Here is a 58,840-nt window from a genome sequence, read left to right on the forward strand (position 1 = left end):
TAGTTTTATTTGAATGGTATAATTGTCATTTTACATTTTTATGGACAATTATGCCCCTAAAATAAAACTAACTGGATCCCTCTAGTTTATTTGAACTGAAGAAGATCCAAATACAAAGTAAATGAAATCGGATTCTCTCCAATTGTTGATTCCTTAAAAATGAGAGATAAGATTATATAAAAAATAAAAAAAGGAAAAAGAAAAGAAAGTAAAATGATAATTTTGTCATTTTTTTCTTTAAGGAATCGATTTCTCTCTGGTTTCGAGATTCGATTCCAAGAACTGGCTGAAATGGAGAGGATCATTCTCCAAAGTAAATAGCATGCTACTCATTTTCACAAGATTAATTATACATTTCACGCTTATTTATTACATTAATTTTATAAAAAATAACATGATATGTTTTAAATGATTCTTTATTTTTATTTTTGGTAATGACATAAATATCACTCCATATTAATAGATATAAAATCCATTTAAAAAATAGAATTACTCTTTTAATAAATATTGCATTACCTCGTATTATTACCATAGTTATTCTTCTGTAATTTATATAATTATTGTGTAACTCAGCTGAGCTCAGCTGAGCTGGACTCAACAGCAAAGCATAACAACATTTGACTCGGAAAGTCCGAAACACAAACAAGAAATGGCCCAAAAAACGTGACTCGTGCACACATTTTGTACGTATATACGATTTTGGAGGGGAAAATCCAAAAACAGGAACACGTGACTTGTGACCCGCCAAGGCCCCAAACAGAAAATCAGAAAAAGAAAGATGATGCATCACTTCTTCTTTCTTTTTTCTTTTTTATTTATTATTTTTCTTATATTTTAAAAAAATAAAATAAAAAAATAACTGTTGCATGTGCTTTTAGTCTTCCTAGCCCCCTAAGTTGATTAGGAACTAAGTTAAAAAGTTTCCTTTGTTGATATCCATTGTTAAATATATTAAAAAAGTAATAAAAAAGAGAAAAGAGAGAACGGAAGCGTAAAGAAGCGTATGGACTATATCTTTACTATATATTAAAGTATATTAAAGTATTACAAAAACTCCTATTTATATAAAAGCTACGAGTGGTGAATAAGTAAACCCAGTAAAATGAGGAAATGAAATAAACCTTAAAATAGAAAGGAAATAAACCTAGAATAATATAATGTGTTCTTAGCACGTATAACGTCTATTATGGGCTCCTATAACGAACTTCGCTGACTATATTCTCGATTACTTTTTCCGCCTTGGAAGATTTCTTGGAAGCCGATCGCCGTCAAAATTGAATTTTATTTTATTTTTATTTTAAATTTTGTAATTTTTTTTTATTTTTTATTTTGATAAATGTGTTGTTTGTTTGTTTGATTGCCTTCGTTACTCATTTATAATAATAATAATAATAATAATAATTTTTTTTTAAAAAAAAAAAAAAAGAAAAAGAAGGAGCAAACAAACAAAAACAAAACCAAACAGAAAAGAAGGACAAAAGCACAACACTGACTGACACAAGCTCCCACACCACGCGGCGAAGCGAACGCTCACAGCCTCGACACCTTCTTCCTCTGTTTGAAAAGTCACCGACTAATAATGTCGCACTCACTCACTCACTCTCTCACTCTCTCTATCTCTCTGAGTTCATTGAATTCTCTCACTTCTCCCTGCCTGAGTTATATCGCCAAGTATGGATATTACAGCAAGCGTTTCACTCACCATCCTCTTCTTCTCCTTCTTCTTCCTTTTAATTAATAACCGCATTTATAAGCAGAGAGATTGGTATTGAAGAAGGGTCTCTGTCTTCTTTTTTTTCTTTTTTCTTTTTTCTTTTTCTTTATTGTTTTGAAATAATGGGTTTTGGGCGATTACAATGTGGTTTTTTTGTAAAAAAAAGGAAAGTGAATTTCTTGTTCAGAGTATCTTGCATGCTTGGATTTTGGTTACCCATTTTGGGCTCGGTTCCTTAATTCCATTGATTGGTATCCCGGAACAGAATCTATGATTCAGTGCCATAAATATTAATTACTCTCATACATTGCACATTTTGTATATGCATAGGTTTATATGAGCCTTCTTGCTCTTTGAGAGGACATTTACAATTACAAAGAACCCACCAATGTCTTCGCTGTCATCTTTGTGTTCTTCAAATCTGGAGAGGTTTCTTCAATATGTGACTCCCACAGTTCCTTCGCGACCCCTTCCTCAGGTATATTTTTCTATTTCGTTTTCCTTATTTTTCCTCTTCAAATATGATTGACTATGCTTGCGTTTTTTTTGGTTATAAAAAGAACTGCATGTTGTGATTGTTGGCTTTTGTTTGGACTCTTAATCCCTTTTTCCCCTTAATGGAGAATCACTGAAGTAACATGTGGTATGCGTGATTTATATTTTATTGCAGAGAGGAGTGGCAATTTAGGGAGATAATTTTTTAATGTGATAGTGATAATATTTTATTTTGATGAAGCTAGACTTGAACGAGCAGGCAGCAAGTTTTGCATTGGGAAAAAAAAGAAAAGAAAAGAGAAGAGATTGAATAATATATTTCAGTATTAGTTTTTGTAAGGATCTGGGCATTGCTTAAATATATGTGTAGTTTTTGTTTTATTTATATAGTTATCCATTGGATTTGGCATACATATTCCACAACCGAGTGTCTGTTGTGTCTGCAAAGAAGAAGAGGAGAGAACTCGACGACTCTAGATTGTAGAGTCCGTCTGCCCAAGTCCCTTCTGTCAAGTGTTGGGCCAAGACACGATATTTGTCCTTTAGCCCCCACCTTTGGTATTATTCCTTGGGGGCTTGGAATATTCTCTAGGTGTTTTCTGGAATTTTATTTTTTATTTATTTATTTTTTTGTTTGTGTGTGTGTGTGTGTGTGTGTGTGTCAATTTAGCTTTTGTTTAAACGCAGTAAATATGGATCCTTGTAATATTGCCATATTGGTCTCTTGCTTCATCTACAATGTACGAAAGTGGAATTTCCTTAGGTCTTATTTGGTACGCGGAATGTGGGTCACCCACAATAAACCCTAGGGGTGATCGCACCACCGGTGCCATAGGGGGTGGCCACACCACCCCCAGGGTTTGCTATGGGTGGCCGGGCACCCACAAAATGAATGTGTTCTTTTTCTTTTTTTCCTTTTTTTTTTTTTTTTAAAAAAAAAAGGTTGTCGATTCCCTCGGGAATAACTATTCATCTTATTTTTTAGAGGAAGAGTTATTCCTCTTCGTAAGGGAATAGTTATTCTTATAAAATAGCTATTCTTAGGAATAGGTCCATACCAAATAAAAGAATGACGATTTCAAAAGAATAACTATTTTATTCAAAGGGCTTATTCCGCGATCAAACGAGCCCTTAATGTGAACTCTATGTAAGATTTGTGCCAATAAAGATATGATTATGCTACACCCCCCTCCTAAAATACACCTCCCAAAATTAGAAGGGGCGCCACGTAGGACTGGGTGTTTGGGAGGTGTATAGGGGGTTTAGCATAATCAACTGTTCTTTTTCCCACATAAGCCCAAAACTTGTCATGTGTATCAAGAGCCATGTCACCATGCCACATATACACATTATGCCCAATTTATTTATTTTTTAAAAAAAGAAAAAGAAAAAGAAAGGAAAGAAGAAAAAGAAAGAAAAAACTGAACAAATGGGTGGTGGAGGTGGACTCCACTGCCCCTTTTCAAAATAGACCTCCACCCCCGCCTCTTTGTGGGGTGGTTCTCCGCCATAGAGGTGGGTGATGGGGGTGTCCCTGCCCCCCTTTGCAATAGTGGAGGGGTGGAGGTCCATCCTACAAAGGGGCAGTGAACTCCATCTCCATTGCCTCTCTATTCAATTATTTTTGTTATTTTGTCTTCTTTTCTTATGTGTGTGTGTGTGTGTGTGTTTTTTTTTTAAAAAAAAAAAACGGACATAATGTGCATATATAACATGGCAACATGACTTTTGATACATGTGGAAAGTTTTTATTGGGCTTATGTGGAAAACCAGGAAAAGAGAACAACTGGTATTTTATTTTATTTATTTATTTTGTTAAAACTTGGACGGGAAATAAGACAGAAAGGCTTATTTGTTACTTGGCCAAAACTCAGATCTTTAATTTTTAAAATTGGAAACTTAGGTTCTTATCTATCACAAGACCAAAACTCGGGCAATTGACCTATTTTATATTATTAGTTTTGGTTATTTATGGACACCTATTGGGTTTTTTCTTGGAAAATGTAAGAATTATTTTCTTGTTAGAGTCTAGTAAGCTTTCCTTTTATTTACTTTTAAAAAAAAGATTATGCTTTCCTTTTGTTCATAAGGTTCATCTTGCTGCCAAGTCGTCGTATGAGAGACTAAAGTGGTTCCAATTTGATGAAGTTCATGACCAACTTCATTGTACATGTTATTATCTAAGTTTTTTGCTTTCTTTGTTCATGTTGATTAATGGTGCCTGCTGAATTCTGTTTGAAGATATACTCAGCAAATGTTTTTGAAGCTGAGTGATCCTCAACATGATGACATGGCAAATTAGATTGATTTCTATGTCATAATATTTCGGCCTTAAAGAAGGGAAATTTTTAGAATCAGTTTGTTACTGCGTAGTGGGTTTCGGAGTTAGTGCTGCAACCTGACTTGTTTCATTTCCTCTAGTGATCAGCTCAGGTTATTTCCCTTATTATATTTAGAATACCACTTTTGCTGCTATAGCTATTTGAGTATTTCAAGTTGTACATTCTCTAGGGAAAAATCTTAACAATAGCATGGGTCAAAATTTCATGTATAAAAAGAATAAGCCGGTAAAAAGAAATGAAATGAAGAACTTTCATTCTCTGCAACTTCTGGATGAAACTTCAGCTTCAAAAACATGTTATTTCCCATTTTGAGGTCAAACTTCAGAAGATTAGATCTTTTGTGGCACAAACATCATAAGAATACCTACCTCCTACAATTTTTGAATTCAAGTGATTGGTTATATTTAGTACTAAAAAAGAATTAATATCTTTATCTATTGTTCCTTCGATCAACCATTACAATCCCATTTTAAGACTTAAGGATATTGAATGTATTCCTCAATTTCTTCTTGTCAAATATTTTCAGAGCTGCTTTGATAATCTAAATAGCCTCTGGCAACCACCTGGTAAAGACACAATTGAGTATTTCACGTTGAGAGATCTCTGGGATTGCTATGATGAATGGAGTGCCTATGGTGCTGGCACCCCAGTACTGTTGAACGGTGGTGAAACTGTTATGCAATACTATGTTCCATATATTTCCGCCCTTCAGATATACACTAACAAATCAGCTGTCACTTCAAGGTATGAGAACTATTTCATTCTATGCTTTGTCGACCAGATCCATTTTCCTAGTTTTTTTTTTTTTTTTTTGCTTGTTATGATTCTTGGCAATGAGATTGAGCAAGCCATCTTTTCCTCCTGTAGGAATCGTAAAGAGGATAGTGATGTGGTGGAATTTGAAAATGATTCTTGGAGTGATGACAGTGGGAGTGATAACCTATCAACGGCTCTAAGCAACAACTCTAGCAAGGCTTGGGATGCTGTTTCTGAGGATTCAAGCTTAGACCAGGAGGGTTCCTCGCCAATGAGGGATAGGCTTGGCTGCCTTTACTTTCAGTACATTGAGATGGCTTCTCCCTACTGGAGGGTTCCACTTATGGACAAGGTATTGCTCTTTACCTGCTTTACTCACATTTTCAGTATACTGTTAATCTCTATCTCTATCTTGCTTTCATCTAACAGTGAAATCTGATTTAGTTCATCTTTTCTTTTGTGATTGACCTTTTCTTTCAGATAACTGAATTAGCTCAGAATTATCCTGCATTAATGACACTCAAGAATGTGGATCTTTCCCCAGCAAGTTGGATGGCTGTTGCTTGGTAAACTTGATTTGTTGTCCTTTTAACATGTCTACCAGGATTATGATAACAATTTGTGGCTGGTGATAAATGAATTATACAATTTACTCCTTTTCCTTGATTGTTATGGCAATAAAAGCTCCTCCTTGGTTGTGTACTCCCAAGTAGTCAAAGACATGTGGAGCCATATACAAGCCGTGGAGATACAGTTTTATAGCTAGCCTTATCTTTTTAATTATGTTGGTAAATAGCATTCAGTGGATTGCTCTAATTAATACAGTTTTCTTGCTATATTTGGTGTGCTCAGCATAAAAACTATCTGTTGTGGTTGCTCACCATCAGATGTCAGCTAGCAATGACATACATTTGCAAAGAGCTTCATTCAATGGGGATGAAGCTGTTATTAGTGTTATTTGCACTCTAAATTCATAGATGGCCTAAATTGAGTTAAAGGCCGCCTCTCTGTATGTATTTGCAACTTTAGTTACAATAGTGAATGTCAAATTTGTATATTACATCTAAGGTGGAGGCATATGGTGGAATCTATCTACTTCTAACAGTCAAATATTTGGTTTCTGTTTCCTATTTTTTTCCACCACCACCCCCCACCCCCAATCACAAAAAAAAAAAAAAGAAAAAAAAAAAGAAAAAGAAAAAAAAGAACAAACACAAGGAGAGCTTGTTTTTATTGCCTTTTCTATTAATTGCATAGCCTTGCTTTATTTTCTAACTTTGATAGAGTAAATTTATGTTGTTTTATTTTTTGTTGTTGATTAGGTATCCCATTTATCACATTCCAAGCCAAAGAAACGAAAAGGACTTGTCAGCTTGTTTCCTTAGTTATCATACATTGTCCTCAAGTTTCCAAGGTATTTTACTTTTACTAATCGATTTAAGAATAAATTTGAGTTGTTTTATGAAGAGTTACACATGAAGAATCATCTAGGTTTTATTTTATTTATTTATTTATTTTCTTTAGTCTCATTTTTTAAAGAAAGTAACCGGCCAAAGAGACTAATTTGGCATTTTTTTTTTTGTAGTTTATTGGCAATCCATCTTTAGCTAACTGCACTCTACAACCCTTGTATAAGTTGCATTTAACAATCTCCCATGCTGTAACATTCCAGTCCCAAATTGGGCAGATGAATAGCCCATAAAGAGTGGATGTATTATACAGGCACTTATGAGTGTTAAGTCCCATATTAATTCCTTACTAGGTGAGATTAGGCTTTATAAGCGATTCTAGAGAGTTTCAATTACAACTTGACTAGTCATTTTGGAGTGATAGTGCAGATGAGGTTAGTGCTTTCCGTGGGTCGTCACAAATGATATCAGAACAATCTAATAACGTCATGTGGTACTGGAGCACTGCATGTTGCATGACGTGGCCCTGACGACGTCAAGGATTCAAGGGTCCAGGGGGAGATTGTAATACCCCAATCCCACATTGGGAAGATGTATAGCCCACATAGAGTGGATAGATTATAAAGGAGCTCATGAGTGTTAAGTGTCACATTGATTCCTTATTATGGAAAACTGGGCTATATAATAAGTGATTCTAGAGAACTCCAATTATAACTTGACTGGTCCTTTTGGGGTGATAGCACATATATGGCTAGCGCTTTCCCCAAGTCGTTACACATGCATTTTCACTGTGAACTACAAGGACGAACTATAGGGACTGCAATTAATGCCAACTTTATTATGTCGGTACTTATAGTGTCATTAGATAATTTTACGTTTGTCTCGCTTCTCAAGTATGCTGAAGTTGATGCATTCAGTGATGAAGGGTTGACCTGCAATACCATTCAATATCATATTGTATTGAATATACCACCTAATTTCAAGCTGTATTGAATAGTATCATCTTTTTGATACTGAGCCTGTAGAGCTTCATTTCAGTTGATTCACTACCCCAAGGCTGTGAGTGGTTCCACCCCTATTTAGTCACTTGCTGTTCTCTTACCCTTTTTCTGATTGGATCTGGCATTCTCTGTTTGGCAAGTGTTTTCTGCCATGCCCCTACTTTTCTTGAGAGTAACTCTTGCAAGATGTTGCCATCCGTTTTGAGGGTAATTCATTCAAAGACTGTATTCTTAAGTTTATGCTAGATGCAGGTGTTTATTTCATTTCGAAAGCAAGGAATGCAAGGTTGTTTTTGTGGAACATCAGAGATGATTCTAATATATTGCAAGACATCATTTTAAGTGTCAGACTTAGAGCCTTTCTTCTTACTGAAGTCGTGCTTTCTGGTTCTAACAGTAGGATTGCTAATTCGTGGACATTTCAGTCTTTGGTCGTCTAGCTATGTGACGTAGTTCCCTCCCTGTGGAGGTTTGATTTGCCTTGTTTTTAGGCTTGACTGGTTCTCTTTGAGTGTTGCTTTTGTGTTTTCTTCTTTGAAAGAATTTCTATTACAACCGTAGTATCCTTTGCAGTGACGCACACCATTTCCTGCTATGCTAATCTTTCAATTTATTGATTAGCTTTGCATTGACAACTTTACATTATTTTTTGGTTATTTTGTTCCTACCTATTTCAGAAATATCTGGCTGACCCTGAGGCATGCAGACATATAATGAGTGCATCATTTAGGTTGGAATTATATTATTGTGTTTTTGTTTGGGGTTTTCCAACAGATATCCTGATACGTCACATTTGGATTCGGTTGGTAGTATCAAGTGTTTTCCAAATTGTTTCAGTTCTGTGTAGACGAGCAACGTGAAAAGCACTTAGATTTAGTCCAAGAGTTCTGCTTATTTGGTACCAAGTTGGATCTTACTGTTTTCGTTCTCCATATATATAATATCATATCCTAGCTGTTGATCCTCACCGACTACTCTCTCAAACTTAAAATCGCTATTTACCTTGCAATTCAATCATGATTTGACATATATGAATTGCCTAGAGTAATAAACCTGTGGATCCAGTGCTGAAGTGTTCATTTTTGCAACAATCTACTGCTTAGAAGTTCTTTGTTTCCTGCTTGTTTTTGCAGACAATGCAGTGGAGGATGCAGACACCATTAACGGTAAAGCAAAATCACATCCTGAAGCAATGAGAACCGTAGGAGACAAATCTAAGGAAGAAAGCAATGGTGGAATTTCTCTTCCTCCCTTTGGGCTGGCTCCTTACAAGTTGCAAGGAGATCTTTGGATAAAGCCACAGACATCTGATCGTGAGAGGATGATGCATCTTTACAGTGCTGCCGAATCCTGGTTGAAGCAGCTTGGCATCCAACACCATGACTTCAACTTTTTTAGTTTCCATTGTACCATGTAAATTTGTTTGGCGTCCATTCAGTGATCTAGCCACCGCCCATCAAAATTTCCCCCCAGGTGCAGTTCTCAAAACATTCACAAACTACAATCCCTGAGCTGAAATTTTAAGTTCGCGTCCAAAGGATAGCAACAGATTACTCTGGGAAGTTCTGTTAAGAGGGGGATTTTTGGACTCTGTTGTTTATATTTATGTTTATGTTTATGTTTATGTTTATGTTTATGTTTATGTTTATGAGGGGCTTATAGAGAGGATGAAGGAGTTTTAGAGGCAATTTAGTTTTTATTTATGCCGATCAACTCATTAGCCTATCACATGACATTTTTTCATTTCCAGAAAGGATGTGTATATATGTACTGTTTTGGTCCCAAGGGAATTCTGATTGTCTGCATTTCTTAGGTGGGAGGTGGTAGCCTCAGATGAAAATTTGTTGGTTTATTTTTCGTCACCCGCGGGAGCCCTGAGCAACACCATGAATTCACCCCGCCGTTTCCGCTTGCTAACAAGTGGTTGAGTAAAATAAGAACCTAAAACAGTGACATAAACACAGGGCAAAAACTACCCTGGAGATCAGGACTGAGATTGTTGTTTTGAATTGAGTTGAAGTATAAATTGTGAATTTATGAAAATTTGCCAAAATACATTCAGCTATGATCCGTGAGCATGTGATTTCCGTTCACATGTTCCATTACAACCCTACAAAAGCAGGAACAGAAACACACTAGCAGGCAGCAGCTCTGGCTGCAAAACTAACAGCAAAACTAGATAAGGATGAATCTGTTTCCAGAATTGGGAAAGGAGTTGAGTCTGTAGAAGGGAAGGATGAGTATTGGTGAGTTCGGATCAGTAGACCCAGAGGAGTGGGTTAGGTTTTTTCTTGAAGCTGTTGGCCCTGAAGAGTTGAGCATGGGCTGGAGAGTGAAAATGGGCAAACGTGAAGGAAAACCGTAAAGACACATAATTTGTTTGGAAAGAAAAGCCAGTGAAAAACGACATCACAAGAGATATGGACACGCCTATAGGGTACCAACATCACTTTTGCATGAATAGGAAATATCCAAGTGTATTTACTTTAAGCATCTAAAAAAGATATATAATATTTATTGTCAAAATGAGTACAAATGGGGAGAGACCCCAGACAACTTTGAAATTCAAATCGAATACGATTCGAATTTTACTCACATGTATGAGAAGGAGGTGAGACGAGAGCCTAGCGAACTTGCATAACTATTAAACGTCCATCCAAGGTCTTGCGAGTCCCAACACTAGATTGCCAAAATCAAGGTCTCAAATTCCCATTGTCCAACCAAGGAAAATCGTTCAACATGAGAATAGGAGGCAACCGATATATCGATATCCACCCAAATGGGCATGGACAAGGCCCAATCCACGCCCATACCAAGGGGCAAAAAGAAGATGTGCAATAGAGAATTGTGCCCCAAACCATCAGAAAGTGCAATCATTACATTCTCGTTAAAAAATATTGGGTGGCACCATACTAAGACTAAGAGTGGCGCGCCGGCGCCAGACATACCTTGCAACAGTAGCACGTGACATTTAACATGTAATAGATATATTAGTTAATGGGCCGCCTTAGTAGTTTAATGGGCCTTGAGCCTTATTAGTTAGTGGCCTATTAGTTTAGTGGCCTTTAGATGAGTCTATATAAACAAGTCTAGTTAAATGTTTTAGGCATGAAAATGGTAATGCAGTCTTAGACTGAAAATGGAGGGGGAGTACCTCGAATTACTTGCGGAGGTTTTAGGCATCCTCGAATTTGCCTAATTTCAATATAATATCATTTTCCAATTTTGTTGTTCTTCATTGTTCTTCCATTTCTTCCTCAGTTCATCGTCAAATCTATTTTCATTTCATTTCCGTTTACAAATCCCATACTTAAACCCTAGAAATCAGTAACAAGATAAAATACTTGTTACAATTGGTATCAAAGCCCTAGATCTACGGGGAAAATTGTTCTGATTTTGTTTTGATCTTGAAATTTTCTTTTCTGCGATGCAACCAATCCGATCGACGCAGGTATACTTTGCCAATGGACTCTGTGGATGGCACGATGGATTTGCAGGATTTTATCTAGTGGTCTCTGGAGTTCCAGAGCATGAGCGAAAGAAGCAAGAAGCCGAGCGGAAGTTTCAAGAAGCCGAGCAGCAACGGAGGTATCAAGAAATCGCCAATCTGCTAGCTGAAATGAGAGCACAAAATCAGCAATGGAGTTCACAGCGTGCTAGAGCTCCAAAATTTCCCTTAGCTTGATAGTGATGATCTGGAGGAGTGATGCTGTCGTGCCGAAGAGTACTTTGCATTCCACCGCACTCCGGATGAGTATCGCGTTTCCCTTTCCACCTTCCATTTGGAAGGTCCGATTAGAAAGATGCTGTGGTTCCAGGACATACGATGGAGCAAACGTGTGACTACTTGGGACGAATTTGTTCGGATTCTTCACACAAGATATTCGGTTCCTGAGAAGGTAGAAGAACGCGACAACTTCAAGAACGAAGATGAAGAAAAGGACGACGACGCAGCCACACAAACAATCACTCCAGAATCTGTACCAGATCCAATTGAAGATATAGAATACACAAAAATTATTCCAGAAATTTCAGAATCTGCACTAGATTAGAAATTTCAAATTCCAACAATAAATTTTGTTTTGGAAAAGATAGAGAGCCTTGATCAAGTCAAGGCAGGAGTAGCAGAGCAAAGTGACGATGAAATAGATACGGATGAAGATCCAATATGCACAATCATTTCAAATCCGGTTGAAATTCCAGCTCTGTTTGTTCTTTCTTAAGATGATGAACAAGTTGAAAGGGAGAAATTGCAGTTCGCACTCAAACACACAAAATGTGCAGAGCAACATCGGAAAACCTCAAATCACTATTTGAGTTCTTTTGTGTCTCCATATTTGACTGGTGTTACCGTGGTTGTTGCTCTTCTCAAACATAGATGGCGTTGGAAATGTGTGGTGGAAGAAGCAAATGCGGTGGCTGAAGCGGACGCGCCGACATGCCACTATCGCCGGAGCCGCGCGAGACAGAGAACTGGCGGTCCGAGAATTCGGGTCGGGGGCGGAAGAGAAGATCCGAGAAGCTTGTAGCAGCAATTCTGCAAGATGGAATCATGATGAAGGGCAAAAACGTCAAATTCACAAAAACTTGGGCGTGGGTTGCGTTTTGGGACGTGCGTGGCGCTAAGTGGCCTTTGGAGTTTGGAGATAGAGAAAAGATTCCTACACTCATTTCTCACAACAGCCCCACAACAAGCTGACGTGGCAAGTAATATTTTATTATTTTTTTTGTTTTGTTTTCTTTTCTTTTTGTAAAAAAATAATAAAATATTACCAGCCACATCAGCTTGTTGTGAGACTGTTGTGAGAAATGAGTGTAAGGATCATTTCTCCTGGAGATATCATATAATACATTTGGCTGGAATTTTTTTTCGGGCTATGTGGCAAGCCATTGATCACTTGTTACACTTGCTACGTGGCAATGGCAGCATCACAATTGAAGGCCTATTTTGAATTCAGCTGCACCGTTCCATGAATGGATCAAGTACTCAATTGGGCTGAATGAGCTTTAGCAATCAGCTTTTTGAAGTTTCTATTTTTTTTTTTTTGCAAAAATAATCCACACCTTGTGGGCAAGGTGCTTAAAGGGGTCGGTATTATAACAGATATATTAGTTAATGAGCCGCCTTAGTAGTTTAATGGGCCTTGAGCCTTATTAGTTAGTGGCCTATTAGTTTAGTGGCCTTTAGATGAGTCTATATAAACAAGTCTAGTTAAATGTTTTAGGCATGAAAATGGTAATGCAGTCTTAGACTGAAAATGGAGGCGGAATACCTCGAATTACTCGCGGAGGTTTTAGGCATCCTCGAATTTGCCTAATTTCAATATAATATCATTTTCCAATTTTGTTGTTTTTCATTGTTCTTCCATTTCTTCCTCAGTTCATCATTAAATCTATTTTCATTTCATTTCCATTTACAAATCCCATTCTTAAACCCTAGAAATCAGTAACAAGATAAAATACTTGTTACATAATATAGCATCATCAACTTGTATAAACTATATTCATATGTGGAACTTATAAATATCATAATATTTATTTGAGCCGGTGCGGGTGGGGGTTGGGGTTGGGGTTGGATCTTGGCCGGTCAGTCTCTGACTCGAGAATTAATCAACCAACCCGGACCAGATACGCACATTTATACAGTCGGCACGGCACCTTAAGAGTTAAGATTTGATCTTGGGTTTTTGGTAATTCTCATCCAAATGAAATATATATATATATGTAAAGGACTAAAGTGTCCCAAAGATCATTATGTTTTAACCGATTTATTACGGCCCCAGTACCTGATGGAGTACACAGAAGCGGCAGTTTCTCTTGGCGTTCGTAATTTGGAATTAGCGTTTGAACTCAACAGTCCCCACGCGTTCTGTTCTCTCTTCTGTAAAAGTCTAGTACCAAGCAAACCAAAAAACGGCACCTGATTCTTTGGGAATAATGTAATTACAATCATTGCTGGGAATAAATGCTGCAAAACTCTTTCTTTTTTATTATCCCTTCTTTGCTTTTATCTCAGCGGTCGGACGGATCGCATTATCGCAAGGACCAACGAGGGGCTTTGCTGGGGAATTTCGAGCCGAAGCTGATTGGAAGCGATGTTCTTGTTGATTTTGATCGTGCTTCTCTTCGGGTTCGTAGTTGGGGCCCTGACGATTGTGGCCGCGGAAGCGGTCGGAGTGTATTTCGTCATAAATTGGTTGGATCAGAAGACCAAAAAGAAAGAGGCCCAGATAGCGTCACAAACGCAAGACTCTCTCCGGGAACTTGATCCCTATCAATCCCTCGATTTCGCTAACAACAAGAAGGTGGTCTACATGTTTGTTTTCAATTTTCTTTTTCATTTACATGAATCTGCTGGTACACTCGATTTCTTTTTTTTTTTTTTTTTTTTTTTTTTAAATTATTTTAATTTGGGATTAGTTTCCTTCTTGGTTGAAATGGTCGGAAAATGGTCAGCCTTTTGTCATGCTCTGCTTGGATGCCAAGAAAATAACAGAAAATAAAAGAAAAGAAATAGGATTTAAAGAAACCCTTCACTCTCTAAATTATACTTTGGCAACTGCATTCTCCAAATGTTTTTGAAATTTAAAGTAATGGTTAATAAGGATCCTCTTCTAACAAAGACCAAGAGAATAGGTTGCTTTGGAGCCTTATGATGCTAATTGCAACATCACTTGAAAGTAACTGCAGGGACATATCTTTGCTACTTGGTCACATTGCATACTGATATGCTCATGTAACTGACTGTGTTTCGTACTATTTCATTCTGGCCATTGTTTGTCAGTATCATGCATTGGTGAGAATCATTTTAGTAGTTATGTTTTTGAAGCTGTTTTCCGGATTGGCCATATAACTACAGGGACATATCTTTGAGAGTGTAATTGTTTATCAAGTATGACTCTTTTAAGTCTTTGTTTGTATGTAAAGTTTTTGAAGCTGTTTTCTGGATTGGCTTTGTGTGTCAGGGGATAATATGGTTTCTAGAACCAGAAAAGATTCCGAGAAATGGGCTGGACAAAGGACCAAAGGAGCAAAAGAAAAAGAAGGATTTCTCCGAGGTTTTTCCTGTTAAAAAGCACGCAAAAATCAAGGACCAAAAACTCTGTCTGACTGAATTAGATGGTTCGCACAAAGCTGCTATTGAGCTTAAAGGCTGCATAATTGAAGCTGTTTCAGCATCAAACGTATCTTCAAGAAAATGGTAATGTGGCCTTTGTCAGACCTCGTATGTTCATTTTTCTTGTCTGCTTTCCGTGCTTTATGGTAGAGATGAGATTCTTAACTTTGCCACAGTTTTGTCCTCCTTAATAGGGACAATTCAACTGTCCCATCTCATTTCCATGGCAGTGAAAAGCTCCCTGCTTCTGCAAAGTTCTAAAATTACAACTCAAGCAGCTGCTGAATCCCAATATCATTGACAGCATGAATTTTCAGTCTTTATTAGTTGGAAGGTTTGCTTAGGAGAATTGCATGATACACCCCCTTATTTAAACTGTCTAAAATCTAGAGTGCTTTGTTCAACATCACTACTTCCTTAGTTTCACTTCCTCTGTGCAATTGATATTCTTTAATGGGCTGCAGTATAATATAACTTCTTCTCCACTGCTATGACCTGCCACAACTTTTCTAAGCATAGTGTATCAACATAGATTGGTTCTATTTCAGATTCTTGGACCATATAAGACATGTTTAATAAGTTGACTTTGAGTACCCTTAAATGTTGAGTCATTTCCTTTTTCAGAAGATCTTATTAGAGAGGCTCTCTGTGATTGGTTCCGGATGTATAATGTGGCATATGTGTATGAGACAACGAGGGTGGTTGCTTTGCACCCTGCCGATCTATATTACCCTTGTATGATCTGTAGTAACTGTATCAGTTTCAGGGAATGTTGAAATTTCAGAAATAATATGCCCCTTGTTTATATGGAAGATAAAATGTTATGACTAGTCATTGTACTTATTATGGATATTGCAAGGCGAGCAAGTTGTATGAATGTAAATTGTCATCGATCTTGCTTATATATGGAAAAATATAAATCCTCCTTGTCCTTATTCATTTTCTCATTGATATTACAGGGCCAAAAAGTTACCCATAAGATTGGAAAGCAAGAACTCGGTACTTTACAACGGAAGTAAAACATTATACATTTATCTTGAGACTTCCTGGGAAAAGGAATCATGGTGTAAAGCCCTCCGTCTAGCTTCATGTGACAAAAAAGAAAGAGTTGATTGGTTTGCCAAGCTGCACAAAGAATTTCATAGTTACTTGACAACCTTAAATGCAGGATATCCTTCGTTTATGAAACCTTCAGTAGGGCTCTGTGCTGAGCCAGTAGATCAGATAAATAGGCCTGATGGGACTTCCTCAAAGTTGCGCCTACTTTTGAAGAAAATTGCAAAGAAAACTGCTAGGGGTGGTGTAGAAAATAAGTCAAACGTCACTTCATTATCAGGCCGTGTAGACAGAAAGGCAAGTGAGAAAATTCGCCCATTCCAAGAGACAGTAGCAGCTACTGGCTTGGCGAAGAGATCTAAGAGTGAAGAAAATATGGTTCAACAATTATCATCAACATTTTCTCATTGTGGAAGCCAAAGTCATACCTCTGTCATCTCTGACGCAGATTCTGATGATAAGTTTGGTAATGATGAGGGCACACTCTGTTGGAATTTGTTAATTTCACGGCTCTTTTTTGATGTGAAAGGCAATACAGAGATTAAAAGATCTCTACAATCACGGGTGCAGGTTTATTCTATTCCTTTGCTGTATAAGACTCGTTTTCTTTATTTATTTATTTTTTGTGGGCATCAGGCAACTCATATGCTTGTCTTGCGGAAGGTTGAAATGGTTTTCCTCCATTGTTCTTCTTATCCTCAATTCACAAAACTTTTTTAAAATGATACTATTAACATATTTGGCACCAGGAAAAAAAGATGGAAAGATAAAAGATGTGGGGCTTTTCTCTACTAAAATTGAAGTACAAATTTGACTTAGATTCATGGACCAAGGCCTCCAGGGTGGATTTAACTAGACTCACTGGATTGAGCCTGATCTGCAGCTTCCGAGTTTGGAAGTGCAATGATTGGGTGGAAAGGCTAGAGATTTGATGACATATCTGTGTTGGTGCAAATAGGGAAATTTGTTTTCAGTAATATTGTATAATATACTTTTCATTAAAAAAAAAAGGGTGCATTTCATTAATGTGTTTTCTGGTTTTCCCCTATTTGGTCTGATAGAGAACACTGTCCAGTATGAGAACCGCCAGTTACATAGGTGAAGTCATTTGTACTGGGATTGATCCTGGGAATCTCCCACCTTACATTCATGGTATGAGGATTCTTCCAATGGACATGAATGAGGTATGGGCGATAGAAGTTGATATCGAATATTCTGGTGGCATGCTTTTAGACATTGAAACAAGACTTGAAGTTCGTGAATTAGATTTCCAGAAAGGCTTGGTGGATTCAGATCCAGGATCAGGCTCTGTTGGGGAAATCTCCTCAGATCTTCTTGAAGGTTTTGAGTTCTATGGAAAGCAGTTGAGTCCTGCTGGAGGGACAGTTGATGTGCCAGAGCAGGAGGAAGGTGATCCTAATACTGGTTAATATTGGACTATTTTATGCTTTTTCCTTCCAAATGTTTTGTTTTTGTTTTCCTGTTCTTTTTCTTTTTCTTTTTGGGACTGCAATGCACATAATGCTTCCCTAAAATTGGAATCTGGAGAGACTGTAGTAGTGGTACTAATATAAGTTTCATAAGTCATCATTTATGAAGTAATTATTCAAATCCATGAGTTGCATCTCTCAGGTAGTATATGGCTTTATAGATGTGTATTTGTCCAACTTAGTTGCATCATTATATTAGTGTTGTATTGAGGTAGTGAAACTTATAAGTGAGAGGTTAGCTTGTTTGTTTTTAAATTAAAGTTCTCTAGGCTTGTAGCATGGCTTTTAATGTTATAAGTTGGTTTCAATTGAAAGTGCTTGAGAAAAGGAAGAGTATGCTATGATGTTTATCTGGCGTTTTACCAAAAAGTAGATCTCTCTTTCGTCTGAGTCGCATCTGTCCTATCTTGTGCAGTGTTTGACACTTGTACTCTATACCCTAACCACGTTTTAACCATGGGATAAGTTTCAAGCCTCCATAGAGGGCTTTGTGTAGTGTTTATACTACATCAACTTCCACTTCTCGCAAAAAAATGATAAGAAAGTTTGCAGTTCTCATCATAAATTTGGAGATGTTCAAGAAATCTTGATGATAGATGATGCTAATTACAAATTCATCAGTTTTTATTGCAGATGGATTGAAAAGCTCCAAAAGCAATATATCAGCATCATCATCTGGTTCCAGGTGGAAGTCTATTCTGGATTCCATCGCCAAACAGGTTTCACAGGTTTGTAGACATCTTTCCGTATTTACAGGTGCTTCAGCTTGCACATTTAATTGTACGTCTTGTATAGATTGTTTTTGTGTTGTGTAGAGGCTTCCCCTTCATTTAGATATATCTTTTGGGTAGACTGTTATCTGTTGAGAGTGCTTCCCCTTTCCCTATTTCCCAGTTTGATATCTTATCTGACATAACCTGGCTCATAATCTTATGAGGTTATGTTACTCAAGTTCATGCTTTATATATGAGATGGTCACTATCAGATATATCGTATCGTAGAGTAAACCATCCAGGTTTAGAATTGAATGATTTGAATATTTCCTTGAGTTCTGAATATTGTTCTATCTTTAGTGGTACTAAGGAATTATCTCACCATCATTAAGTAGTATATATGAAGACCTCAAACATGCTGTTTTTGTAGATTTGTAGATTTGGGTGAGAAGGCAATTTTTTGTTCGCTGTGATTATGACAACTATGTTTACCCTAAATAGAATAATGGCTAGGAGTTTCTCTGCGGGTATTTATCTTGTGTGTTTTCTTGACTTTCATCCCACCTCTCCCCCCCAACCCCTTTTCCTCTTCCAGATACCCCATTACACATACACACTCAATAAAGTTTTCATTTTCCTTAATCTAACTGATTGTTTCTCACCAAAGGTGCCTCTCTCTTTGGCCATAAGGGTAACATCCCTTCGAGGAACATTGCGGTTGCATATAAAGCCACCTCCTTCTGATCAGCTATGGTTTGCTTTCACATCCATGCCTGATATTGATTTTAACCTGGAGTCTTCTGTTGGGGAACACAGGATAACTAATGGCCATATTGCTTTATTCCTGGTCAGTCGGCTTAAGGTATGGAAATTTGCTTTTTTTCATGTGAAAATCCATCTTCCTTTTTTTTATTTTTTTTATTTTTTATTTTTTTCAGTAGAGTAACAGCATCCATCTTCAATGATTTTCTTTCCAGTACTTCTATAGATGGTCTTGTAAAGAAACTCATAGATGAACATTTTTGTTGACACATGGAGGATTTGTTGTTGTATATGTGCATGGTTCTTATTGTATTTTTATCCTCACCTTCCTCCTTTTTAAACCTTTAAACTTATTTAATATTTTTGAAATCATTCAAGTTTTGATACTTTCTTAGAAGAAAAGATTCCTTTTGTTTACTTTTTAACTCCATCCGTGTGTTTTTGTATGTACAAACGCAAATGCACACTAAATTAGAAAGCAGATATGTACAGACAAAAAAACATTTGTGTCCTTTTGTATTCTTACATGTTGGTTCTGCAAACATGTCGTATGCGGAAGAACTGGCGGGAGAGAGGAAGTCTTCGGCACTTCCTCATTAACGAGGGGTAAGTCTAGAAATTTTGCTTCAAAAGCTATGAAGGGCCGGATTGTGACTGGGAGTTCAAAGGATCCTCGATCCTCCGCTGGTGGAGTCTACTCGAGGAAGGACAGGGACAGTTGGTTTGCATCTTTGTATGGAGTGGATCGATTTGGGCCAGGGCCCAGTTGGTTCTGGAAGTAGGCCAGGCCCAGGGAGGGTTTTGTTAGTTGAGTTGAAGCCCAACCCAAAAGGAAATACCCCTTCTATAAAGCGGATGCGATTAAGGGCCTGGGTGCTCGTTCTGTTCAACCCGGAGCATCTACGATAGGCTGGCCGCGCAACACAATCGTCTCTGCCATTGGTCTACTAGCTCCGCTAGGCATGCTTATGGAGAGCTCCTTTGCCAGCGCTTCTTTGCCTTTGTTCTGTCTCGAGATCGCCGTTGCTCGCGATGGGAAGCACCGGGAGGAGTTCAGAACCTGTCGGCCAGGGGCGGTCCTACATGGAGGCTAGGGGGGGCCTTGGCCCCCCCAAGCCCCAAAATTTTCCCCTAAAAAAAAAAAATTTTCCAAAAAAAAAAAAAAAAAATTAAAATTTTACCCCTTAATTTTTTAATTTTTTTAGTTTTGCCCCCTCTATTTTTTTTCTTTTCAATTTGGCCCCTCCATTTTTACCAGCCTAGGTCCGCCACTGCTGTCGGCAGTGGTTTGATATCTTCGAGTAGCCCCGAACGGAATGTCTTGGGGGTGTTGCCCCCGAAAACCCAATCCCTTTCTAAAATCTCTTTCCCTGAATCCGTGTTTATAGACATTTTTCAATCTTGTTCGAATGAGAAGAGGCTTGTTCGAACAAAACGTGGCAGACACCTAAGCGCCGATTTTTCACCTGAGCTGATTTCCTGTGTGACATGTGTCTCGTACGAATGAACCTCATTTGAACGAACTTTCCTTAGTCATTAAGTTCGGCACCGATTTTTCGTGACACTTGTTTCGTTCAAATGAGACTCGGCATGTTCAAACGAGATATCCTTAGTCTCTAAGAGCATTCCCAACAAGTTCTTCATTTCAAAGTTTTCACTAAATTTTGGTAAATATCTCAAAAAAACCCATTTCATCAAATTCTATAATTTCTCTATTTTTTTTCTTACCAGAATTTCACCCCAAATTTAGCTCACAAATTCCATGAGCTATTCCATTTTATTTATTTTTAATCATTTTTTGAATTATTCTCCCATTTCACTTCACTTTTCCTCTCTCCTCATTTGTTAGGAGTGGTTGCTTAAAACCACTACAAAATTAATATTTAGTTAAAATAAATAAATATTTGGAGAGTTTGGTATAGAAAGTTTGTTAAAAATAGTAATGAAGCCGTGGTAGCGTTAAGGGTAGGGGATTCTCAATTCTTAAATGAAGCCTAAATTATCTTGGATTGTGAGAGGGTTTAATGAGGGGGATAAGCACCTAAGGGTAAGGAATTTGCTTAGAGAAAGGAAGTCAGATGTTGTTTGTTTTCAGGAAACTTAATTGGAGCATGTCTTGTAGAGTTGTTTATAGTTTGTGGGGTTGTCATCATGTGGATCGGTGTTGTTTAGACTCTAGAGAGGCTTCCATTGGAGCTTTGCGGGTGATCAAAAAAATCAATGAGTATGTGGGGGAGTTTATTGTTGCTTGTTCATTCAAAAACGTCGAAGATCATTTCACTTGGGCTTTTGCTAATATTTATGGTCCTAATTGTGATGGGGATAGAAGGCTTCTTTGGAATGAATTAGCTAGTTTGCTCAGTTGGTGGAGCTTGCTATGGTGCATTGGGGGAGTTTTAACTTTTGTTGTTTCCCTAGTGAGAAATTGGGATAAGCCTATTTTAGTCTAGCTATGGGGGAGTTCTTGGTTTCATTTTTAATTAGGGTCTTATGTATCTTTCTCTTTTAGGTGAAACTTTTACTTGGTCGAGTAACCGAGATCTTCATTCCGAGTCTAGAATTGATAGATTTCTTGTCCCCTCCTGATTGGGAAGCCCAATTTCATAGTGTCATAGAAAAGGCTACCTAGACTTTGCTCGGACCACTTCCCTATCCTTCTTGATTGTGTGGAGACTTTCACGAAGGTAGAAGATATTTCAAATTCGAGAATATGTAGTTAAAATCCGAGGGTTTTGTGGATAGGGTGAAACAATGGTGGACTTCTTATTGCTTTCAAGCCTCTCCGAGTTTTATTTTGGCTTGTAAGCTAATGGCTTTGAAAGCTAATTTAAGAGTTTGGAATGAGAAGGTATTTGGCAATGTAGAGAGACAGAAAAAGCTTCTTTTGGAAGAATTATGAGGTGTTCTTGAAGTTGTTGAGGAAGAGAGGGCCCTATGACTAGAGAATGAGGAAGGCTAAAACTATAAGTGACTTGGAGAGGTCCATTCTCATGGAGGAGGTGAGTTGGATGCAGAAATCTAGGGCCTTCTTATTAAGAGAGGGTGACAAGTGCACGAAACTTTTTCCACAGAATGACCGACTCTAATAGAACAAATAACTCCATTGATTCTTTGATAATTGATGGTACAGTTTCCACCGACAAACCTATGATCAATGAATACATTGTGCAGTTTTATAATATTTTGTATACTGAGCAGTTCAGTTGGTGGCTTAAGTTGGACAACCTTTATTTTGACTCTATTGATGGTACAGTTTCCACCGACAAACCTATGATCAATGAATACATTGTGCAGTTTTATAATATTTTGTATACTGAGCAGTTCAGTTGGTGGCTTAAGTTGGACAACCTTTATTTTGACTCTATTGGTGAGGTTGAGGCCAACTGGTTGGAGAGAGCAGTTGAGGAAGGGGAAGTTTTGGAGGTGGTGAAAGTTATGAATAGCGATAAAGTCCCCGGGCCCTGACGGTTACTCTATGGCGTTCTTCGAAGCTTGCTGGGTTGTTTTAAAAGAAGATATATGAAGGTTTTCCATGACTTCCGTGTTAGAGGCAAGTTTGAAATGAGTCTAGATGCTACTTTCATTGCTCTCAGTCTGAAGATTTCAGGGGCTACTGATCGTGAGGATTTTCAACCGATTAGTCTAGTGAGTGGCATTTACAAAATTATTTCCAAAGTTATAGCTAACCGGTTGAAAATGGTATTGGAGAAGATTATTGCTAAGTCTTAGAATGCATTCATCAGGGGAAGGCAAATTCTAGATTCCATTCTCATTGCTAATGAATGCCTTGATAGCAGAATTAGATATGGGGAGCCGGGTGTAGTTGCCAATTAGATATAGAAAAAGCATATGATCATGTTAATTGAGATTTTTTGCTATACATGCTGAGGAGGTGCGGTTTTGGGGAGTAATTGTGTAATTGGATAGCTCATTGTATCTCTTTGGTGCGTTTTTCTGTATTGGTAAATGACATACTCACCGGTCTTTTTAGTAGCTCTCGTGGCTTGAAACAGGTGGACCCTTTGTATCCGTTGCTGTTTGTTATTGTTGTGGAGGCTTTAGGTAAGATGATCTCTGTAGCAGTGAGTGGGGTTTTTTTATCTAGCTTTTTGGTGGGGCATAGGAATGCTAATGGGATTGATATCTCTCATCTTTTATTTGCAGATGACACTTTGATTTTTTGCAGGATTGACCTTGATCACATCCTTCATCTGCGATGCTTGTTCTTATGTTTTGAAGCTATCTTGAGTTTGAAGATTAATTTGGCTAAGTTAGAATTAGTCCCTATTGGCAATGTCAATAATGTAGAAGTTTTGGCTCGTATTTTTAAATGCAGGGTTTCCTCATCACCTATGAAGTACCTAGGTCTTTTGTTGGGTGATTCTTTTAAGGCCAAAGCTATTTGAGATGATATTATTGAGAAGATCGAGCGTTGTTTGGCTAGTTCGAAACGGTTGTACTTGTCTAAAGGGGGTAGAATTACCTTGATTAAGGTGTTTGAGATATACTAAATTTAAGGTGGGTGACGACTCTAAGATTATTTTTTGGCATGGCGTGTGGTGTGAGGAGCAGCCCCTTAAGGTGGTGTTTCTGAAGACAAGCTTGGTTGGCCACCAAGTAAGGGATCGTTCCATGATGTCTTAATCCCTCACGAAAGCCACTCATTTCCCTTTTGAGTATTTAGAGGAGTAAGGCTCCATTGAGAGTGGCCTTCTTTGTTTGGTCGGCCACTTTAGGTAAGATTCTGACTATGGATCACTTAAAAAAGCAGCATCATTGTGGTAGTCTGGTGCTACATGTGCAAGAAGAGTGAGGAAAACATAGACCACATTTTGCTCAATTGCAAGAAAACTAGTGCCTTATGGAACTCTATCTTTGGTTTTTTTAGATTAATGTGGGTCATGCCTCGTTGAGGACAGATATCTTTTGGAGAGGGCAATTTGGTAGTGCTCATAGCTGTTTGGAAGATCATTCTGTCTTATTTGATGTGGTGTATCTGGACAGAAAAAAAATGATCAAAGCTTTGAAGACAATAAGAAGACGGTGGTGAAATTAAACGGCTTCTTCAATACCCAATACCAATGGATGGCTGCCAATGAGTGTTTTTATATTTCTAGTTTTCACAACTTATTTTATGTTTTATCTTTTTTTGGTTGAATGTTTCTCTTGTATACTTTCTTTGTACTTGCATGCGCCTTTGGGGTTATATTGAATTTCAAATACTTAAATTGTAAGCATATTGTTGGATAGGACTTCTGCTATCTCTGCAATTGAAAGACAAAAACCCGCAGTTCTGCTTAAAGTTTCTCTTGGCTGAAACAGTAAAATCAGGCATAATGAATGAATAATGCTAGGATGCTTCAACTGAACCTTATTTCTCTCATGCAGGCATCAATCCGGGAAAGTCTAGTGCTTCCGAACAGTGAAAGTGTATGCATTCCCTGGATGATAGCAGAAAAGGATGACTGGGTACCAAAGAAGGTTGCTCCATTCATGTGGCTTAACCAAGATGCAATTAATGAGCCCACCAGTGGGCGTGAGGTACCCACCTCCCAATCTTGTGAAGCAGAAACCAAGACAGAAGTTAGTAGGGGAACCTCCAGTGATCCAGAAAGCAAGAAACAAAAACCCAAGAATTCTGAATCAATCAGTGAATCTTCTGATCCATTATCAACTTCAACAAGGTCAGTTCATATCAGTGGCAGTTCGCAAGAATTGAGAACCCCTCTTTTGTTAAGGAATGATGAACCACAAGAAACTTGCAAGCAGGTAGAGGAAATCCCAGAGAGTCAATCAACATCTAGGTCTATGATTTCATTTGAAAAACAGGACAGTACCACTGACGATGATGATTCGAGGCCGAAGAGAGTGGGGGGGAGAAGAGCAAGGATGCTTGATTTTAGTAAGAAGGTGGGTGAGAAATTGGAAGAAAAGAGGCGTCACATTGAAGAAAAGGGTAGGAACATTGTTGAGAAGATGCGAGGACCATGAAACAGCCAGAACATATGGAATTGGCAGCAAATACCATTGTTCAATGGAGGAACCTGATCTTAACCAGGTCTCTGTTGCTTAATTCGATGGTGATCTTACTTTCACGAGTAATTAATATTTCAAGATCCCCTTGAATATAGAAAGTCATGTGTGATTCTTCCTTGCAGGACAAGGATTTGTTGCACATGGTCCTCAAGTTTACACTGCACAATAAAATAGGAATATAATAGATTAGTATTAGCTTTACTGTAAGAAATACTTGTTTGACATGAAAGCTGAATATACTGTTGAGCTTGAAAAATGAGCTTCTTTCTGTTATAACAAGCATGTTGTGCTTTCTCATTCTTTACTTGCAAAATAGATAAAATGAACAGCATCCAGAACCTTCACTGTAATATGATTACAAATTGAACTTCACTGTCAAACTATCAAGTATTATTCTCATTTCAAAAGTCTTTTGACACAATTTCTTTAAAATTTTAAATTCTTAAATTATGTGAATTTAAGTCGTTTCATGCATAGAACGGCAAGAAAAATGCTACATATTAAAAATGTAACATGTTACTAATAAGAATTGAATATATAATTTTATCAGGTTCTTGTACTTCATGTCGTAAAAAAGCTTTGAGTAAAAAATCGTCTTTTGATTTAGTAAAGAAGAAGCGTCTCTTTAAAAGTGAAGAAAAAATCTTTTGGAATGGATATTTTTTTTGGTTGCCTCAATAATATGTTATATCTTTAATAGGTAAAATTTGTTACGTCATTTGATGTAAAAAAAGCTTGAATTAACATAATTTGAGAATTTAAAAATTCTTTAAAATTGTAGAGGATCTTAATCTCTTTTAGCAACTTAGCCATTTAAAAGAAAATGATCGAAATCAAGTTTTATTTCGAGTAGGGGAGACTAAGTGCTGGGATCAAGAATTTTACTAACAGATTCCTGGGTTTAAATCTCCTGCAATTCCTTCGATCCAAACGGTTCGTTTGTTGTTGTAATGAACAATCTAAAATGAGCCATGTAAATAGGGTTAAGTGGAAAAAAAAAAAAAAAAAAAAAAAAAAGAAAAACAAAAAAAAAAGAGGGGAAATTTGCATGCCTTTTTCAAACAACCACTTAATTGACAATATCTTCCCAAACTATCAAAAATTGTCAATGTTCTTGCCAATGACGAAAATACCCTTAATAAAATAAAATAATTATAATTATTAAAAAGAAATACATAAAAACCAAGGGTGGCCAAATTAAAAAATTAAAAGAAAAATAAAAAAGTTTTCATTTTTTTAAAAATTAAAATTATTGTTTTAAGGAATTAAAAATGTTCATTTTTAAAAAATAAAATAATTTTTTTTAAGGAATTAGAAATGTTCATTTTAAAATATATATATAAAAAATATATGTTTTTTGAAAAAACAAAATCGTAAATTTCTTTTTTTTTTTTTTTTTTTTTTTTTTTTTTTTTTTTTTATAAAAAAAATCTGTTTTTTTTTTTTTTTTTTTTTAAATATATTTGTTTCAATTTACAGGGGTATTTTTGCTTAATTGAAAAAATTGTAAGGTCATTTTTGTCTTTTTGTTAGACTTGGGATACATTGACAATATTTTAATAGTTTGGGGGGATATTGGGAAACGGGGTTAAAATTGTCATTCTATTTTATTTTTTTTTGTTAGGATCAATGATGTAGCATAATCTTAGCTGTTCATTTAGAATGAACATCCTAAATTAAAGGAATTACAAGTCCCTACAGTGGATCTTTAATCCTAAATTATTACCCATCTATACCCATAAGACAAATTGGTTTGCCCATACCAATTGATCTTTCAATTGGTATCAAAGCAAGGTTCACTCGTTTTTTGGACTCACATCCTAAACGTGGTTCTTAACTCCCTTTTTTTGTCATGGATACCCCTCCCCATGTTGACATTCCTTTCCTTGATGAATTTAGTTGTTTGAAAGACTTTGAGGGTTTTTCTTGTTGGGATTATTGAAAATAAAAAAATAAAAATTCAATCCAAGATCGAATTTTATGAAGAACGTGTGGAGAGCAATATTATTTTAAACAAATAAAGAACAAGAACATCTACTTGGTATTTCGGCCACTCCTTGGGAATTGCGCAAAATCTTTTTGCTCCTCTAATAAGAATCACGTGTAGCCTTGGGGATCTCTAAACTTTCAAGTCTTTTCACCAATGAATAAGAAATACCAAGAGTGTGGGCACTTATCTTGCTCTTCAAAACTTTTAAACTTATTCTTGAAAATACTCAAGAGTATAAGTTCTTAGTAAATACTAAAGAACTAGAGTAATGGTATATCTTAAAAAAGCTACTGTCTACATGATTCCCTATTTGTAGGCTTGGAAGGAGAGATAGGAGATAAACATTAGCAATGTGGGACTTCTAATCCCACTGCATAGTGGACATCTAGGGATGAGAAAACCCTAGCCTCCACTCATCAAAAACACAGCCATGGCTGGGAGCAAATCCCAGGTCAGGTCCCTATTGCAGTGGCTTTGGGCTTGGGTTTTATCCCAAACCCATGTTTTAATAAATAAAAACAAGCAGCCAAATAAAAAGTCTGACGTGATTAATTTATATTAACTTGGTGGGGACTCAAAGGTAAAAATAAAAACTACCTTCAAATAGGCTTGACCATCACGAGTCACTATTTGATTTATTTCACTAAACAATTACAACTACACTCTAGTCTATATTTTTTTTATTAAATCATTTAATCCCTTAAACTTTTCTTAATATTGACTTTTCTTTTTTCCATGAAACTTTTTGTAACAGAATTAAAGTGAATAATACTGTCACTTTAATTCTATACCTCTTTATTCTTGAGTAACTAATTTTATTTATTATTCTCGTACGTGTGAATAACTCTTTTTTTAGTAACTCTTACCAAAATGCCCTTATTAGGAACTTAGAATAATTCAATCCATAAAATCTATCTCAATGAGAAATTTCTTATCATTTTTAAAGAAATGGCTTGAATTTCTTCTTGAGAAAGGTATTCCCACAATGCTACATGTGTTCACCCAACGTACCAAAAAATTTGACCGCAGCAAAAATCTCACTCCTAAATGCATCAATGTGAGTTATTCCTATTAACAGCGTTTCATAGAAATGACAACTCACATGGTTTGTTCAATGCATTACGCCTTCACATCACTTTACTCGATCAAGATGGATCATCATGATTGATGCGTAAGAGTCTTCACAAATGGAATGCCCAATTCCATTACCGACTGCAAAAAATAGCATTTTAGACTACAAGTTTTATGTCTCTAAGATCTTGTATGATAATCTCATTACTCACACCATAGACTATATTCAATGTAATCGAAGGACCATTTACATGCACAATAATACAATAAGCATGTAAAAAGATCATATGCCATATGCTGAATTAAATAGATAAATGAATAATAACTTTACAAATTACAAACTGGAATGTCATTTAAATATAAAATAAAGGATTTAGGGCATAATCCCAACAGATTCCCACTTGCCCTCAATTCTAATTAGGCATACATTTGACTCACATTCCCTCTAAGTGAGATTAAAAAAATCTTATGTGGCAAGATCTTAGTGAAGGGGTCTACCAAATTCTCAGCCAATTGAATCTTTGCTACAACTACATATCTTCGAGTTACTATCTCTTTAATGAGATGATATTTGTGCTCGATGTATTTCCTTCTCCTGCGGTTCCTGGGATTGTGCAATTGCTCTACTATTGTTGCAAAAATAACATAATATAAGACTGCTCTATTCTCATAACAACAAAATCCACTAGAAACTTCTTGAGTCATACTGCTTCATTTGTTGTCTAGAAGCTACAACATATTCAGCTTTCATAGTGGAGTCAACAATACAGGACCGCTTAATGCTTCTCCAACTAATGGCTCATCCACCCAGGGTAAAGACACACCTTGAAGTAGACTTTTGAGAATCACAATCTAACTAAATGTCAAAATCTGTGTAACCACTTGCTATCAAATCCTCACATTGGTAGACAAGTATATAATGCATCGTTTTTTGAAGATACTTGAGTATATGCTTTACTACTACCGAATGTAGTGGTCCAGGGTTTGATTGATATCTGATGATCATGCCAGCTGCAAACCATATGTCTGGTCTAATACAAAGCATAGCATACATGATAGTTCCTACAACCGAAGCATAAGGAACAACCCTTATCTGCTCTTCCTATTGAGCTGTCTTAAGCCATTGCTTTTTGGTAAGAGGAACTCCATGTCTAAAGGGAAGTAACTCTTTCTTGGACTCTAACATGCTAAATCATACTAAGACCCTATCTATGTATGCAACTTGAGATACGTCTATCATCCTACTTTTGCGATCTCGCAAGATCTTGATCCCTATGATATAACTTGCATCTCTAAAGTCCTTCATATCAAATTGATTAGACAACCAAATCCTCACTGTTGATAATGTCACGCATTAAATACTTTGACAATTCACAAATTTCATTCCGTTTATCGCTTGAATCAGATAACTTATACAGTATTCCTTTTAAACTCATTAACACTTCATCATTACAAATACATCTATAAATGTTAAGCCCTATTCTCTTCGATCTTCTCTTGTATACCACCATTTCTTTGGGTAATTATCATATCTTTTTGGGAGTTAGGACATACATTTTACAAGCATGGGACTCTAGATTGGCCGATAGTTTTCCCTTCACTGATGATTGTATTGAATGCTGCACAATTCAAACAATATTAACCTCTTAGTAACACCAAAGAACAATACATACATACATACATACATACATACATACATACATACATATATTGAAAATAACAATCTGAACTTATAATCAATGTATATATATCTTACCGCCCATAAATCTCGAGCACTAACAACAGTTGCTGGATGAAGGCCTATATCAGACCAATATGCAGTAACCGTAGCCTTTGATGGACCTCTGTTCCACAAGACTATTGCTACCTTCTTTTTACTGAGACCACCAGCCCAAACCTACAATTATTATTTACAAATTGTCTTATAATTTCATTTACATGTTAAGGAACTCCATAAATCATCTTGTAATTTCAACATAATGAAGATAAGATGATAAAACCTTACCTCCAAATCCCCATCCTTCTTAACTTTTTTCCCTTGAACTCCAAGTTTGTCTGTCCAACAGTATTTCTTATTAACTTTAATTAAAAAATAAATAATAAAATCCTCATTTTCATAAGAGCAGCAGTATTTCTTATTTACCTTGATTAATTGCAATAACTTCCTTGTTGCTTAGTAATTCCAATGTCACATTTCGCAATGCTCGAATATCGCATCCAATCAATAAAGGTGCCTGTGATCATGAATATTACAGTCATATATATATAACAGTCTACTAAATAGAATTATTCTGCTTTTATTTTTGAAGATGATGTTATGATACAAAAATTTATAATGAGTAATGTTATTTAATAGACTGTTATACGATTGCTATACAATTAAGATGATGTAACAATTAAAATCAGCCCTTGACTTTTTTTTTTTTTTTTTAAATGTTGATACAAGGGTTAATTTATATTGTCAGATCATCAAATTGTATGGCTATAAGCCTTTAATAGTCGACTAAATAGCATTACTTATTTATTATTTGAAAGGTACCTTAGCTAATGCCCATATGCTGAAATGTGCACGATACTCCTCAGTTGTCATGCCTCCATTTCCAACTTCAAGCATGTCAGGATCTGACATCAAATTGGTGACACAATGTTCTTACATAACCCTTAATTTGTTCAACATGAATGAGAGAGAGAGAGAGAGAGAGAGAGAGAGAGAGAGAGAGAGAAATAATCTTCTAAATTATTGCCTATCACTCATATCATAGAGGACTCATTCAAAGATTTGTATAGTATATATGGAAAATGAGAAGAGAATAACATTGATGAATAAGGTTATTATAACATATGGAATAACTCTTGTGTAATATCCCGACAGGATTTGGCTTAAGTGCTGTATTTACTGTGTTTTTTTTTAGCTGTCTAGATCTAATTTCAAGTTTTTTATATAAAAGAAAGAAAGAAAAAAAAAAAAATCTTGATTGTTAAAAAATATATGATATATTTACTGTAGTTTTTTTACACCACCTAAACCATAACTATCCCGACCCTTAAGGACAAAAAGAAGCTAGTTTATTGGTCTTTGAGGTTAAGTAGGTTCATTATACATTTTTATATGGGGAAACTACACTTACCCTTCTCAATCTACCACATAATTTTCCTAATATTTTAAGTTGGTTAATATACCTTACCCATCTACTATTGGGATTGCAATGTCACTCTTTTGCCCACAAAAAAAAAAAAAAAGGACAAAAATAAGCTTAAAAAACCAATATATATATATATATATATATATATATATATATATATATATATATATTAATTTGAAGAACTTCACCTTTTTTGGATTTTTAAGGGTATTTCTTTTTGGGGTAAAAAGGGGACATTGCAACCCCAATCATTAGGGGTGAAAATCTTGTTATAGGTACTGGTTATTGACTAAAACCGTTAACCGTAACCGGAATAGCCTGTGGGCCAAAATCGCCAACCAGCTTTGATAACCGGGTAGCTGATTAATTGGTTTTTTCATAACCGGCGGTTACCGATTAGTATCTGGTTATCTGGACCGGTAATTAAAATTTTAAAAAATTGGGTCTTTTGGGAATAATTTGGATATTTGGCCTACTTTTTAGGCTTAAATTAGACTTTTTTAGCCATTTAAAAAACCATTTCAACTGTTTTGGCCCAATATGTCGGCCTAAGTTGAAATGGAAGTAAAAGTGTAAAACCCTAAATTTTATTATTTTAGTTTTTTAATTTCAACTTCTTTAGACGTAAGTACAAAGTGGATTTTTTTTTTTATTAACATCATGTACTACATGTGATACTTTTTTAAACCGTGACAACTTTTTAATTTCAGCTCTAATCCATAAGTACCAATTAAGTATTTAACCCTAATTTTTTATTTTTTAAGCAAAGGTTCTTACTGATCATGTTGTGGTTGTGGGACCTCAATAGCATATTACCCATCACCGTACCCTTTGACATTTGGGTATATTTTGTGGAACAACTTAGTATGTTTAACGTTGTGTAGATGTTGAATATATATATATATATATATTAACCTAGTTAGTTACCTCTGACGGGACACAGTGCATATTATTTCCATAGAAGAAAATAAAGTTTATTACCATTCCATCCTCCAGGTCCAGCATAAGATGCCCATTTGTCATTCTGATCCGCAAGAGATGTCATGCTGAAAAGTAAGTTCAAATATTTTCATCATTACCCTTTTTTTTTTTCTAGATTTTTTAAATATTTCACTAATTATGGACCGTTCACGTCAATTTGCAAATTACTTTGCAATAAAATTTATAATAATTGAAACATTTTTCATTTACTTAAGAATAATGGTTAAGATTTTACAAACTATATACATTAATTCTAATTATGTTACCTGTTCCAGTTATCTTTGATGTCACCAGTTGTTCTCCAACTATTCCCAATTTTTGGGGCCCAAGTGGCAGGGTCTTCATTTCCCCTAAAGTTGGTAACAAATTTAATTAACATAAAAGAATGTGGTCACCTCTATATACATATACATATATATATATAAATCATATATTCACTTCGATGTCCAGCAAGGGAAGTAAGTACACAAATAAACTACTCTTTAGGATTCATGTTTTGGTGTGACTAAAATGAAAGTCAAACGGATATATATATATATATATATATATATATATATATATATATATATATATATATATATATATATATATATATATATATATTTAATTTGACAAAAAAAACTTCTATAGTTTTGAAAAACGGTTTCCGTTTTTAAATTTCGTAAACTATTTTTCGAGTTTGAGCTTTTCCTTCTCAAACCGCCTCACCACCGTTGGAGGTTGCCGGAAGTTACCAGCCGTTTTTCGCCGTCACTCATTTTCCAAACAAGCCAAATGCCAAAAAAATATGATTTCGTTGAAAATAACATTTTACGTTAAAATAAACGGAGCATATATCTTTATACATACATCTCTTGGAACTTTTGTTATAAACTAATTATTTGATGTGAATCTTATGATATTATCTAATTAGCTAGAGAATAGTGGTTGATTCAACCAAATCAATATGGCTTATCTACTCACCATTCGCATAGAGAAAAGAAGATGGGTCGACCAGAGTTCAATAAAGCCTTGCTCATTTTGGGATACCTATAACACAGTCACACAGATTCCCTTTATCAGGCTCATAAAGATAGATTTTGCACATACTTTTAAGCATAATATACCTCATTTTGGGCCTAAACTATGCATAATACAAACTCAATTAATACCTTTCCTTTGGACTAGTGCCATCATTGTTACAATTATCATACTTCAAGTAGTCAATCCCCTAGAATAATAATAAAAATAAATAATTAGCCAATCCCCTAGGTATTGGAGAAAATATGAATCAGCCCAATAAAATGGCAAAAGTTAATTAATATGTTAGTAACTGTTACTATATAAGATGAAATCAGTGATCAAAGGAATAATTAAACTTACCCAGGAAGCAAAAGTTTTTGCATCTTGTTCCTCATAGCCTAGTGATCCAGGCATTTTTCCACTACAAGTTTTATTTCTACAAAATAAGATCAAGAAATTAGGCATAATTGTAAACTTAAAATAATTTTTTCCATTATATATTAAATTAAAGTAATGATGATACCCAGCATCAGAGTAAATCCCAAGCTTCAACCCTTTGCTATGGACATAGTCTGCTAATGCCTTAATTCCCGAACCAAAAGTTGAAGCCTTGGACACCAAATTTCCCTGCCACAATTCAAATTTATTATAAGGTGATATAAATTTCTTATAAAATGCTTTGTAGGATTTCTTCCTACTCGGTCTCTAAAAGTGCTACGCATTCTTTGAGCATGTAAGAAACACCCTTTTTTTTTTTTTTTTAAAAAATTATTAACGCTATTAAAAAAAACACGTGCTTCTCACGTGCTAAGAGACACATAACACTTTTAAAAACCGGGAGTTGTAAGAAAATTATTACAATCCAATTTGTAAAAAAAATTTGTCCCGAGCAAGCGATGTTGCAAATATATATATATAGAATAGTATACCTTAGAGTCTCGATGGAGTTCAGCCCAGCAATCATCTAAAAGGATATTTAAGATGAGAGCCGATTAGCTTAATTACTTCTGAATCCGTGGTGTTAAAGTAATAAAAATACAGAAATTAAATACCTAATGAGAAAAAAAAAAAAAAAAAAAAAAAAAAACTATAAGATTAATACCTAGGTTTATATACTTGTATCCTAGTGCTGCAAGCCCGGTTGACACCATTGCATCCGCTGTAGCCACAGGAATTTTAAAGTAGAAATTAAGTTTAATTTCTCTTTATCAATGTTCATAATTAGTGGCAATTAATTAAATTACCTGTTTCCCTAATCAATTTCTCCTCAATCTTACATTGGAAGTGGTTCCAACTGTTCCACCTGATCAGCAATATTCATGACACATGAGCAAACACAATTAAAAGAATTAACTGAGCAATTGATCAACTCCAATGTGCAAACATATGCTTCAAATTGTTATTTTTCTTCTATATATCCATCGGAATATACAAAAAAGATGAAATCTATTCAATTTCTTCTAAATTGCCCTTTATAAGTATAATCATGTTACATTTATTTAGAAAAAAAAAAATCAACATAAAAATGAGGTTGATATATATATATATATATATATATATATATATATATATATATATATATATATATAACTTTGAAGACTCTTTTTACATAAAAGAGTAATTGAGTCATTTTCAAATATTTGTTATCCAACTTATTGATAGATTTGGACAGAGAGAACAAATTGATTCAAAAATTTTTTTGAGAAAGGATTTTGAATTACACTGATTTAAAGTTTAGAAAGAACAATCAAGTCATTTAAATTTACCCTCTCAGCATCTAAATTTGAGTTTTAACTCCTTTTTAGTTTTTTGAAATTTTCATTTCAGTTCTTTTCTAAAAAAATCATCCAGAACTACTAACGTGACATTAATGGTTGTTAATACCATATCAACATATTTGTATAAGAACGTAAAAATATTGTTATACTTAACTCCCGTGAATGTACTAGGAGGATTTATTTTCTATTTATAATTAATCACATGCATCTCATCAGCTCTTACACGTTACAAGTACACTTATTAAGACTCTATATATACCTTAGCAATTCTCTACTACACGTTACAAATTCTTCTACTTCAAGTGATTTATATCTCACGTAACTCCTCATTATTACTATAACTCCTATGACTTTTGTGGTCTTTTTTGTTTTAATGAATGAAAAAACTTTCATTAACAAAACTACGGAACACTTTACATTGAAAAGCTATAGTCAACACTAAAGCTTAATAACCAACAAAAAAAACCCCTTTTGCAAAACTAAACTAAAATCCCATCTATACTCCACTTGATGTCGTAAATTTACCTTTCATAGTTTTTCCCTTCCACTCATATAAACCCATAAACCCAAAGAAACTACATGCATCATCCCAACAAGCGGGTGGATTCAACACACAACATAGCCCTATGACATTTTCCCAAATTCTGCCACTAAACCCACAAGAGGAAAAGAAACGTTATCTATCTTTAATCCCAAATTTGCAAAAAAATACATTGGCATCCCCTTGAAGCCCCGACCCAAAAGCTTCCTACCAGTCGATAACACATTCCTCAATGCCAACCAAGTGACAAAAGCTTTCTTAGGAATGGAAAAACGAAATGAAACCGACCACCAATCCACAATTTGTTGCTTAACACAGCAACATCCCAAGTATATTAGCAAGAATACAAAACATTTTTGAAGCAGACCAATGCAAAATATCTTTATCACCAAAAGGAACCAAACTCAATTTACTCTGAATATTAACAATCTAATCAGAATGAACAAGCCTCCAATTTCATTAACCATCCTTAACGACTTAATCTAAATGGGCCTCTAGCTTACGAAAAATATTAGATTTACAACACCAATACAACAACTGTACAACAATCCCTCACACGAGGGTGGGTCTCACATACTGGGGTCCACCCTCATTTGAGAAGTTGTTGTGCAGTTGTTGTATTGGTGTTGTACAAGAATCAAATTCCCTAACTTACTATTAACATCATAAATGACACACTGCCCATACTTCTCATAAAACACCCCATCGAGTGCCAAGCATCATCCTTACTAAAACTCTTATGACTTTTGTGTAGTCTTTCTCACTTTTCTTATCTTCCAACAATTTTGTTCTAATAATTTGTCCCCTCAATAATATACATATAAAAAAAATATTTTCTGGTGTATATATATATGAAGACTGTTTAGCCTAAGCAAAAAATCTGTAAATTTAAAACGTGGGTATCAAAATATATAAGATGTGGATGGCACACCAGAAAATATATATTTTTTTTTCTTTTGCTTTTTCAAATTAGAAAATAATATCTTTTTCGTTTTCAAAAAGTTAAGCTCTTCGGATGTGATTCTTGCACGATCTCATTGAAAGCACTAGTACTTTTTTTTTCTTTTTCTTATTCTTTTAGATAAAAGCAACCATTCTTATCTCACGTGCGCGAGATATGTCGGTCGGGCTGTAAAGGAATGCAGGATTTATTTCTTCTTCAAAAAACTGACGTCATGGTTCACCTAAAACCTAATATATATTTCAACTGATGGAAATTTTTATTTTATTTTATTTTAAATTCTTGCAGCCAACTTCGAATCTTACGATAACTATAGGAACTCTACTTTAAGTGTTAAAATAAATTAAAAAAAGAAAAAAGAAAAAAAAAAAGGGTACTTTGCGTCACTAACTTCAGAATACCAAATAATACTAAACTAAGACTCATACCTTTTTTGTATTTATCAAAATTAAAGTAATTTTTTAAATTATTAATAAATTTGTGATAAATTAATATTAAATATTGACCCAATTATAATTTTAAAAACTATATCAATTTTAGAAAGACAGAAATGTAACATGAATCTTACATTTAATATTACTCTATGAATGCCTATGTATATAACGAAAAATAAGATGAATATCTAAAAATGTTGTTTAAAAATACGTTGATGGGCACATCGTTATTATTGGTAATATATATATATATAAAAAAAAAAAAAATCACAAAATTAAAATAACTGATACAGAATGATATGCACGTCGTACGTGTATTAACCAATATATCAGAAAATGACAAAAATAAAATAAAATGTTAATTTAAAAAATAATTACGTCAACATCGAAGTAAAATCCATTTTATCACAGATGTGACATGCAGACGGCCTTCTAATTTTTTTTTTTTTTATTGAAAAATTGGACCCGAAACTGATATCGGTGACCGATGCTTCTTTAAATTAAACTACGTGACAAACTGACAACTACTATTTCTCAAAATTAATCGATTAAAATTGAACAGTCTGAATTATTTAATTAAATTAGTCATATTAAAATTAATATATATATATATATAATTTTATAGTAATGTCGCTACATGATATGTCCCAACCCGACTTGCAGTATACTTATTTGTCATTAACTACCCACAAAAATTTCATAGGAACCTAACACGAAACTACTCGCTCATTGACTACGACAAAGACTTTTACGTAGCCTACGACTTCCACTTCTACTTTAACTTTTAATATATTTATTTCACACTAACTTTATCTTATTGTACCATGATCCACTTTGAATTTTCATTCTTTTCCAACCTTATTAATTAAGAACTTTCGTCTTGTTCTTTTGTATTTCTGTTCTAATACCATAACGATTCAAACAGCCGAACCCGACACCAGATGAATGTTGATGAAAGAAAAAGAAAAAATACTTTTTATTGGTAGTGATGCAGGGGGCATAAACTTGAAGGGAAGAGGATGGTAAATCTAAGTATATATATATATATCAAGAGACAAATTAATTAACAGGAGAATTGTTAAAAGATAAGAAGGCTAGCTAGGACAAATTAAGGGGCTTACCCCATCGGAGGGGTTTTACCAAGTCGATTTGCGAGAAGATTTCTTCGGATCATGATCTCCTTTGAATTGGACCCCTTGCTACTCGCCTGCAGATGGGTGTGGCGAGCAGCAGCAGCAGCAGCGCCGGCATTCGAGAGCAGAAAGATGCAAAAGGCCAGGCGCACCGCCAAAGATGACCAACCAGCTCCAGGCAAAGATAAATAAGCCATATATATATATATGTGCTTAATTACTTCTTAATTAGCTTAAACTGAAATACAAGATGATGATCAGGAACAAATTAAGAAGAAGAAGAAGAAAGTTTGGGAGTGGTTGACGTACGGTTGATGAAGCATTGAATGAAAGCAGGAGTATTTATAGCCAGTTAATTTGTTGCTTAATTAATTAATTAATTAATTGTCGTCTCATATTATTTTGGGTGAATCTGATTGCATGCCCGTGTTTCTCTCACGTGCGTGAGCATGGCCATAAGCCATGATGTAAGAGTTGAAGGAAAGGGGAGTTGGGGCCAACGGAGATGCCCGCATGATCCTCCTTTCAGGCTAGGACATGGACATGGGTCCCCCCTCTCAGTAGTGGCCTCACAGTCACTCCAACGGATCATGCGGGGGGCCATTGTTACGATTTTAGTAAGAGAAAAATTAATGGTTGCACCCATTTGTGATAATGTTTTTGTAAGACTTCAAAAAGTGACTTCTAATCTTATGCGATAACATAAGCATAAATGATAAACAATTTCTTAGTCTTAACTTTTATTTGAAATTTCGATGAAACACTTGGCCGAACCACCCATAAAGCATTGCGGGTGTTTCAACTACTCCCTTAAGCTAATTTTGGAGTGGTCGGACTATTCTTTATAATTTATTTTTATCTTTTATCTTTTACATTTATGTTCATACTTATACTATTATATTTTTTATTTTTCTTATAGGGGACATGTGTCACATTGTTATTAGTGTTGATGTGGCATTCTAAATGTTTACAGTCAAAATTTCAAATGGAAGTTCAGACTGGAGAGTTATTTGTCATTTATAATTATCATATGGAGTTTTAAGTCACTTTTTAAGTCCTATGGAGCTTATTGCAAATTGGTGCAATCACATGAACTGGTTTTGTATTTTTTTTTTCCTTTTAATAATGCTCTCAGGTGCAAGATTATGGATAAAGATCCATAATAATTACCTGTCAGATATGCTAGCAATTTGGGCAGGTAATGTGAGAGAGCTCATATGGAACCTACCTATTATGATAGGTAGTCAGGTTGCCTAAATTTTTTTTTGGACATGTGTGTCCCATATGAGCTCTCTTGCATTACCTACCTCAGTTGCTAGCAATTCGAGCAAATAATTTTCGTGGATCTCAATCCCAGGATTAGTTTGAGTGAGTTCCAAATCGAATCCACATGGACGGGTGTTTATTAGAAATCCAAAAATAAAATAAAATCTTTTATTTTTTTTTAAAAGTTGGTTGTTTGATTGATAAAACTAGTTTAGTTTAAGGAAAAATAATATATTAAAACAATAAGGTTTAAGGACCCAAAAAAATTCACAATTATCGGAAGTTCTAACGGTCTTACTTTATAATTCAATGGTGAAACTTAACAAAACCCTCCTGAACTTCTACTCAATTTGAAATGACTACTATAAAGTTAAAAAACTATCAATTTCACACCTCGAACTTATAATTTCATGCAATGTCCCCCCTGTTAGGGACTTAGGGTTTAGCGTTAAATTCTAATAGCATCCTTGAAAATGACAAAAAAAAAAAAAAAACCCTCATTCTTGTTTTGTTTTTTTTCATTTAAAAATAAAAATTGGGTACCCATGGGTCACTTGTCATAAGGTGACCCAGCTGTGGGTCACAAGTGACCAAAACCACCGCGAGGTCTGGTGGTGATCCAGTCGTGGGTCCTTTTTTTTTTTTTTTTGGTTATTTAAAAAAAAAAATTAAAAAATTAATCTTTTTAAATTTTTAATTTGAAATTAAAGGTAAATTTGTAATTTTATAAAATTTTCAAGGGCATAAAGGTCATTTAATCTATTTTACCGTCTGATTTAACGTAAAACCATAATGGATGGGGGATATTGCATGAAATTAGAAATTCGAGGGGTGAAATTTAGAGTTTTTGAACTTTAACGGTGTAATATCAAATCAAGTGGAAGTTTAAGGGGGGTTTGTGAAGTTTTCCTAATTCAACTAAAATCCAAACGATGGATGATCTTAGTCGAATGATTTAAACCCCCTCCCCCCCCCCCCCCCCAAAAAAAAAAAAAAGAAAAGAAAACCAAGAACTATTTTTTCCAAAGGTAGGTCTATGAATCTAATTGATTTTATGCATTATAAAATTAGTGAATTAAATCGCATTTTATGCATAACAAAACTAGTGAACTAATTCCCAGGGAGTATAAGCGTTTAACGTGCCTTGAGTCTACGCTAAATAAAAGAATTATACAGAGTTAACCACTTTTGCAAATAATTAAATTAAGGGTTAAATATTATTTAGCCCCTTAACTAACAGTCATTTTTTTTTTTTTTTTTTATAAAGAATAACAAACTGACAAGTGTTATGATTTGACCCTTCAAATTGTCAATGTATTGCAATTTAGCCACATTTGTCAGTGTTGACCGTTAAGTTGAATGAAAAATTAAATTTGGCCAAAATATTCTGAAAATACCTTTATTTTGACCATTGAAAAACCAAAATTACATTTTGTTTTTATTAACTAATTAAAAAAAGACTATTTTTCATTTTTTTTTAAAAGAATCTAGTCTTTTTTTAAACAAATCTAGAGATAGATGCAAAATCAGTCTTTGTGGTTAGCCTAAATTACAAATCGTTGCCCTCATAATATAAAAAATTATTTAGAGGTCATCGGAGTAGGCCAAAATAACAATTTAGTCTATTCAATCAAATTCCATCAAAACACTTGACAGATTCTTTTAGTCTGCCACTTTAGTACCAATAGAATGATAACACATGTCACTCTTAATAATTAAAAAAAAAAAAGAGGAAAATTATAGTTTAACCCTTCAAATTACCACCCGTTTTGTGTCTAGCTCTACAAAATGCCAAGACTCTGACCCCCCAAACTACCAAAACCTTTGAAAAATGCCACATTTGGTGAAATATCCCTACATTACCCTTGGCACGTGTCATTTTTCAAGTAAAAAATATTTTTTTAAAAAAAAAAAAAAAACTAAAAACTAAAAAAAAAAAAAAGGAAAATGGGGTGGCCTGCAAGCCACCCCAAGGGTCGGGGGGTGGCTAGCAGGCCACCCCTAGGGCTCGGGGGGTGGCGCGTGGCCACCCCTGGGGCCAGGGATGGTTGGGGGTGGCTTTCAGGCCACCCCAAATGGATTTCGGGGTGGCACACGGCCACCCTTGGAGTTGAGGGTGGCCACACCAGCCACCTCTGGGGGTGGCTCGCAGGCCACCCCCATCCCCAAGGGTGGCAGCCACCCACCATATTTTCTATTTTTTTAAAAAAAATAAAATAAAATAAAAATTTAGTTTTTTTAGTTTTTAATTTTTTTAATTTTTTTTTAGTTTTTTTATTATTTTTAGAAAAATGACACGTGGCAGGGGTAATATGAGGATATTTCGTCAAATGATGTCTTTTTCAAAGGTTTTGGTAGTTTGGGGGGTCAGAGTCGGAGTGTTGGCAGTTTGTAAGGCTAAACGTAAAACAGGTGATAATTTAGGGGGCTAAAATGATATTTTTTCAAAAAAATATTACTATATTAAAAATATAAATATATAAAAATTAAAAGCTTAATATATATATATATATACAAAAAAGCCCCCCAAACTACCACTCGTTCTCCAAAGAGCCTCCCGAACTACCAGTGCTTGCAGTCCGGCCCCCCAAATTTCCAATTGCTTATTTTTTGACCCCATCTGTCACTTTGTACCGTCTAAGTGGATGGAAACCGAGTCACGTGCACGACACGTGACTCTTTTAGCCCAAAAGCCCGAAAATAGCCCTTGCACAGAGGACACGTTTTCTGACATAAATCTCAAATCCCCGACCTCTCTTGCCTCCTCAATCTCAAATCCGGGCCTCTTCTTCAACGACAACTTCTCTGGCGACTTTCCTGCATCCATCTCCAACCTCCACGGCCTGAAAGTTGTCGACCTCTCCAGGAATGAGATCTCCAACCAGATTCCGAACTCTCTTCTCAGGCGACTGTACGTGCTCTAACCAGCTGTCCGGCGAGATCCCGTTGACCTCGGGGAGGGGTTTGGGTTTCAATCCTCTCTCATCATATTCATCATTTGGGTGCCAAAGAGACCGAAATATTGGTTGGCATTTGTTTCAGGTTATGGAAAAATATATTTCGTATTTCCTCTCACTTGTTTACAATGACTATGGGGTAATTTTATACAAGAGACTTTCTATATTAGTCTACGTAACTTTGGGCAAGAATCAAGGCTGACCCTCGTAACAGGGGATATACAATCAGAGATCTTCCTATAATCTCTCTTCCTAGAATCTCTCCTAGAATATCTAATTCTTTCTATAATCAACTCACGCCAACACTCCCCCTCAAGTTGGTGCATACAGATCTTTCATGCCCAACTTGTCAAGTGAGTTGTAAAAGTTCTTGCTGCATACTGCCTTTGTGAGAATATCTGCCAACTGGTCTTCAGATTTTACAAACGGAAATCGAATTATCTTATTCTCAAGATTTTGCTTGATGAAATGTCGATCCACTTCCACGTGTTTGGTCCGGTCATGCTGCACAGGATTGTGTGAAATATCAATAGCAGCCTTATTATCGCAAAACAGGTCCATCTCTTCATTTGGGGCAAACCCAATTTCAGTTAATAGCCTCCTAAGCCAAAGAAGCTCACATATGCCTTTAGCCATCCCGCGGAATTCAGCTTCAGCACTTGACAAAGCCACCACATTCTGTTTCTTACTTCTCCACGTCACCAGGTTCCCTCCAACAAACGTGAAGTACCCAGCAGTGGATTTTCGATCAGTTATATTTCCTGCCCAATTTGCATCTGTATAACCCTCGACTCTAAGATGATTGTTCTTAGAGAACATAAGCCCTTTTCCTGGAGATGATTTTAAGTATCGAAGAATTCTGAGTACCGCATCCATGTGGTCCTCGCTTGGACAATGCATGAATTGGCTTACCACACTCATTGCGTAGGCAATATCTGGGCGAGTGTGTGAGAGGTAAATGAGCTTTCCCACTAACTTCTGGTATCTTTCTTTGTTGGTTGGTACCTGGTCTGGATATTCTCCCAATTTGTGATTCTGAACAATTGGTGTGTCTGCCGGCTTGCATTCTAGTAGTCCAACCTCTGATAGAAGGTCTAGAATATATTTTCGCTGGGAGAGACAAATACCCTGCTTGGATCTAGCAACTTCAATCCCTAGAAAATATTTGAGTCCTCCTAGATTCTTCATCTCGAATTCAGTTGCCAACTGTTCTTGGAGGCTTGATATTTCTTTCGAATCATCTCCCGTAATGATCATGTCATCCACATAGATTATTAAAGCTGTGACTTTGCCCCTTTGACGCTTTAAGAAGAGTGTATGATCTGAGTGGCTTTGTTGATAGCCATATTTCTTCATAGCCAAACTGAATCGTCCGAACCATGCTCTAGGTGATTGCTTCAAGCCATACAATGCTCGTTGTAGTTTGCACACCACCTCATCTCCAGAAGTAGCTGTGTAGCCTGGTGGAAGATCCATGTAGACCTCCTCTTTCAAATCACCATGAAGAAAGGCATTCTTTACATCAAACTGGTGTAGTGGCCAGTCAAGGTTTGCTGCAAGGGATAACACAACACTCTGACTGAGGTCAATTTCGCTACCGGCGAGAATGTCTCTTGGTAGTCTATCCCATATGTTTGGGTGTACCCCTTTGCCACGAGTCTTGCCTTGTATCTGTCGATCGAGCCATCTTGTGTTTAATGGAGAACACCCATTTACACCCCACCGTCTTCTTTCCTCTGGGCAAGGGAACAAGAGTCCATGTGCCATTTTTCTGTAGTGCCTATAGTTCTTCCTTCACAGCCTGGGTCCACTTAGAGTTTGTCAAAGCTTCATGTATATTGGTGGGAACAGGGCACGAGGATAGTTCGTGCACGAATGCCTTGAGTGGTTTAGAAAGGCTTTCTATGGATACATAGTTGGCAATTTGATACTTTGAGCTCCGTTCTCCAATGTCCGGAGAATATCGATTCGGTGGTTTGCCACGATTATGCCTGAAAGGTAAAGTATAGCCAACATGTACATCTATATCATTAGGGTTTGAAGATATCGTAGGAGAGTTTACCTCAGGAGTATTCCCAGGAGATGGGTCATCGGGTACTGTTGAGTGGGGGGGATCTTCTGTTTCAGGAGATGTACCCAGTTCTGTGTTGAGTTCCTTATTGATTTCTTCAGGAGATGTGCCCAGTTCTGTGTTGAGTTCCTTATTGACTTCTTCAGGAGATGTACCCAGTTCTGTATTGACTTCCATCTCGGTGTTATTAATGTCATTGTCTTTCAAACTAGGCCAGTCATATTGTAGCCAATTCGGCTCGTCATTTCTGCTCTCCCCCTGACGAAGAGAATCGGGTACTGGAGAGGAGAAAAATGTCTCTGATTCCAAGAAGGTGACATCCATGGTCACATAGGTGCGTTTGGTGGCTGGATCATAGCATCGATATCCCTTCTGATGAATGGCATACCCCAAGAAGAGACACCGAACAGCGCAAGGGTCAAGTTTCGAGCGCTGGTTCTTATGAAGGTGTACAAAAACCACACAGCCAAATATCCGAGGAGGAAGCAATAACATAGTGGGAATGGAGACATACGTGGACAGGGCCTGTAACGGAGACTTGAACTCCAAGACTTTTGAAGGCATCCGATTGAGGAGGTGCACGGCTGTGGCAACGGCATTAGGCCAATGTCGACTAGGGACATGAGCGCCAAATAATAAAGCACGGGCAGTTTCAAGTATATGGCGATTCTTTCTCTCGGCAACACCATTTTGTTGAGGGGTTTGTGGACAGGAGGTCTCATGGATAAGGCCATGTTGTTGAAAATAAGCCTGAGACTGGTGGTTCACATATTCACCGCCATTGTCAGAGCGTAGGACCTGAATCCTAGCTGAGAACTGAGTTTGCACCATAGTATGGAAGGACTGAAATGTAGTCAGTACGTCGTTTTTATGTTTCAACAAATAGATCCACGTCATGCGAGTACAATCATCTATATATGTGATAAACCAACGGAAACCAGATATAGTAGTAACCGGGGAAGGACCCCACACATCGGAGTGGATTAGAGCAAATGGAACAGTGCTTTTATTCAAACTCAAAGGATAATTAGCTCTATGGCTTTTAGCAAGAATGCAAGTTTCACATTTGAGGTTACAAGGTAAAATATCTGAAAACAAAGCAAGAAATAGGTACTTCATATAACCAAAGGATGGGTGTCCTAACCGACGATGCCATAGCCAAATCTATCGCTCATTCTTGTCAACCGGAGGACGCATGTAATGTGCTTGCCCCATACTGAAATCATCCACGTAATAAAGCCCCCCCCTCTTAGTACCACGCCCAATGATCTCCTTGGTAAGAATATCCTGAAGTAGACAAAAGGTAGCATACATTAGAACCACACAGTTTAAAGCTTCTGTCACTTGGCTTACAGAAAACAGTTTATGAGAAAGAGAGGGGACAAGTAAAGTATGAGTTAGTGATAAGGTGGGTGACAAGTCCACGGTGCCAGCCCCTGTAACCGGTGATAGAACCCCATTAGCGTTAGCAATGCAGGTGCGCCGTGGTGGGGATTTTTTTGAGAAATCTCCTTCATCAAATGTCATGTGGTCGGTGGCTCCCGAGTCAACTACCCAGGATTTTTGATCACCCTCTTGAGACGAGCCACACAGAGCAGTACCTGGTTCAGTGTCGGGTAAACCACCCTGGGCTGTCTCCTTGGTCTCCTTCGTCTCTTCGGCGGCAGCTACTGCAACCTGACCGGTTCCTCCATCAGTGGCCTCTCGACGTTTCTGGGCCTGAAGTTCGTTCCACCAGTCCGGGTAGCCGTGTAATTTGAAGCAATTGTCACGGGTGTGTTTCAGGTTGCCGCAGTGGGAGCACTTCGTCCCATCAGAGGAAGACGCACGCTGCTTTGAGGTGGTACCAGCCTTCCCATTAGCCAGAGAGAGAGACCGGTTAGGACCTGGAGTTGAGTGTCCAGGCTTGAAGCCCTTTGAGGCCAGAACAGCACCTGAATTGTCGGAGGAGCCATTGTTGCTCATAACAGTTTGCCGAACAGCCTCTCGGCGGACGTGAGCATATGCTTGCTCAATTGTAGGAAACGGTCTCATCTGGAGTATGTCACTTCGAATATTATCAAGCTTATCATCGAGGCCATCCAAGAATGAGTAAACTCGGTCTTCTTGTAGCATGTCATTATAGCGCTGAATATCACCCGCGCATTCCATTGGGTTTGGGCGACGAAAATCGATCTCGCGCCATAACCCTTGGAGATCAATAAAGTACTTCTCAAGAGAACCACCCGCTTGGTTCAGACGGGTCACCCGTCATCGGAGATCATACACCTGAGACGTATCGCTTCCATCAAAATAAGTAGTAGCAATAGAATCCCATACCTGTTTTGCAGTCTGAAACCGAATAAAGTTGCTGATTAGTGATGGGTCCATGGAGTTAATAAGCCATCCTTTAACGATGGCGTTGTCTGTGCGCCATTTACAGAAGGATGGATCATTCGGAGGAGGTTGTACGATGTCGCCGTTAATGAATCCCAATTTGTCTTTGCCGGAGATGTACATCTCAACAACTTGGGACCAAAGAGCATAATTGAAGCCGTCCAATTTGATGCCAATTGGAGCAGCAACACTGTCGAGGGTTTGGGTAGGGGCTGAAGTTTTGTTCAGAACTTCAGTCATTCGGGTAGTTAACTCAGTGATGATGGCTGTGGAGTGAGGATCATTGGCTTGACTGGATTCTGCATGAGAAGCAGTGGTGAGGGTTCCGGGTTCTGCCATGATTGCAGAAGCAGGGGTTGTGGCGGCAGTAAAATAAGGTTAGAGAAACAACTTGGGTTGAAGGGAAAAACTACAGAGGATCGCAACATGCTCTGATACCATGTTTCAGGTTATGGAAAAATATATTTCGTATTTCCTCTCACTTGTTTACAATGACTATGGGGTAATTTTATACAAAAGACTTTCTATATTAGTCTACGTAACTTTGGGCAAGAATCAAGGCTGACCCTCGTAACAGGGGATATACAATCAGAGATCTTCCTATAATCTCTCTTCCTAGAATCTCTCCTAGAATATTTGATTCTTTCTATAATCAACTCACGCCAACAGCATTTTCACTCTATCTAATCAAATCTTAGACTCCAAATACAGTTTAGAAATCTTCTTTTTTTTCTTTTTTTTCTTTTTTTTTTTGATAAACAGCCTAGAAATCTTCCCGCTACGTGTCCTATGTTGGGCCGCATATCAGCCTCACGTGTACGCAATCTAGTGCTAAGCGTGTCATGAGTTTGCATAAGTTTGAATAGAGGTGTCATGAGTAGGCATAAGTTTTTTCCTGCATTTCACTCGTAATTAGAAAAGAAGCTTCATGGATACATGCATTTCATTCAACTAGACTGCATGTAACACCAGGGAAACTGAAAAGGACATAGGGGATCATAGGGAATAAAGCTATATTTTTAAACATACACTACGAGAAATTCGCTCATTAGCGTCGACCCTTAGTGGACGCTAAAAGTCCAAAAGTCGACACTAATGAGTATTAGCGTCGACTATTGGACGCTAATAAGTCGACGTTGAAAGATCGACGCTGATGCTCATCTGCCGATCATCAGCGTCGACATAAGGGTCGACGCTGATGATCGTTTATTAGCATCGACAAATGTCGACACTAATGCTATTTTCAGTCGACGCTAAAACTTATACCACATTTATCATAAGTCGACGATGATGATAGACTGGCTAATAACCTAAAAAAATTTTTTTAAAAAAAATAATAATTTTAATACCCCATTAGCGTCGACAAAGTTGACGTTAATAACCAAAATAAAAAATTAATAGCTTATTAGCGTCGACATAACCTAAAAAAATTAAAAAAAAAAATTAATTAAATTGCCTATTAGGGTCGACTCAGTCGACACTAATAACATAAAAAAAAAATTAAAAAATAAATATCACATTAGTGTCGACTAAGTCGACGCTAATACTCTATAAATTAAAATAAATAAATAAATAAATATATATATATGAAGAGGCCATTAGCGTCAAAATAGTAGCATAAACTAATATAGCCAAAAAGGATGGGAAACCCCCTGTAAGAGCCTAAAATAATTCTTATTGGCATAAACTAATATAGCGTTATCAGTCTGTCCAATCCACTGTTAGCATCTCCTTGAAAAATAAAATAAAAGATATCAAAAGAAAAATTAAAGACAGTTAAATTCATGGTATTATTAATGGTGTTGGCCTTAATACTAAAGACAGTTGCATCCTCTTTTTCCCCTTGTCCTCAGATGCAGGTTTATTGCTGGTAGTGAGATGGTTGATGTTATGTTTGCACAGTTTGTGCTAATTCCTTGTTCTACTTGACTTTTGACTTTTGGTTCTAGCCCCAAAAAATCACATCGCCTTAAGCAATATCCTATGACAACTAATAAAACCTAGATGTTAAGCACCATATATAGCAAACACCAAAGCATCATAAGTAACATTTAATACAAGCCCAGATTACAAACATTTTATGGGGTGGAGTTTTCTGCATTCAGAAAAGGATACAATGAATAAAGTTTATTTTTGCATAAAGTTTATTTTTGCATAAAGTTTATTCAGAAAAGGACACGCCCTTTTGAGGTAGTAATCGTCTATTCTCAAGAAGGCCAGCAATGTTAACCTACATGCAGTTATATTTTCCATATTAAACTAGCTTATTAAACTACAGCATCAATAAATAGATAATTAATGAAGATGATGCTTTCATAATTGATATTGTAAGCACACAGCTACTACATATCTTGCCACAGAAGATACATGAATGACCAACCTAATTTGGAGATAAGAATCCAACATTTAGAGAGTTATTTTCTTTTAAGCTTGTAGAAGTTTGGATAAGCTAGTGTGACTTTTGGAAGAGGTTTCAACAAACAACAATGACTTTAAATGGGAAGCTGCTAGTTGCTATATATCAAAATAATGTTCCAAATCTTGTCCCATTACTTCAGTAATGTTTTCTATTGTGGGTCTCTTCGACTAATAAAAAAAATATATATCAAAACAAACTTAAACTCTTGTTAAGATTGCATTCAAACCTTACATTCTCCAATTCATCAAAGTACTGGAGCTTAGTATGAAGTGCTTCTACAAATTCAATCAGTCTTTGCTTCTCTATGACCTGCAACAAGAACAGAAAAGTGAGACAACAAGTCAACTATTTTAAACGAAGGTTACTGCCTCCGGTATTTCAAATTCAATCAGTCTTTGCTCATTTTTTTGTTGAACCTCCAGAGAGTGCAACAAAACTATCAAAAGATTTGTGGACCTGTGAAGTGACATTAAGATAGGAAATGGGAGAAAAACACACCAGCTGGTCACACGCATCATGAAGAGTTTTTTACTTTTGTCTTTGTAGCTAGAAGTTTACTAACCTTCTGAGGTTGACTCTGCTTTTAAAAGTATATATTGCAAGGATTAGAGTTTTTTTTTTTTTTTTTCCTAATGTTACATCGCTTTTATAAGTATTAGTAAATTAAAATTTAATAATGATAATTTCAAATTTAATGATAATTTTAAAAGTTACATAAAAGTCGTAATTCGATCTAAACTGGATGCGCTCTAGAAATGTAGGAAAATGCTAAAAAAATCCAAAATTACATACCTACTACACACACACCCCCTTACATGGGGTGGGATTCACCATCATGAGACCCAACCCATGTGAGGGAGTGTGTAAAAATACTAAAAAATGTATAATTGTGAGTGTTTTTCTGACATTTTACATGAATGTCAGAAAAACAATGGAACTAAGCAGAATGGAACTGTCAAAGATTTTCCTACATTTTTATTATTATTATTCCAACCACATGGCCTAACTAACTAATAAAATAATGGGGTGGGGAATTAAAGATCTTGCAATGAGAGCAAGCTGACTAAATGTTGTTTAATGGTGAATTGGGTTCCAAGTGGACGTCTCAACTAAATGATTAAACCCCATTAGAAGAAAAATGATCCCACATGCACTCTGCTTGGAGAGAGAGAAAGAGAGAAAGAAAAGAGAGGCTGAGACAAAGACAGAGAATCTTCCCATTTTCATCAATTTGTTGTACATCCTACTTATCTTCCACTCATAACAACTTTCTCAGTCCACCCCACATATATATTTCTCTACATCAATCATAATACCGCGTACGTCTTATATATATATATACCAACTTTGACCCAAAAAGCAACAAAATCTATTTTTAGTTTGGATTGGGATTTTGTTATTTCCATGTCCCAATCTCACAGAAATTTTTAAGAAAATGGGTTGTCTGGTTGGTGGGTTTTGTATATATTAGGTGTGTTGATCTGCAACCTCATCTATAGCTATAAATGACCCCAAAGAGAGAGGAATATTTTTACAGATAAAAAATTGTAACGGATGATTTTTTACAATGGAACTGTCAAAGATTTTCATTACCCTTCTCCTTATTCAAGCGCTGCATGTTCATCTCCCACGTACAAGTCCAGGAGCCCCAACAAACTCAAACCTCTTCAGAGAATACATAGGAGCTGAATTCGATCAACAAAGTTAAATTTACTGATGTTCCTAACGATTATACGGAGAATATATTCTCTAACACACACTGTATTTTATATATGTACATGAAAACACATAGGACCAAAATTAAAATTCAGTGATTCCTAATAGAATAGATTAAATAACCCCAAAGAGTTTTTAATGAAAAAAGTGCAGCTTAGGAGACCAATAGATGTCAAAATAGACTAACCTAACTAAGCAAACCATCACATGTCCTTATGCGCTCTATTAAAGAGTTTACATACTATTGATATTTCTCCTCTGTCTAAGGAAAGAAACGAATGAGGTGAAATAAGCATTTATTCACACATACGATGCAGACAAATATCCTACAATGAGAAATCACCCACTAACCTCGAGCTTCATTGCCGATTCAAGATCGTTAAACCATTTGTACAAACTGCAACATTAAGGGAAGGTATATGAATCAAACGAAAAGCTTTAGATGCAAGCCTCATTTAGCATGCAATTTTACTGTTGGTTTCCGGGTGAGAGACGGTAAATTGCAAGTCCACCTGAAGGGAAACAGAACAAAAGCAGTTTCTGGGCCTACTTGGTTCCACTACTATATCTCAAAGCAGAACACTACAATTTCCGTTCAACGTACCCATAGATAAAGATGTGAAACATACAACCAACAGCGGCAGCTAAAATATCACTTAGACATAACCTAATCGATACCCAAAACCATCCATAACTTTTGCAATTAATACCCAATAACAAATAATGCAACTGACATTTAAGGCAATTCAAATCCACAAAACATGATTGCACAAAAGAGAAGAAAAAGTAGCGATAATAATTTCACAAACTCATCTAAGGATTAGTGAGAGAAATAGATTAAGTCTAAAACAAAAATTCTTGGTGCTATTCCAATACAAACCCTACAAAAAATAGTGAAATAATTTTAAGAAAATGAAGTAGGAGAACAAGTATCAAACGCAACCACAGAGTCATATCTACATCATCTATATGAACATTGTTAGGATATTCGAGAAGGATCAGATATTCTTTAGAATATTGTGAAGCAAACCCTAGAAAATAAGGATCGGATATTCTTTAGAAGGAATGGAAGTTCATACCTTTGCAAGAAGGATCTCTGATTCTTGAAAAAAAATTTGGGTTTAAAAAAATTTAGGTGGATCCTTTGCATCTGGTGTACCCCATCCACCATTCAGAATTATTCAAATATGTTTTGAGAAAGAATTCATGTACCACCTCAGTCCTTGTGTTAACAAAAAATTCAACTTCAGAATGACCATATAAAGGTACAAGTGCGCAACCTCTTATGACAAGCGCAAATTAACAGTTTAATCATAAAGATAATATATGTTTGCGATGAGAGAAGGCAAAAACAGCTACCTGTTCTCAACAAATCTGTCTGTAGGCATTTTCTCAAACCCGTAGAACAGGTCAATACCCTTCACAATCGACACCAATGGTCTAGTCACCACAACCAATCAACCGGAAAATTGCCTATCTATATCTCTTGTCGTCCTGCAAACACTTTAAAAAGACTGATTAAGATATATATATATATATATATATACTCCCTTGCATTGTTTACTCAATTCTTTAACCTTCATAAACATGTCAAGGGAGGTTTACTAACTCAAAGTTGTTCAACCGAAAATTGTCCGAATATCATACTATAATACAAACCAAATTTGTTCGATTATGCGGGCGGAAATACAACCTAAATGGACACGACCAAAAAATACCCAACTACATAGTTGTTCCAAATCTCCTTCAAGTGTTGCCTTAGCTTGATTTACCCACAGCGACGCTACATTCAGACAACCTACCAAGAATAGATTTTTATATCATGATCAATAAGATTTCTAACTATTATTTAACATGTGTGTGTGTGTTTTGAAAATAAGATTTCAAACAATTACTTCATATGTGTGCGTGTTGAAAAAGTAAAGAGTAGAAAAATGTTGTTTAACCCTCCAAAACGTGACAGTATCATGTCAATAGTGGCCTGGAGATTTTTTGTTATGTCCACTAGCTTAACTTGTTAAGTTCTTGTTTTAGCCAACTTAATGTTCGTCTCTTCTAGCTTCTTCTCTGTTTCTTCTTGCTTCTTCTCTGTTTCTTCTAGCTTCTTCTCTGCTTCTTCTAACTTCTTCTTTGCCGCCTGCTGTGTTAGTATGTATTCACAGTTGTGAGACGGTGTGAATGAACACATCCGAGATGAACTTAAAGGGGTAGGTATGACACCACACCCCATTCCTTTCACGTGACCTGAGCATCTGCCACCTAACACTTTTGTCATTATCTCCATTTGCCTTTCTTCTTCAAGAATTTCCTCTTGCATAGGGTTATCCTCCTCGCCCCCGTTATTCACTGATTCATGCATTTCATTCTACACAAGCCATAAATTCATGTATCAAAACATATCATTAATATTATTCATTAATAAAAATAACAATCAGATAAAAAACATTTCATTTACTCACATATAAACCCTCAACTACTGGGTTCACAAAACCGTCTTTTCTTGTATGGGTATCCCTATAAAGATCAATAGGTTTGAGAGGCTCTCCAGTTTCTTGTTCTTACACATAATACACATAATTAACGCATACACTAAATAATGTATACACATGGTTAACGTATACACTAAATATTATGCTATAAATTTCTTACATTTTTGTATACCACTTGAACGAATGAGCACGTGCCTGCCGAGTGAGCCGTATAAAGTTTTCTTCTATTCTTTTTGTTCATTTTCGACTGTTTCTGATGAATTTCAACCAACAAAAAGAATTGCATTATTCATAAGATTTCATATCAATATATGCAAATCGTATAAAATTTAATTGTATAGTCATTTTAATCAATTTTTTTTACCACCCACGAATCCGTTTCAAATAAGGCACATATTGATTTCCAAGCATCGAGATGGATATCATCTGGGTATTTTTCCCTCACAGCAGCCTTAGTCGTGGCCATCTCTTCAGCATCATTTTTATCAACACCTTTAAAATGTATTTTGTACTCTTCCTTAGACATTCTAGAGCGAATCCTAGAATAGGCACGACTCATTTTATGGTTAACGGTGGTTATGTCCTCGTTGCGATCATATGACAGCTTGAAGAAACTCTGCAACAATAATTAAGAGAAAAATTGTTATTTTCTTTGTCACATTATTTATAGTAACTGAAAATAATTATTGACTTCTAATTTAAATCAAGTGTGTGTGTGTGTGTGTTTGTGTGCAAACAAATATCTTAAATGCAGAATTTAAATAAGACAAAATATTTGTTACGAAGTAGAAACTCTATGAAGAGAAAAAAACCACTCCGGGGAAGCCAAACCCAGGAAATCCACTATCCAAAAATAAAGCTAGTTACAAGACACTCGTATTCAGATAACCTTATGCAGTAGTCATACCTTTAACTCTGACGTGTAACCCAACACAACACTTCCCAACCAGATCTTCCACCTGAAAGGGGTTTTTGATGGATTCTTTTACCCTAGGGCTGATCCCAAAGATAGACTTCACACGAATACTTGAGCACACACTGGCACCGGCTTGAGAGCTAGCGGATCTTTGATTCTCCCTAAACACCATCTCAAAGCATTAAGGAATTCACCACCGAATTCTGTATAAAACACTAACCTAGATCCCCCTATTTATAGGCTTAAAGAGACCTCAAAAACTACTGAGATTTGGACTCTGTCTAGAGAGCGTCCGGATGGAAGTTAGCCACGTCCGGACAGTTTTCTGCAATATCCTTTCAGAAACAGCGTAATTTTATCTTTATCGGGTTCACATCTGGACGGCTTGACCGAGCGTCCGGACAGTCTTCACTAAAATCCCTTCCGCGTTTGAACGGAACTCTGGAATATTTTGAACTACTGGACATCGTCCGGACGTGTTGCCACATCGTCCGGACGGCTTGCAGAGACTTCCCAAACAGTGTCGACTTCTGAAAACAAACTCCTTGTTGAATATTGATTGACCTAGCGTCCGGACGGTGTTGCTCTGACGTCCGGACGTCTTCAATGTTTATCTGTAAGACACTGCGGGGGGCCCGGACACTTTCAAAGGCTCGTCCGGACGGTTGCACTTCTGTTGCACGACTTGCCTTACCAAGGATAGCGTCCGGACGGGAACACCACATCATCTGGACGATTTGCAGCTGTCTTCCCATATCTGTGTCTTAGACAGAAATCTAAGGACCAGTCCAAGAGAAAACACACACAACACAACATGATAGAACAGACAAAAAGTAATGTGTGTGTTTGGCAGAGAAAGCAAAAAGCTCGCGTCCGGACGTGATACATACTCGTCCGGACAGCATGCTGTCAGATAAGAGATCAACAGAGCCGAGCGCGACCGGACGCAAGAAAATGTCCGCCCGGACACTTCACACTAGACGCTGAAAAGCAGTGGGAAATATGCAGAACAAAAATTTCCTAACGTTAGCTTCAGAACACGCATGTATAAATAACTGATAAAACAGTCAAATGGCATTTCAAAAATATACCAAGATATAATTGAGAGTTACGAGTCAATAAGCACAAAAATTTCCCTGGAGATAGAAATTTTTCAATATTAAACTTAACTCATGCAATGCATGTGTGTGTGAAAGCTTTTTCAATAATGTATGAACTTCACTGATATGACTTAAAGCAACCGGATTTTCTAAATAAGAGAGAAAATCAATGTCTTATTTTACTAGGGCCTAGCCATCCTCATCTGATACACTCCCCCTAAGCTACAACACTTTTCTTTTACTTCGTCCTTTAGTGACAGTCTATTTCCACAATGATTTGGTCACTGACTATTTCTATAGGGACAAGTTCAAGAACAGATTTATAGCAAAAAAAACAGTGGATCTTTTTATTTATGCGTTTTTTTTTTTTCTTCAGTTTTGAATGCTTTTTATCACTTGGTGCTGCGACCTAGAAAGAATGCCAGAATTTATGGGTTCTAGGTTCAACTAGCAAGTTGGTCAATTTGACTATTTTAGCAAAACAATCTCTCTCATTAGAATTTCCAGAAGCTAAAAGCCAGAGAGAAAAAAAAAATACCTTAGGGGAGCTTTAGATAGTGCACAATTTTTCATCGCATGAGAAAAGCAACTATCTAGAATTAAGATGCACAGGAAAACTTCGCAGATATCAGACATAAACTCTCAATCATATATAAGCATACTCAATTAATGCACAATGAACTGAGATATCAGACAAACACATACAGTATCTGAAAAGCAACTCTAAAAAAAAAATAAAAATTATGCATCTTCTCCCCCAATTTTTTTTTTTTTTTTTTTTGTTGAAAACAATAAAATAGAAAAATAACAAAAACATGCTTACACAGAGAAGAAGACAGTTTAGTCCAAGCATGTAAGATAAGAGCAAACCTGACCTCAGGGAGAGAGGTTTGACTATATCATGACAGAAAAGCAGTGACATGCTTTCTCTTTCATCCCTAGAATGTACTTGCAGAAAATTCTCAAAGCAACCAAGAGAAAATCTAGGGATAGAAAATGTGGTTCTTCAAACAGAATGCAAGGTAAAAATAGGATATATAAGATAAGACAATCAATGCAATGCAAACATACTTGGTATGCACTAGGATTTAGGAACCAAAATCCTAGGCATGGTGAGACTGCACCTATACTAGGTGAGTCCACTCCCCCTCAAGGGGTGAATGGTCTCATCCTTTTTTACCCAACGTTGGTGTACCCGTGGTAGATGTGATCGGGTATTGCTCATACTGTCCATTCTCCTCAACATCCCTTGTAACAAGCTCAACAACCTTTCATAGACATGGTTGCTATCGGGCTTTTGCGGCTTTTTCTTGTAGTACCTTGATGTGTTCTTCGGAACAGATCGCTGTTGTTGCCGCTGATGCCATGAAACCTGATGTCCCACCGAAGGTAGAGTACCTGATATGGTCTTAGTAGGCAACTTCCTCTGACCTTGGAGTTGTGGACATTTGGGTCGGATGTGACCGGTGATGCCGCAGTGATGACAGGTGGGCAGGCTTCTTTTGTTGGAATGCTGCTTGACTTTCTCTGCAGAAATATGGTTAGCATTCTTACAAACAATATTGCAATTACCTTTTATATGTCTCCTATGCGAAGGGTCATATTTTGATGAGGAAGAATTTTCAACTTCACTTTTCCTCAGAGCATCGTGCTTAATCCAAAGCCTGTGGGATTTCAACAAATAACAATTTGGCCTAATATGACCAATTTTCCCACAATTATGACACTTAGGAATAAACTTACCTTGTATTCCTGATTCCTTGAAGTTAGGCATCACATGATTAGTTAAGCAAGAATTATCTAAACAAGCTGTATCTTCTATCACAGGCTTAATATCAATAGAATCTAATTCAAAATCAGAAGCATGTGAAGTAGAAGTACTTAAATCATTAACAATTAAATCAGGCTTGTTTGAAATATCTGTATGAATACAAAGCATGCTTTTCAAATTATTATTAGAGAATTTTTCCAAGAGATCCTCTGATTCTTTTAATTTATTCTCTAGTGCATCAACAGTATCAAAAAGCATGGTATTCTCATATTTCAAAGAGTCAATCAAAACATGTGATTCAGATAATTGTAAAATCAAAGACTCTTTTTCTTGCTTAATCTTCTTGAGTTCTTTATTGGATTTCTTAAAGAGTTTACCTATCAAAAGGGTATCTTTAGAGAAATCATAAAAATCATCTTCAGAGAACTCAAGAAGATTTATGTTAGAAGAAGTCATGGATCACACTTAGGAAATAAATCCAAATACAAGTGAACCCGCTCTGATACCAATTGAAAATAATTATTGACTTCTAATTTAAATCAAGTGTGTGTGTTTGTGTGCAAACAAATATCTTAAATGTGGAATTTAAATAAGACAAGATATTTGTTACGGAGTGAAAAATCTATAAAGAGAAAAAACCACTCCGAGACAGCTAAACCCAGGAAATCCATTATCAAAAAATAAAGCTAGTTACAAGACACTCATACTCACATAATCCTATGCAGTAGTCATACCTTTAACTCTGACGTGTAACCCAACACGAACGCTTCCCAACCAGATCTTTCACCTGAAGGGGTTTTTGATGAATTCCTTTACTCTAGGGCCGACCCCTAAGATAGACTTCACACGAACACTTAAGCACACACTAGCATCAGCTTGAGAGCTAGCGGATCTTCGATTCTCCCTAAACACCCTCTCAAAGCACTATGGAATTCACCACCGAATTCTGTATAAAACACTAACCTAGAGCCCCCTATTTATAGGCTTAAAGAGACCTCAAAGCGTAAGCCTATCACAGACTCCCAAACAGTGTCGACTTCTGAAAACAGACTCCTTGTTGAATACTTATTGACCTAGCGTCCGAACGGTGTTGCTCTGACGTCCGGACGTCTTCAATGTTTATCTGTTAGAAACTGCAGGGCGTCCGGACACTTTCAAAGGCTCGTCTGGACGGTTGCACTTCTGCTGCACGACTTGCCTTACCAAGGACAGCGTCCGGACGGGAACACCACATCGTCCGGACGATTTGCAGCTGTCTTCCCATATTTGTGTCTGAGACAGAAACCCTATTACTTGTCGAACACTGAATGGCGTCCGGACAGTATTGCCACGTCGTCCGGACGGATGCACTTGAACACTGTATTCTTCTCGAACTTTTAATAGCGGCCGGACGATTTACCATTACGTCCGGACGGATGCAATCTTGAACAGTTCGAAGTTTCTAGATACTGATGGGCATCCGGACGGAAAGTTTTCGTCGTTCAGATGGATGTTGCTAATTGATGAGAGTCCAAACGGGAACACCACATCGTCCAGACTGTTGCTTGGGATCCGACTTCTCTGAGTTGGAATCTACACAGAATCTTCCTTGAACATTGAAATAGCCTTCATGCAACTTGTAACACTTGCAACTTGTCATACTACGGCTCTTTCAACATCAGAAAAATAAACTCTGAATATCTGAAGATTCTGAAATATACGGCATCTCTGTGAAAGCAGCAACATTACATAATAGTAATTTTGTCAACAGAATGATGCCAATCAAAAACTAACAAACTCCCCATTTGGCCATTTTGGGACGAAAATCACTAGACCGATTAAAAATATATTCCCA

The 58,840-nt window shown here is 36.4% G+C and overlaps 3 protein-coding genes across 4 annotated transcripts; 2 read left to right on the forward strand and 1 right to left on the reverse strand.

The window, feature by feature from the left end:
* The first annotated feature begins 1,502 nt into the window (after positions 1–1,502).
* LOC133867071 (uncharacterized) lies at positions 1,503–9,502 on the forward strand. The gene is made up of 7 exons (XM_062303750.1): positions 1,503–1,671; positions 2,045–2,192; positions 5,078–5,295; positions 5,419–5,659; positions 5,788–5,873; positions 6,630–6,721; positions 8,851–9,502. The coding sequence occupies exons 2-7, from the start codon at positions 2,103–2,105 to the stop codon at positions 9,132–9,134; spliced, it is 1,011 nt and encodes a 336-aa protein (XP_062159734.1). The 5' UTR covers positions 1,503–1,671; positions 2,045–2,102; the 3' UTR covers positions 9,135–9,502.
* Positions 9,503–13,481: 3,979 nt separating this feature from the next.
* On the forward strand, positions 13,482–25,263 carry LOC133867069 (uncharacterized). 2 transcript variants are annotated; one of them, XM_062303748.1, is made up of 7 exons: positions 13,482–14,022; positions 14,683–14,918; positions 15,794–16,460; positions 16,952–17,300; positions 18,014–18,108; positions 18,761–18,955; positions 24,244–25,263. In XM_062303748.1, exons 1-7 carry the CDS (start codon positions 13,813–13,815, stop codon positions 24,844–24,846), a joined length of 2,355 nt encoding a protein of 784 aa, XP_062159732.1. In that variant the 5' UTR covers positions 13,482–13,812; the 3' UTR covers positions 24,847–25,263. The 2 variants fall into 2 exon arrangements, with proteins under 2 accessions (XP_062159732.1, XP_062159731.1); XM_062303747.1 differs by having other exon boundaries at positions 13,483–14,022; positions 18,002–18,108.
* Positions 25,264–29,268: 4,005 nt separating this feature from the next.
* Positions 29,269–38,238, reverse strand: LOC133867070 (alpha-galactosidase). The gene is made up of 15 exons (XM_062303749.1): positions 37,914–38,238; positions 34,323–34,381; positions 34,181–34,237; positions 34,008–34,042; positions 33,602–33,705; positions 33,439–33,514; positions 33,228–33,286; positions 33,040–33,105; positions 32,343–32,426; positions 32,077–32,141; positions 30,492–30,574; positions 30,096–30,186; positions 29,958–30,007; positions 29,709–29,849; positions 29,269–29,571 (listed from the first exon to the last, which is right to left on the reverse strand). Exons 1-15 carry the CDS (start codon positions 38,120–38,122, stop codon positions 29,479–29,481), a joined length of 1,272 nt encoding a protein of 423 aa, XP_062159733.1. The 5' UTR covers positions 38,123–38,238; the 3' UTR covers positions 29,269–29,478.
* Between the last annotated feature and the right edge of the window lie 20,602 nt (positions 38,239–58,840).

The sequence above is a fragment of the Alnus glutinosa genome, chromosome 4 (assembly GCF_958979055.1).
Source record: "Alnus glutinosa chromosome 4, dhAlnGlut1.1, whole genome shotgun sequence".
NCBI lineage: Eukaryota > Viridiplantae > Streptophyta > Magnoliopsida > Fagales > Betulaceae > Alnus > Alnus glutinosa.

Excerpts from the sequence above, each read along its gene's own strand:
- LOC133867069 (XM_062303747.1), top strand. The coding sequence starts at position 13,813 with ATGTTCTTGTTGATTTTGATCGTGCTTCTCTTCGGGTTCGTAGTTGGG. Across the intron at positions 16,461-16,951 it reads CTCTACAATCACGGGTGCAG|AGAACACTGTCCAGTATGAG; the intron begins GTTTATTCTATT and ends TTGGTCTGATAG. Across the intron at positions 17,301-18,001 it reads TGTGCCAGAGCAGGAGGAAG|TTTTTATTGCAGATGGATTG; the intron begins GTGATCCTAATA and ends CAAATTCATCAG.
- LOC133867070 (XM_062303749.1), bottom strand. The coding sequence starts at position 38,122 with ATGGCTTATTTATCTTTGCCTGGAGCTGGTTGGTCATCTTTGGCGGTG. Across the intron at positions 34,238-34,322 it reads GAAATTGATTAGGGAAACAG|CGGATGCAATGGTGTCAACC; the intron begins GTAATTTAATTA and ends CTGTGGCTACAG. Across the intron at positions 33,706-34,007 it reads AACTCCATCGAGACTCTAAG|GGAAATTTGGTGTCCAAGGC; the intron begins GTATACTATTCT and ends GAATTGTGGCAG.
- LOC133867071 (XM_062303750.1), top strand. The coding sequence starts at position 2,103 with ATGTCTTCGCTGTCATCTTTGTGTTCTTCAAATCTGGAGAGGTTTCTT. Across the intron at positions 5,660-5,787 it reads GGGTTCCACTTATGGACAAG|ATAACTGAATTAGCTCAGAA; the intron begins GTATTGCTCTTT and ends CTTTTCTTTCAG. Across the intron at positions 6,722-8,850 it reads ATTGTCCTCAAGTTTCCAAG|ACAATGCAGTGGAGGATGCA; the intron begins GTATTTTACTTT and ends TTGTTTTTGCAG.